We start from the raw sequence: 72,089 nt of genomic DNA, 5'->3' as shown, positions 1-72,089 counted from the left end.
TAAAAAAAAATTCAAATGCTGTAGTATTTGGTCGGCTCTTCTGCTAATATGCTGTGCTTTAAAATAGTTCATTTGCCCACCCCAACCCCTGCAGTCTTACATATTCGGGCAAAATTCATGTTGTTGGTCTATGCAAAACAGCATTTTATGAAAGTGTCATTTAGTATCTGTTTTGAGCTTTAGAGTGAAATATTCAGTTGTGCTTGCAAGGAGTCCATTTTGGTAGTCACCTTTTCACTACATTTACTAATTTGTTACTAATTTGCTACTATTGTTAGGTATGGAGTTAGAAGAGTATTACTAACCCTTTAGCTGATCCCAGAGAAAAGTAATAGCTTGTTGGGATTGTGATATTTGATAGTTTCCTTCCTCTCAGTCCCTTCATCTTTCTATATTCTCCTCCTTTCTCTACTTGACTTTACACTCTGGAGTGTCCAGAGTTGGAGGATGTCCAAGCACAGCAGCACATTGTGAGGCTGTGTGGTGATTCAGTGGTCAGCTGGGGAAGGGGGGGAAGCATCTCCAAAGAATGTCCAGAAAAAGAAAAAAGTAATGTGGTGTTCACTCTGAGTGTGTGTGTTCACATATGACCATACTTCTCTGACTGTGTTATTGATGCATGTGTGGGAAATACAACGTACATGGCAGAGGTATACATCTTGCTCTTCAGTAATTTTCTAAAAATAGCCTGGAAAAAAACCCCAAACCTTAGCATTTCTGTGATGCCTGGTATAATGCCTCAGAGCACTTGTCCAATGTGATGTTAGTCTCAAAGCAGGATTCAAGCAGGAGCAGCTGAGCTGAGCTTTTTTGTTCTGCTTTTGGGGTTTACATTAGTGCCAGTTACCAGAGCTGCTGCTGCTGACTGAATCCCACATGTGGCCAGGTCCTTCGGTTTGCAGCATTCTCTGCCTCAAATGTAGGGTTAAGATTTCTTCCTGTGCTCTGACCCCGTTATGGTAGGTAAACAGGCCACAGCAGCATAAAAGGGCTGGAAGCCCCGTTTCTGGCTGGGGGAGAATTCCCTCGGCACAGGCCCTGCAGAACGCAGAAGACAGGAATAAGGCACTGCACGGGCTCTCCCCCAGATGTCTGGTACCTTTGGTATGCAAATAGGGGGGGACCCTGATAGGCGGCCAGCATGGCTCCTTTCAAGTCTTCCTTTAGTTCCCGCTGTGTGTCTTTCCCCTCTTACTGTAGAGAGAAGAACACTCTAGTTTTGTTATGTTTAAATTACACTATCTTTTATATTAGGACAGATCAAAAACTAACACCCAAACCATTTTCAGTTCACATAGCTACATAAGCAACTGTCTCGTAATTAAAGTATTTAATTGAAGTGTACGTTTGCCCTCAACAAAAGCAAAATTGTTCTGTAGCGTTGCTGCTCACGTGAAGTTTATAGAAGACAACATTCAGAGATTTCTTAGTCACTTACTATATAAAAGCCGTTCCAATCCCACCTTTAAAAAAACCCACAAAATTCTTCACATAAATAAATATTCCACTTGCATAATTTATAAATTACTTTGGTTAAAAATGTTAAATTGCCAAGAAGTCTGACTGCAACTGGTCTGATTCTTCATTTTAGATACATATTAAAAAAAAAAAAAAAAAAGAAAAAGAGAATGTTGAAACAGCTGAAGTTGGTTTGGTTGAGGGTTAATGTTTGGGTAAGAAGCCTCCAAGGAAAACTGAAGTGCTGAATGAACGCCACTCTATGGTAATTAGTGAGCAGTATTTTTCCCTTGGAGTCAGTTTCTGGATCAATGTAATAGCCAGTGATGGGAATGGGGAGGGACACCAGATGGAGAAGATGATAACTTTCTCAGTGAGACGTAATGTTGAGATTATGGCCATTTCATTAAAGATATGTAGGCACTTCCAGCAGAAGAAGGAATGTTAAGTTTTTTTGTGATGGCCAGAGTTTGAGTGATCAGTTTAAGTTATAGCTACTTTTTTTTTTTTTTCCTGTTTTTTTTTCATATCTTCAACTCATATATGGTATTGTGGTGTCATATTAAATGGTTGCTGTATTCCATGCTTGAGATACCTGAATTCAGTGGTTGGTAAGATGTTCCTTGCTTATATAGTTCAGTCTGTGAAATCTGCGGAGCACTTTAGGATCTCTGAATAAATATTGATCATTATATTGAACTTCAAAAAGTACTTTTCTGCACATAGACTACTTTTCTTCAAAGATCTGTGAAACAGTGTACATCCTAACTATTGGTATACATCCTAAAAGGACTTATCATCTATACTAGGGGATCAGAAGACAAGACTTTATTTTATTCAGTTCTCTGGCTTCCACTGCAAATACAAATATGATATCAGACCTGATATGGCAGTTGTAGAAAACTATGAAGAGTTGGAGTTCTACTTCTCTGATTACAGTGATTACTTGGACATGTTTAAGGTCTGATAAAATGTGGGTCTCATGGTAGGACCACTTCTTTCCCTTATTTGTTTAACTCAGCTTGGAAGAGGTCAGTTTTTTATGCCATGTTATATCTGTGATGTAGAAAAGATGGCGGTCTCAGTCAAGATGCTGAGAATATTGGAAGAATCACTGCAGTGCATAATTCTTTGGTTTCCTCAGTGGGAAGCTCATGGACATAAAGGATGAGACGCCTTTCCATCCCTTTGAAAGATACTACTGTGGATAAAGGCTCAGAATAACATATAATTGGGGGAGTTTCAATCTTTAATATTGAGGGTTTTTTCTGTTATTTGGATAGTTTCACTTTCTTGCTGCTTCAAGAACTACTTGTTCTTTAAATAATATATATGAGGAATCAGTTCTCAAGACAGAAATGTCATTTGCTATTTTAAAACAAGAAATGCCATATAGCTGTGGCAGTCACCAAATTTTGAAATGTATAACTGAACATGAGGTATTTTTTTCAGAAAGGTTTTTGAAATGGTGTAATTGTGTAATAAATCAATGAGTTAACTAGTGAAAGGACTGTGAATGTCTTTCCCTCTCCCTTCCCAGAACTGTCAATCAACTAAAGGCTTGACATTTTTTTGCACAGAAGAGTTTGGTATTTGAGAGGAAAAAATGCTTTTCACTAAATAGAAATTTTAACAAAATTTTATTTTATTTTTAGGATGAGAGGTAATGGGCTAGGACGAGAGGCAATGGGCTCAAGCTGTGCCGGGGGAGGTTTAGATTGGATATTAGGAAAAATTTCTTCACGGAAAGGGTAGTCAAGCATTGAAACAGGCTTCCCAGAGAGGCGGTGGAGTCCCCATCCCTGGAAGCATTCAAAAAATGGGTAGATGTGGCACTTTGGGACATGGTTTAGTCTAGTCTACCCTTAATTGGTTTAGTGTGGACCTGGTAATGTTAGCTTAATGGTTGGACTGGATGATCTTAAAGGTCTTTTCCAACCTAAATGATTCTATGATTCTATGTTTCTATAAAATCATATTTTTTTAATGAGATATGAGTGTTTACAAATAATTAATGTGAAGTGGGAAAATGTGCCAAAATACAGGAGTTTTCTTTTGAGCCTTCCTTTCCCAGAGCTTCTCTCATTCATAGCTTCTAAGCAGGGAAGATGCAGGCCAGCCTACTGTGGCAGTTTGAAGGCTGCCTCCATGGCCTTTCAATGATGATAGAGAGTGGCCTCATGATGAAGCTAGCCAGCTCCCTCAGCACCTTGGGACACATCTGAGCTGGTCCCATGGACCTGTGTGAGTCTTGAGAAACTGCTCACTTGATCCTAACCAGAAAGCCCTTGCTATTGCATGGTGTTGTTTTTGAACAGAGCCCCTACTTTAGCAAAATACTAATAGTTTGGGTTAAAGATGGCCATAGTTTGAAACCAAAATGAGGGAAGAAAAATTATTATTTTAAATGGAATTAGCTAATTTAAGAATATATGTCATGTGTGTTTTTGGGGGGGTGTCAGGCTTTGTTTTTTATAGACAAAGAGTGCCCACTGAGAGAACTCATGGTTCTCTGGAACAGAGCACAGAAGACCTGTGAATATCAGTGAGGTCAGGTTTTCCCCAAAATGTTCTCCTTCATGGCTGTGACAGCTTCTCACCATCTTTAGGGTTATGCCTTTATTGTTGTTCCTTGGGACGCTGTATTTACTCTTGTTTTTTTGGAGGTAGGCTCAGCTATATTATGGTATGTTAGGCATAGGTTTGGCAGGGTGCTCAAACTGATGCTTCACTTTTAGGCCCATTGAGGTGTTTGATGGGAGTCAGTGGCTTTCAGGGAATACGTCACATGCTTAAAACTAGGCATATGCGAAACAGTGGGTTAGCTAAGGCTGTAGATCAGGTTTTGTGTATTGTGGCTGTGGACTGTTCTTTCCATCTATTAAAGTGATATCCTGTTTTCCCAAGAATATCATATTTAGGAGAAAGCTAGTCAAGAATTCTTCTAAGTAAAAGACCTTTTTTTCTGTACTTCACATAATAGCAGTTCAGTGAGATAAAAATAGTACAGAAAACAAATTAAACTTACAAATGAGAGGATATTAGAGTTTGGTCATCTTAAAAGTTGGTATTGGCCTTTTTTCTGAGAGGTTATTTTATTTTTGTTTTGTGTTTTTTTTCTTTTATTGATTTTTCTTCCCCCCTCAATGTTGCCAAGGTTTCTCACTGTTTTGTTGTTGCTTTCTCATAAAACTCTCCGCAATTCTTAAGGGAAACATTCTCATTAAGGTCGCAGTGGTAAAAGAAAACTTTATGGCAAGGTTAGGAAGTATTTCTAATGATTTGGAGGTATTTTTTGAGGCAATTTATCCTTACAGTGGTCATTTAAAACTAAAATAAAACTCAGAGTAATAAGACCCATTCTTTTCCACCAAACCATGCAGAGTCCTGGACTTCAACAGGGAATGATACATGAAACCATTGAAAATACTGTAGAACAACAGTAAAACCAACTTTCCAAATGGAGAAGAAAGGAGTTTTAAAGCCTTGTCTAAACACAAATTTTACTGCTATTAACTTTGCTGATAATTAATGTGATACAAATGTGCTGATATTTCCCATACACAGGAGTTAAAAAATGCTTACCCACATGGAGGAGAGACTGCCAGATAGCTTTGGTGTTCTCCCTGCTCCTCCATGCAGACACTTAGGCTACATTCAGACGAGGAAATTAAAACAATGTCGGGGAGCATTCCCGAGCGCTGGCACATGGAAAGCCATGCTGGGAAGCTCTCAGTGGGCTTTTGACCACCACCAGCCACCCTGCGCTGAAGCCCTGTGGCTGGGAGCGTGAGCGGGCTGGGGGTTTGCAAGCAGCCAGTTTGCTCTGGTGGTGAAGACAGATGAGCTCTTTGGGGTCATCCAGCCTTGGCGCCCTGGAATATTCCCTAGCATGTTTAATTTGTTTTACTGGTAAGGCTACTAGATGTAGCCTTAGCAAGCAATATGAGTGCATTTGTGTGAAGTGGTTTGCTCTGTTTTGCATAAGAGTAAGCTACTTCACCTCATATGAACATGCAGTAATTAGCGTGGAGTTAATAGTATACCTGAATACTGCAGCTTATTATACAGTCACATTACCACGTAGGCCAGCTGTATGTTGTACAAAAGTAGGGCATGTTTACACTGCTGTTACTGTATCAACACTACAGCTTGTACTACACTAGGTTACAAACACCTATGTTATAACAAATATAACTAGATGAGCATGCAAATGTGTGAACCTGGCCTCAGCTGTAATGAACTGTGAAGAGGACAGTAGAATATACCAGTGATGAGCACAAAATGGACTTACTGTCTAAAAGTCCAGCAGATCTGCAGAGATCCAGTATTATATTAGTAATTTTATTTAAGTATTCAAAGCATATCGAAGTACTTTACTTAAGGACAATTTTTTTTTTTTTCCTCGACAAAATAATTTGTATTCACAGAGAATCTTTGTCATAGGAGACTGAACTTCGAGACACCACAGATCTTTTCACAGTATGTGCTATACATTAAGGTCCCTGTTGGTACTTTTTAGTTGGCTTTCTCCCGGCTCTCGCCAACTGAATGACACTAAAATTCCATTTATGTTATTTGTTTATTCCCTTCCTTGTGTAATGAGCTGGTGAGGTGTCCAAAGAGGTAGAAATGAGATGCCACCACTGTGTAGCTGTCCAGCTCCTTTCGAGCCATCAAGAAGCATTTCATGTACCACTGTAAATGTGCTCTACAAACCATAGCTTGGGGCTGTTACCCAAAGGCTCAGAGCCTACATGTTTAAGACTTAGTAGTGAGATTCCTGAAAGATTTATAGAATTAGAAAACAAGTAAGTAGTGTGTAGATGTATGTGTGTGTAGACACAAGGATGTAGGTACGGGGTTTCAAAAATCTGTAGGTGAGTCTAAAGCCAATTTGTCATTTTATAAGCAGTTACAAAGGAGGGAGGGAACAGCGAAAGCACACAGTCCCCTTCACCTGAGGTTCTCAGGTCACTTTATAAATGTGACTGATCAACCTTCTTCACATACTTGTAAAATACAAGAGGTGCGATTCTGTTTAACAGATTGTGTGATTCTCCCAAGTCATTGGGTGTGACAGTGCTGAAGCTCTAGCTTCAGTAACTGTAAAGCCGTTGTGCTTCCTGCCACATACTACACTTAAGAAGAAGAAGCATGTTTCTCCAGTGCAACCTGCTTGTGGCTGAATGGGCTTTTCAAAAGCTTTCTAAGAAAGAATGAAAAAAAAATCAAAATGTGAAGTTGCCATAAGGTCACTGTGACGTGGATTTATCTTGAGGAAGCTGCACAGGTACTGACTGCACGTTTTCTGAAGCTGCGTGTTAAAAAAATGACAACAAAATATTGTTCAGAGTCTATGAACACATTTTCAATATTTACTATTGACATAACATTGTGAATATTTCTTGGTATGTACTGGGGTTCTCAAGTCATTGGTGTTGATTCTGTGTTTGTGTTGGAGCAGAATTCATATACATCTAAATGTGGTAATTAAGTATTCTCTATACATGTTGTTATTGTGTAAATGAGCTTTAGTATTTTGCTAACTTAAGTCCAGGTCAACAGTATCAGATGATGGTAAAACCAGATTTGACTTCAAGACAGTATGACATCAGTGCAAGGTTATTAAAAAAAAAAAAAAAAAAAAAAAAAGAAGAAGTATTTTCATCCTGAAAATGTTGTTTAACTTTTGACTATTCACAGACTTGCACTGAAACAAACATTTTCTGGAGAAGGTAGTGATCTGGGTGGATAATTTTGAATTTTCTCTACTAAGCAGCAGGGCTCTTCATGTCTTAAGTTCCCATTTTCTCCTTACTTCTGCAGGGCAAGGTGCAAGGTTTAAGCAATATACATGGATTCATTATCCTAATACGATGGCAGAGCTATATAAAAAAAAAAGAAAAAAAAAAGGCAAAAAATGAAATCTCTTTTCTCTTTCAGTATATTAATGCATAAGAACCAACATGATTCTGGTCCAAAGCAGGAGAAGAAGAAAGTGAAGATCCACAATACCTTTGACTTTTGAATTCCTCTGAGATTTTTAAAATTCTATAATCCTGTTTGCAATTGAAACTTGATTTCTTGACTTCAGCAGTCTTACATCTTACCTCAAATGTAGTCAGAAGCACTTCTGTTTAACTGTAATTGTGGGGATCCATATTTATCCTTCAGTATTAATGGTATATACTTATTTTTTTAGTAATTGCTGCAGAGCCTGCTTGGGATTTGAAAGCTGGCTGGCAAGCTTTCTGTTTCTTGTGTTTTGACCAGCAATAAAGACTTTATCATCTGAATTTGGCCACCAGTTCTGTAGATAACACACAAAGTGGACTATCATTGGTATTAGTCGTGCACAGCTCAGTGGTTCTGCAGTACCAGCTCTCCTTGCCTCCGTGCAGGGGCCACTGCAGAGGCATGCACTGGCAGAGCGTTGGTACCAGGGTGATTTTTCTCTAAGAGGTAGGCAGTTGGAATTGGTTGAGACCTGAGGTTTGTAACCCAGTCTACTGGCAACAACAATGCAATTCCCATTTAGTTTGATGGGGTTTAGATCAAATGTTTAGATCATAGTCTTAGTCACTGTGTCCATCTGGCAATGCCAGTGTTTCAGCTTCTTCCCGCTGTCCTTCCAGAAACATGAAACGAGAGCAGGAGTTGAAGCCTTGCAAGTTCACCAGCTGCAGGTGCAAGAGCAGATCAGCATTTTACCAGGTTGGACGGAACCCTGGCTAAAAAGCAGATAATCTCTGCAAGCATGTCAAGAAATTGGGTTTGCTTTCAACAACTTGCTGGTTAGTTTCTGACTGACATGTCACCTAACAGTTAATGTAGTGTCTGATGGTTCTGTGAAGCATCTTGGTTGTACAGCTCTTCCTCTGCAGCATGATGCTATTGTGCTGCTGATTGTCTGAATCTACGCTTGCTATTTTGGATGGTAAACAAACAATTGTTTGGCTGGTAATTGCCAAGCCCCCCTTCCCCAGAATGGATTGTGACTTCTCTTTGGGTCCGGAGACCTCTAATACAGATGCTTTTCTCTCATCAGTTACAGTATTGCTTGGAATTTAGGTTTAGAGCTACATCTGGAGGGGGAGTCTTTTTGGTAAGGATTTATTAGTCTGTCAATGCACAACACTGGGAAGCTGCCTCTAGAACAGTTACTTGTCAAAGAGCATGCCCAAAAGTGACTCTTGGTATGCTTTTTGGTTAAAATACTGAATCTGAGCAGGGTATGCGTTTTGCTTTTACTCCAGAAAAGCCGAGGAACAGCTTTTCGAGCGGTACATGCTGTGCGCTAGCCAAATGTGCCACAGCTGGGCCTGAGAACTGTTGTTTGGTGACAAGCTGGAGGCTGGCTTAAAAACAAGTGTGATCTTCCACTAAACTTCTTTAAGGAGAGTGGCTTGATCATGCACCATGGGAAGCAGAATAAAAACAGCTCTTTGGTGTCAACAGAGCACTCAGCTGTAGATGGGATAAGTTAAAGCCTTGTCTGAGACTATTAAATAAGAGACTAATTATAGTTGTGCTTTTGGTAGCTCACTGATTTCATTCTCTGGCTGTAACCTGTGAGGAGCATCACAGTCATTAAAACGCATTGGTACCCTGCTAATAGTGAAGAATTGCACTCCAATAAAAATACAGTGTTGAAACAATAGAACAATAATTTATCTAATTTATCCAATGTAGTGTCTCACAGGGATTATAGTTGAATATGTTTGTTTCTCGTTTTGAGAACATTCACTGAAATTTGCAAATGCAGATTACCAAATGGTTGCAACAAACTAAGAACATCTATGTCATACGCACTTAATCATGGATTGCTATGTGAGCAGAGCCTGTGCATGGGCATACATCAAAGCTGATATCTGTCTATGTTGTAATGTATTCCTCCACATGACCATATCCACTACATGGTACTTATTATTCCATTAGTACCCAAACCACAAACCTTTTCCAATATCCATCTGTGAAGATGCAAATAGCTGCATACTTTGTTTTATTAAGGATCAGCCATTGGGGGGTCACTGGTTAAAAGTCTGAAGATCATTAGAGGGATTTTAAAAAAATAAACAAACATCTGTTGTCATATATCTTGAAGAGTTTCAGTTGTACCAATGCAATTTTTATCTGTGGTGATGATGTTGTCATGGGAACATATGCACAAGGGAATTAAATGATGTCAGGAAAAGCCTAAATGATGCAAACACACCTCATTTGAAATGTTAATTACCATCCTTCATACTGCTCCAAAGACCAGTTCAGTTTGATTTTATTTCAGATGTAGGGAAAAATATGACACTTTTGTCTAACAATAAGTAGCTTACATTGTTGTACCAAAGTGAGTGCGAGTCGGTGAGTTAATCTGCATTGGCAGCATTTGCACTGGGGACCATCTGCAGCCCTGCTTGTCTGAGCATCAGTAATATTCCTCTGTGAATATCTCATCTTGATGGTCAGGGGAGGCAGGCAGCCTCTTTAAAGAGTTCCATAAATGCTTATAATTGCTGCATTAAACTTCAGTTTATTATTTTCTCCAGGTGCAGGTATGCGGATGATATGAAACCCCACTGCATTTACATACAAATTGAAGATTTTTATTAATCAGCCCGGTAACAGGAATCAAACAGCAACACTCCATCAGGTCCTTAAATACATTTGGTGACATTTTTACCATGCATTAGCATGATAGGGCAAGCAGAATATAATGTACCAATGATTGCTTTTCCATTGAAAGCACAAACGGTTTCATTTTTCCTGTCATCTCAAATAAGTGTTAAAGAGGGTTTGGAGGCTATTGTGTACGTTCCGTATGCTAGGGACTTACAAACACTGATGGCCACATTAAATAACCATTAGTGGCTCGGCTTAGATCATTGCAACATCCCTCCTCTTCAGAATTTATTCTTTGATTTAAAGTGAAAGCAATCTGTGACTGCTTTCATAAAGTCCTTCGGCTCCCTCCATTTTTTTTTTCCTCAAACAAAATGCATTACAACAGTAATTTTATGACTGTTAAGATAACTGCCGTTAACAAGCACTTAATTAAAATGTACAATAAATAGCAGGCTGCAGTCTTATCTCCTCTCATGAGCTCCCAGCAGCCTGAGACTCCAATGCACAGCCCTGCTGTTCCTCGGCTTGTTTGCAGATTAATTGCTTTTCTGTCTGGCAAAAGCTGCTTCTCCTTCAGCCAGATCGTAAATGACCAGATAGGGACTTTATCAATCAAGCTACTACTTTCTGTGATCACTTCCATTCAACACCTTCTGAATTTCGCATTGAGAGGAACAGAAGTTATAGAGATAGGATTTAACATCTTAGTTTTTGTGTGCTTGGAATTTACGATAGTGCTGTCACCATTTGACACTGTTAATCTTTACATACAATACCCTTGGAGCAAGGCTGGTTTGTTCCTGAGCTGGAACTACCCCTTGTAAGAATTGTGAAGGATACATAAGAAACACAACCGAGATGCTCTCCGTAGCGCAAGGTTACATCTCTTCCATAATCTGTATGCACTTGCTGATGTGGCTCAGCATCTCTCTGTAACCTTGGGTTCTGACCAAGTTAGCAGTTTGCAGTTATATTAACTGAGAACTTGTTTTATTGTGATTGCTTATCATTTATGTAGGGGCAGTTGTCTGGAGGTCTCAGCCATGGATAAGGGCCCTGGTTCTGTAGGTGCTTAATGTGCCTTCAATGAAAACTTAATTATGCTCAAAGCAGGTTTTGTAAAATCAGAGGTTAAAGTTTCCCTGTTAAGACTTTGCAGGAAACACAGCTGTTTGCAGATGAGTCGTGATTTCTGAATCTAATAAGGTGATCTAAACAAGTCTAATCACTGTAGAAATGCTATTCTTTTTACCAAAGGCTTTACAGAGCAACTACTCCTGCTACTTGAAGAATACACAAGAGTTACAAATGTAAATATGATACCAGAGTGCAAAAGTACTGTAGTCCACTTTTGAAATGCAATATCTGAACTGCAGTAGGTATGTTGTTTTCTTGTTACCTGCTCAGAATATAAACAAATCTCTAATTTACCAGGTTTACCTCACATGCTGAGCAAAGGGAATGGCTTCCATTTGGAGTTCTAAACATGCACTGTATAGTAACTTTGAAAATACACTGTATTAACTTAACGTTGGCTTCTGAATACACATGAAGCTGCAGCATTAAACATAATTTGTGTAGCTGCTTCAGTGTCATCACTAAGGTCAGTCGTCTTAAACTAAACCAAAATGCTTGCCCCCACGCCTTGTGCACTATTATTCTCTGAATGCAGCAGTCCTGTGAACATGTTTTGTTGTTGTTTCATTTTTTTTTTTCCTCCTCCTGCCAGTCAGAAAGGCAAGGGGTTTTCCTTGTGGAAAAACTTATGCCTAGGAAAGCCAAAACGCAGGAGTTCCCTGACAGCAGTGTGTAGATTTATGTTAGCAGCCTCTAAGGACATTTGGAGCATCTTTGCGAAGAGTCTTTTCCTGTCTGATCTCCTCCGGGTAGCCTGCTCAGAGCTTCATTCTTAAAATACATCACCAAGAGCTAATTGTAAATGAATGAAACGGAGAGTAGCTCTTAACAGGCCACTGCAGCCACTCCCGTTGGCAGCTGTGCTCTCGGACAGTCCCTGAGCAGATCCATCAAGGGACTGGAGGAGTCAGAGTGTTGGGGTGAGTGATGCACATATATCAGGGGAAGGAAAAAACCCAGAGCAATGGGAGTGTTCTCAAGGCAGAGGAATGAAGAAGCTGCTGATAAAGAGTTGCTATAAAGCTGCTAAAGGAGAAAATACTCAACTGTTTGGAACCCTCCAAGCTATTTGTCATGGTCACTACACTGCTACTACTTAAATAAGCAAACAAACAAGCTCGAAAGATAAAGACAAGAAATAATCACTGAGCATATCAGCAAGAAGAGAATGCATCCCTGTGAAGATAGTAAAATTACATACATAGGTCAAACCAATTTGCATTGTAATCCTGCTGCAGCTGAATAGCCCCAGTGTAACGTGTATGCATGGACATTTGCAGCTCTAATGTGGTTATGACAGAGAAATGTTATTATCAAGGTGCTTATGTGCACTAGGGTCAGAACATCATTTACATCTCACACCTGTAACCGTTAGGTGAACAGACAGATTCACAGAACACTCCTTTGAAGGAGGGAGATACACAATAAACTACTGTGTTTCTGTATTTTTATATTTTCCTTATTTAAAGTGGGTTTATTCTTAAACTAGGCCTTGCAGTTACACAGGACTCATGTTTTCCTGTGGCACCTGTACGTTTGAAATTCTGAGTTCTTACCAGTTTTCCCTCTGCTTTTACATGTCAGTAAAGATGGCATGTTTTGCTTTTGGACACCTGATGTCTTGAAAGAAAATTTCTGCTTAAAGTTCAGCTGGTGCTTAATTTTTTTGAGTTGGCATTTTTGTCCTATGCTAGTAACAGGCTGAGCTTTCTTGATAAGGTCTTTTTCATTTCAGACTCTTTTCAGAAAATTTGTTCAAATGTTTGGTACCCCCCCACCATGATGTGCCATATGTGAAAGCTTTGTCCCGAAAAATGAAATGACTCAATATAGACTGAACTTTTTCAGATAATTTCAAACACACTTGAATACTGGCTCAAAAACCTGTTTGTTGTATAGGCCAGATTTCTATGCAACTTGCTATAGGTTTCTTTGCAGGTGGGAGAGAGGAATGTTAGGGACTAATGGGGCAGGCCCACTAACAGAGTACAGCCATGGCTGATTAATCCAGATCATCTCACTCCACTTGCTATAGCATGTGTGCTTTAATTTTTTATTACTTAAGAATTTATTTTGAAATTACGCTGATTAAAAAGGTCGTATTTCCATCAGTACCCACATTAATTCAACCTTGTAAAATTTACTTCACCCACTCAGCTGGGTGGAGTGACTTTTTTATGGATGAGCAGATGTTATAGCTGAGCTGTCAATTTTTATATTACTTCATTAATTTATTCACGAGAAATGTTTTAATCCAAACACTCCAGTGTGAACAAGTGGCAAGATTCCTGGGTTCTGTGGCACCCTGGCAATTTGGTGGTATCTTCTTCACATTCTGAAATGGAGACGTTCTCAAATCTGACATAAGCAAATGTACTATGTATCGAATATTGTATTTTGACATTCCATTCGGTGTGATGGTCTTTGCTAGTTCAGCTGAGTGAAGCAGTCTTTACCTGTGCAAATCAGTGTAATTCCATATAAGTCAATTAAACAATTCACCAAATGAGGTTTTCTTGTTCTCTTGCAATATTCTCAGTTTAGCCCTCGTAATGATCTTTATTTTTTCTGTCTCCATCATCACATAGCAAGGGTACAATCCTAAGGTACAGTGATTTCTAGATACCCTAATTTGTTTGACACAGTCCCATGGATTTTTTTATTATTATTATTATTATTTATTTACTTAATATATTAATTCTCAGTTTGTGGAAATACCTCATAGCAGTTACGGTAGGGAACAGTGGAGGATTGGGCACTCAAGAGAAGAATGAATGAGAATTTTGAAACTTGAGGGAGGCGAAACAATTTCGGACTGTGGCATTAGCACGTTGTCCAAATACTTCTGCTGCATGAAGAAGTAAGTATGCGGAAATACTGGGGATTCTTTAGGTTTTGTAGTTATCAGTGAAACTGTCTTCATGTAATAAATATGCACTTTGAAGATGATTTTCACAGTCAAAATAGCTGAAATAGCTATCAAAAATAGCTGTATTTAAAAAAAAAAAAATCTTGAAAACTCACATCCTGGATTAGAGCTGTGCTGTAAATGGCCAGCTCTGTGATGGGTTTTGTTGCAGAGCAATGCACAAACCTGATGTAGCACAGTTGTTGGGAAACCTGGGTGCATAGCATACTTGGTAAGGTGATGACAGCTTTTTTAGCTCTACAAGGACAGAGCTACATACTGCATAACTTCCAAGTATGTATTCAGCGCCCTACTCAGCACTGCTGATGGCATTGTGGAAAACCAAAAATACCCTTCTTAATGCAGCCAGTGTTGAGAACTTCATTTCCTTAAAAAGAAATCTGGAAGACTTCCCAGATTATATATGTGTGCCTCTAACTTCAGAGGATATGACTGTACTAAAAGACTATGAGTAAAATTAATAGTAGAGGGCTTTCTTCTCTTGCAATATTCTCATTTTAGCCCTCCTAATGATCTTGGTTCTTTCTCTCTCCATCATCGCATAACAGGGGTACAAATCCTAAGGGAAAATAAACATGTACATTGATTCCTAATTGGCTCAAGATTGTGTAATTTGGGGTTGATGAACAACAAATGGTGAACTTTGCTAGACTAATTCTAATGGAATTCTCACTGAGAACAGAAACTAATAAGAATATTTTAATTCACTTAACTATATACTTATCTCACATTTTAACTGATTTTTATCTTAATAGATTTTGTGGGGATCAGACACAGGCAGCTGCGAAGGGGCTATTTTAGTGACACTCATAACACAGTTGTATGCAGGAAACATTTTAAAGCTCTGCTAGGGAGTCTGTTCTACAAAGACTGGACCAGAAGAGATGTCTAATTCAGAAAATGTTGTTTGTGTTGCTTCCGAGGTGAATTGAAGATGTTTGGTCAATCCCTTATCACTGGTGGTTTATCAGACATAAATCAATTACACTGTACTTTTCAGAGGTTGTTTTTCAGTAAAGCATTTAAACACGTTATTTGCTTTGCTGAATTAAGATAAAGGTTGAATTTGGGCTAGAGACCCGTTTTCCAGACATTTTCAAATTTTGGTGATAGTTAGTCCTTATAATGAACCAACCCCATTCCCCTCAAAATGAGCAATGCTGAACTAAGGGGTGATCAAAATGCACATCCTTTTCTGATTTGGTGGGTTGAAGAGTACTTGCAGAGTGCTAAATTATTAAAGATTTTTGTATCTCATCATTCTTTGGGTGCTTTTTCCCCTACTGGAAATCTTCATTATGGTTTACATTTAGGCTGAATTCAAATTAATTATTGCAAGAGGTTTTGCTTTTCTCCATGACTTTTTTTGCCCTCTGGCTGATCAGTGGTCCATGGTCAGCACTCAGATCTCCAAAAGACCTAAAACATGTCAAACGCTTTGACATTTAGGGAGGTCAAATTGAAGAGGCTGGAAGGAGTGTTTTAACTTGCAGGAGAGCATTTAATTCCCATTTACATTCAGGTTGTTTAAACAATTGTTATCCTTCAAAAGAAGACACATTTCAAGCCTGTTTTGTGTGACTAGTCTCTACTGTGTAGCAAACAGATGGGAATCACCTCTTAAAACTTCTCCCCTGAATATTAGCTTAACTTTCAGTTCTTCTCTCTGTCCTGTGTCTGTGTATTTCAGAAGTCTGAGATGCTACACTGAAGGCTGATGAGCAGTAATAGAGATCTTATGGCAAGCAGAAAGTCCTGCTAAGGTGACACCTGTAACAGCTTCCACTGAGAGAGATTGTCCCAAAAAGGCATGATTGCCATGTGACAGATACTTAATAATCTACTATTGTAAAAAGGGTGAAGCATTAGCTTTTGTCTCATGCTGATCTTTTTGGAGTAGACATGCATCCAACCCAGAAGCTCAGACCTAGAGTTCAGGATTTGAGGGAAAGGTTTGAATTGAGATCTGAATTTTGCTAAGCCTTCCTGCTTTTAAATTTGATTGCAATAGGATCTGCCACTGGTGTTTTCAATCTGGCAGATTTTCAGGCACACGCGTTAGGTGCAGGCACTGACTTAGACTCAGGGGGATTTTGGTCTGAGTAATCAAAGTGATTCACTCCCTTCCATCCCTACAGGTGCTGTTAACATGAGTGGGCTCCTTTTACTCACAAGAGAGCAAGGTCAGGAGGGTTTTCTTCCATGTCTTTTTGCTATAACTAATACTATCTGATCTGGTGCACTTTGATCCAGAAAGTGTTAAGCCAAAATTCGTGTGTTCGCTGTGGACATGTATAGGTGGGATGTATTTATGAATTGGTATTAGATGATGATATTTTCACTGTCCATTTGTTTCAGCAGAGAAACAGCAGTTGCATTAGTTTTAAGCTCTGTGATGTGATATTCTGGGAAATTTAAGTTCAGTTAAGGCAGCCTGAGGATTATAGTGGGTATTAGTATTAACCAATTACAAAAAAAATCTTGACAAATTAAATGTCAGCCTCTACCCAGCTGCGGCTGTTGAAATTCAGATCCAGATGCAAGATTGGCATCTTGTGTGTATCTTTGCTATGCTGAAACACAGTGGCAAAAAGCAACGATATTCTCCTCTGTCTCTTAGCTAGCAGTTAATCGAGCTCTGTGTCTCAAATATCTCCTCAATGATCAGGAGTTCTTTACTGCTCACATTTTTCATTCCTCCCATCACCTGAGAAGGCTTGTCTATTGTTAAACCAAGCAGCAGTGACTTACTGGTAAAATAAGATGAAACAAAGCAAAACCTTTTTCTTGTTCTGTGAGGTCTGTTTAATTTTACTTCTGATGCAAAAATAGTTTTCTAGCTCAGTTATGAGTGGAAGAACTGGTGTCACTTTTTACAGCATTTCGGTGCTAAGCTCTTAAAGGCAGTGCAATTGGAAATGGTAAAGACCTGGGAGCTCACCTGATAATGGCTGTTCCCAAGCAGGATTTTTCCCTATAGTATGTGTGTGTGTATGTATATATATTCCCTAGAGTTTTACCAAGGTTGGTTTTTTTTTTTAGACTCTTCATTAATAGAGGTCTACTTATTTTTCTTGGGAAATTATTGCCTATGGAAAATGTTTCACAAGAAATTTTTCCTATTACATGATAAATCAAAATTCAAATTACTAGATTCAGTTACTAATGCAGAGATCCTTGGTGAAAAGTTTTGCTCCTTTACACAAACTCACGTCTACTGCTGATCGCATTTTGTCTTTCTGAGCACTGTCGCTGCTGTTGGTATGTCTGATGCACCACATCTTTTCTCAGTGGGCCTGACTAGAAGTCACTTGGTTTTAGCATCCCTTTTGTTGGATCACCGTGCTGCTTGGAATTGAGCAGAACAAACACCAGTTTTTAGATTCGCTGTGACGAGTGACCTCTGTCCGCTTCCAGACAGAAACTGAGAGCCCCAGGCTGAGTGCGGACATGGGTGGAGGAGGGACAGGCACACGCTTGGCTTCAGAGGATCAGAGTCAGGCCCTGACCAGTCACCACTGGAGAGTGGTGCCTTCCCCCTTCACTTGCATTTGTCTGTTCATCTGGTCATTTATTTTTGTTCTAATGTCACTTGTCTTAATGAGGGAGCTTCCTTTAATCCAGGGCGAAGTCCTGGATTGAGTATTAGAAAAGGCAGTTTTTGTAATTTATGAGGGTTCAGTGTTCAGAAATATCTCCCATATGAAAGAAAAAGCTCAGTAAGAATATAATGAAGAGAGGCAAGAGGCTAGACAAACTTAGAAACAGACCTGCAGACTAAGCATTTGGCAGTTTGTTCATATCGGCATTTATTTGAAATTAATTTGAACTTCTAAACTCCTGGGTTCAGTTATGTTCATAGCTGGTATGAGTACAGAGGAGTGTAAATGAAGCCAGTGGAGTTATGCTGAGTTTAGATTAATGTTAAACACCTTGGGTAGTGCATCTATTTAATGAATTTATTATATGATTCCCTTGTGAAAATAAATCCAGTGATTTCTACTACTACAAAAACAGAAGTTATTCCATTATGCTCGTTTGGAGAATTTTATCCCTCTCTCTTTTCTCTCTCTCATTTATATTTTTAAAACTTCTGCAACCCCTATTGTGTGCTTCAAAGGTGTAGCCAGAGTTCCAAATTTGTACAGATGATTCCACTTTATTATCTACCTACCATCAAAGGGCAGTTCCTCTGGGCTGGGCTGTGGCACACTGGATCGGAGGCACTGGCTCCATGCAGTATTTTGTATATGGAAAGTGAGAAAGTGTCTTGTACTGAAGGAGAGCAAGGGGGGAATTCAGTAGAGAGAATGGATTTCTTGTCATGGAAATTACCACATGCTCTAGCTCTGGTCAAAAATGCCATTAAATCTTCAGTGCTCAAGAGGATCTTCAATGATGTGTTAAATTCAAAGTTTTCTAAATTTAGAAGTTTTGCTTTTGGTATGAAGCCTGTTAGAACTGATTTTTTTTTCTTCTACATTGTAAAAAACTGCAAGCTGTTTTCTATGGAATGACACAGAAGCTGTGGATTCCTTAATTTGTTGCTTAAACACCAACATTTTTAAAACCTTGTTTAGCAGGCTTTATTTGGTACATATACCCGGAAAGTCTTCCCTAGAGAGGGCTTCTCCTACTATCTGAGACGATTTTGTCAAACGCTGCCCAGCGGCTTGTTCCTCTTGTTTTGTTGTATTTGGCCTATACAAATATTGTGGATTCATATTCTGCAGAATCAAAGAATAATAATTACAGGCAAAGGCTCTGAATCTGCAAATCTGTATATTTCATGTTTCAAAAGCGGATTTTGGAGGAATTGGTCTCTAGTGGCTCCTGTTGATGTTGCCTGGCTTGGGAGTGCTCAGGGTTATGATTAGAGAGCAGCTGTACTTCTGTCCCTACCCTTGTCTCAGTATCTCCTTTCAGGTATCAGATGTATGTTCACACCTAGAAATGGGTTTCCATTCATGCCAGATCAGGTCCTGGCCTGTCTGCTTGAGTTCAGTCTGCCAGAAGTTTTCTTCAAGAGTCCGCCACCAGCAGCACATGGTGACCAGGCATCCATCCATCCTAAAAGCCGTTTTGCCTTCCATTTAACAGAAGCTAAAGAAAATGTTAAAACATCATACACTTCATGCATGTCTTTTTTTGATGACTGGCCACTTCTCCCTCTGTGATAATCCAGGCAGGCCTTTGCTGAACTCTTACGGTGTTGCAGGTCTCAGACTATCACTCTTCAAAGAAGAGTTGCTCTTGCTGAAGGGAAGCTTTCTTATTAAGCTGTTTGGGTTCCTTTCTCTTGCTCAGGAGAGAAGTGAGTTATCTTGCCTCATTTATTACGTTTCTGTTCATTTTTTACAGATAGCCCTCATTTAAGGTCAAACCTAAACAGTAAATATTCCAACACACATGTCAACATCCAATATTCTCTAATTGTTAAAGGACAAGGCCAAGGCATTATACTGAGCACTTCTGAAAAGAAACAGGTCCAGGGCATCTTGAGCTGGTTGCTCCCAAATCAGTAGCTGTTTCTGAAAAATCAGCGTGTATTTCCAGCTTTTTAACCTTGCTGAGTGTTAAATATTAGCCTCTCTCCATGACAGCCTGTCAGAGGTAGACAAGTGTCTTTGTACAGCTACCTCCTCAGGAAGCAATCACCATACCTTTGAAAAACTCCTTGGTGAAGTGGTGTTAGCATTAAGTGTTGGGTGTTTTAGAAGGTTTTGTCAAGAAGAGCACAGGACTGAATTCCACACCTTGGATTTAAAAGATTCTGCAGGAGGCCAAGGAGAGGAAAGACAGCAAAGCAATGGAAGAATGAAAATCAGTTAGATGCAGAAGGAAGAGCAGTGGTGATGACTGAAAATAGCACAGGCCCCAGTCGTGAAAGTACGTGTGACAAGATATAGCTTACTTTATATTCCAGGTTGATCTGTAAAAGTTAGCTCTGCACGACCATCACTAAAAGACCCACTCTAAGTCTTAATTTGATCCCTTTGTCCATGTGCCTATAATTAAAAACAGAAGTGAGGCTTGTGATGCTGTGTGGAGAAAAGTGTCTAAGCCTGGTGTGCTAAGCCTGCATCCTGTATCTTCTAAGGTGAACAGGGTGGTGATATTGTTCCTGTAATTTGTCATCTATAGTTTGGATTGAGAAGAATTCACTTTCTAAGGGTTCGCTGTTTTAAAAACAACAACAATCACAAACCAATGAAGAGCTTCAGATTACAAGATTCTGCGGAAGAGCTTTGGCTGGCTGGTGTTTTACACAGACTAATACAGCTTTCCTTGTGGATTTAAACAATCACCTCTAAGGCAAAGGACATGAAATGACCAAGGTTTTCTCTGTAGTTCCTCTTCCCTTCTGCCACATTTCTTATGTAAAGATCATCAGGCCTAAGGTTATTAATTGCTTCTCAATTAGTTTGAAGTCCTCTGAATCCAAAGCTCATTCTCTTTTAATGCTTAGCCTTTTTTTAATCTCCTAGCACTATAAGAAGTGTGGGCTTGGGGGGGTTATTCAAAGTTAAATTAAAATCCCATCTTTTAGTTGGGGACTACATTCTGCGTATGAGCTGTCTCGTTGCATGTACGTCTGTGAAGCATACTGCAAGCAGGTGCCTGGCACCCGCTGTGTATCAGTAACTGTATACAGTGATGTGGGCTGTATCATGTATCCCAGCTGGTATTTCAGCCTTTGCTAAATGCCTGAAGAATTTTAGTTGGACAAAAGGCCATTTTCAAGTTTGACAATTTCAGTTTACTGGAATCGATGAGCATAGAGCAAAGACCTCAGTGTGGTTCATTTCTGTGTCTATTCAACAAGGGGGCAATGTATTTTCATAGGTTAAAAATGGATGTTTTCCACATCCTCGTATACAAAATAGATAAAATATGAGCTAACCTTGAACCTCTTCAGCTTGTGTCCTGTTTTGGTGTAGAGGCTCTGCTCCTCTAAAGTGTAGAGGAAGAGCTGTCCATGTTAATGAAGCCTTCCAGGGCATTGGCATGGTGTGGAATGATGCAGGTACATTTTCATTTAAAGCAGGAGTCTGTCTCCCAATGTGTTAAAACTGCAACTTGCCCTGTGTTCTCACTCAGATGAAGGAACTGGAGTTCAGCTGGCACTGGACTCTACTATTTTGGCTGATAAGGTTTAGTGTAAACAAATGCAGGTCTGTAAATTATCTGGCATGAGGATCAGTTAGGGGTGCTGGCTTCCTATAACCTTAATCTAGTTGGCCTAAATGATTTATAAACTGGCAACATGATAAATGTTGTTTTAAGTGGACAAATCACATTGAAGAGGTGTAACTTTCTGTCAGTATGTAACATGACCACTTCTCTTAGGGGAAGAATAACAATCGCAAAGAGCAGTAAGGGTAACAGGATCACAAGTAGGCATATTCCTTCTCTACAGCATAAATCATTAGAAGGGCACTTCTTTCTTTCCGCTTTGCTTGTCCTTCTTCGTCCTTTCTTCCTTTTTTTTTTTTTTTTTTTGGTGCTATTTTGTAGCACTTCCATATCATTTTGGAAAGCTAAACCCTCCACCTGATTTGTGCTGCAGTTTCTTCATAAATCTATGAAGCTTGTCTCCATCAAGCTGTATTTTCCACTAAAATATGGTTCCCAGGTGATTTCCAATACTATGAAAAACATGTAGCCATAAGTCTTTCACTGATTGTTTATTATCTGTTTAGGTGCTCCTGAGGATTTTGACAGCTAGGACTTGTATCATATGTAATGTAATAAAAGTGGATGTCTTCAGCATAACAGGGATAGCTGGTCTTTCATTTTTGTCTGCTAAGGCTATATTTGTTTTCTCTGTGTGGTTTTTTTTTTTTTTTTTTTAACATGAAACTTCGGATCTGCTCCAAATCAGGTCAGTTTAAACTTTGTGTTTTCTTGCTATATAGATGAACAAAAAACCTCAAAAGAATATCCAAGCAAAGCACTACAAAAGCTTTCCTGTTATAAACAGCACAGGAAGCAGTAACAACAAAAGTAATATTTACTCTGATAGAGGAGTAGATTTACTTCAGCTGGTTTCCAGCATGGACACACTGTTCCACCTCTGATTGCAGGAAATGCAGCAGGACATTCGGAATGTCTGTCTTGGGTATGTGTAACAAGCATGTTGGGGGATGCAATGTGTAAAGCCCCTCACAGTAGCTGCAAGAAGTTAATGATTTAAGCTACCAGTTTGTGATGAATTTTTTGACAACTGATAGGAAATAGTTAATAGTGTCTCTCTGTGGGCAAAAGTGCAGCTCTTTTGCAGGGAAAGTTCCCTCTGGCCTTAAAGGGAACTTTGCATTAGGATTACAGGATTGGCCCATATGTAAGCATGGATTATCTGGTAGTATACAGTAAGGCTGGGCAAGAGATAAAACCTTACCTAAACTCAAACAGCATACTGTGAGTTCAGTTCATCAAGTCTACATATAGCACTTCTATTACCAAAAGAGATGTTGCATTTTCTTCGCATCTGTGCTGGCACGTGCAATGCATTGTGAGAAAGCCATAGCCAGCCTGGCAGGGGGCTCTGGAAGGCTTTTGCTTAGGGAAAAGTTTGACAGGGATGGTGGCCCCATCACAGAGGAAAAGGAAAGAGGAAACTGTCTTGGAGGTGGCCTAGGAGATGAGAAGTGGGCTAGCATGTATTTGCTGACCCTGTGGTTAGTATCAAGACCAGTCTTGTGTGTTGCCTCATCATTTCCCCACCAGTGGAACAGAGAAGTATTGATTATTATTATAAACCAGTGCAGGACTCAGAAGGAAAATAACCAATAATTATTAGCAAGATTTGTAAATTAAAGGTTGGCTTTATAACCAGCAAGAAAACTACCCAGTTTGGATTCCAGTGCCTTTGTAATATGAAATGTCCTCTCCCTGCCCTGCAAAAAGGTGTCCTTCCCAATGGTATTCATGCAGTGGTTAAATAGATTTGATACAACCTTGGGTTTGCATTGTATCTTCTCCAGTTGGACCTCAGAACTGGTTGTCCAATGAGAAACTACCGTTTCCTAAATGCTTGGTAAAGCACTTAATTGTGAAAATAACTAGTTTACCTCACAACATCAATTTGAAAAATTACTCATTAATTTTTGAGGTGCAGCCGCCTTCCCTGGAGGACAGAACTACTGATCTCATCTGTACCTAAAACCTTGGCTTTGTTTGCTAGCAGGCGTGTCTGATCTGCAAATGAAATTTGGCTTACCGTCTCCATTTACTTATAAACACCCTTGACTGCACCTTTGGCAGAACACATGATAATTAAACAGTTGTGGCTTATACTATGCAGGCTGAAGAGAGCTGGCAGGGAAGAGTTTAGATGACTAGCATGCCACACAGAAATATTAGGTTTCCCTCTACTTTCCAGTGGCATTTACTAGCAAAGTAAAGCTGAAACTCTCAAAGAGCTATGTGAGCTTAAAATGTTTGGGGTTTGGGTTTCTTTCTTATTATTTCCTTAATATAACTTTACTTAAGCCTAAATTATCTATGCAGCTGGTAGACAAATAAGTCAACATAAACAGTGCACAGGGATTTGAAGGAGCTGAGCGATGAATCAGAACCACTACCTGAGAAATGCTTTCTTTAAAGCATCCAGATCTTGTTTAAATATACTAAATATACTGGATGGTTCAAATCACTGGCTTACTTCAGGCCTCCAGAGGCAGTTAACAGCAAAGTTTCACCAATGCAAATGAGCTAGACATATTTTTCACTGTTTAAGATTATACTTGCTCAAAACTGAAATAACTTAAACTGCTGCAAACTGATTTTTAGTAGGTTTTTTTAATATATTTTGTTTTCAAAACAAAATTTGTTATATCTTTGTTTCCACTGGGTGCTGGCCATCACTAGCTAAGTAATTCCACATGGACACCTCTCGTTTCCTCAATTCTTATCTTCTATATTGCTTTTAGTCTACACAATTGCCATTCTCTACTCTCATTCCTGACTGTAGGGATTTTATCTTCTGAGACTCAGCCCTCCCTTTGTCCACAATGTCCAAGGAATGTTCCAAGGCACTCCAGGGAAATTGAACCAGGATGTCCTGAGACTTCCCAAAGCCATGCATGAAGTGTACAAAGGTTCTCCATTCCAGTAGTTGACTGGCTTCCAAATTTACTCCCAATGTGTTCTTTCATCCTTAGTTTATAATTTTAGCACTGATTCACTCCTGAAATGAAAACCTCTTAAAGAGCAAAGGCTGATGCAGATAAAACCCTCTGGGTTATGATCCATTCATTTAGAGCCAAATGGCCTGCTTATTAATGTCATTTGCCTTATGACCAATTACTAGATATTTCCTTATTAAGCAGAAAATCACTTTTGCCTGGTGTTGTAAACTAGCTGAATAGCACTTCACCTTCTTATACATCATAGCAGTTGAAAAAGAAGACTGGGAACATAGGGTTCATTCACTGGCCATTTCAGCATTTGAGAGGGTTATTTTATTTTATTTTATTTTATTTTATTTTTAAATGAAAGTGGATAGTCAGAATATTTGTCTTACCTCAGTAGGGACATTAAAACTAAAAGATGTCAGAGCTTTAGCTCCAATACTCTAAAAGGATGTCCTGAACATCTTGGTGATGTTGTTTTTGGGGTTACAAGACTGAACCTACCAGCTTCGGAGAAAGAAATGCTTTAATCCACTGGTTGTCTTTCTCGCCCTGACTCTCCCTTCCAAGCCAGGTCTACAAGCTCTGTTTCCATCCATCTTAGTGCACCTGTCTTTCCTGGCTGGCTGTGGGGTTCTTGTAGTCCCTGAAGAACTACATGGGTTTGGAAGCAGCCTGCTTCATCCAACCTTGAACATGCACATTATACCATTCTTTTTTTCAAATAAGATCCCGTGATTATATGGTTGGTGCTGTTGTTCTTGCCTGTTCTGGGAAATTGTCATTCTCAGCTTTCCCAACCCCAGATCATTTATTCCCCTTTTTCCCTTGACAGAGAAGGATAATTGCTCTATACTTTGGGTGTTTGCATGCAGCATTCAGTACCTATTTACTAAATATACATATTCACAAATTTAGACAACAGCTGCCTTTTCCTTGTTGAGCGAACTGTGTGCTTTTAGCCTCCTGTCCTAGAATGTGTTCTTCCTGCCCCTGAACTCCATACTCTTCTTTTTCTGTGCCTGTTTCAGTTTGCATTTGCCTTAATTCTGATACATTAAGTCAAGGGGATCCATACCCAATGTTCCAGGCCTGTATGGTACAGAAAATTGCCCCATCTTCCTGGGGCTGACATGCCTTGACTTGTGTTCTAGGATTGTGTTTCACTTCTTTACGGCCACATCACCAAGCTTGCTTGCCATCCTGTGAATGACAAATATACCCAGGTCATCCACTGTCACTGCCAGCTGAGATGTTTGCACTTCACTACAAAGTTATTATTGCTACTAGTCCCTAAAAGCATTCACTTTTTACACTGCTATTTTTTACCAGTGTTTCCAAATCTCAAGTTCATCCCTTTGTTCTTGTGGAAGACACCCAGCCTTCCCTGTGTACTAATAAAACCTCCCTTGGGCTGAAGCAGAGTTCCCTCTCCTTTGTAGTTTGCATTTAGAAGAATCAATCCATTACCTCCAGTGAGATTGTGGTCTGCATTAAGATAGCAAATGTGTGGTCAGAGGATGTATCAAGAAGAGCTCTATAGCTGGTTATGAGTGTGAACACAGCTACTTCCAGATACCTGTGGACATTTCCCAATAGCAGGTTATAGCTAATATACTCTCACAGTGGCTTTGAAAGAATCCTATGCTCTGGACTAATCTATCTGATGGAATAGGATGAGTTTCAACTACTAAACCCTCCCTCCTGAGGCCAAATGCTTTAAAGTAGTATCTGATGCAGATCCTTATCCTAGGACTGTCAATAACATCTTCAGAACACGTCACCTCTTTTTCCTTTCAAATTTAGTTTATTCATTTACTGATGTTTCCAAGTCAGCCAGTGGTTAATATACAATATTGTGTAAATTGGGTGGAGTTGATTTAATTAATAAATAGCAGAGTTTAGTTAAAAATTTACATTAGTATTGCCAGTGACAGCATGCAAAAGCCATAACTAGGACCCCTCCCCCCATGCACACACACAAAAGTCAAGAATTTGGTTATAAATTTCCCAAAAATAAAAGCTGAGATTTTTTTGTGTGTGTGTCTTCTGACTCTGGAGCTTTCATGTTTCAGGCTTTTGTCCACTACTGTGAGCCCTAGCAGAAACCTCCTTTGTTTAAATGTTAATTGAGATTCTCGCGTAAGCTCACTTGGCTACAGGGCTTGCAACTTTTTAACAAAGTTAAACCAACAAAATCCAAGAAGATGCAGTGAAAATAATGAAATATTACTTGCCCCCCAAAACCAATTTGATCTTTGCATAGGTAGACCTGGAAATATTTCTCTGTTGCCATGACCAAAGTTAGTTCCCCAGCTGGTGATGCTTCTGAGAAATGTGTGGAGTGCTGCACAGTAAGAAGTTGGCCTACTTGGCACCAAACATTTGAAATGTGGGTTTGATGCTGCAAAGGGATTCATGCACATGGACACTACCACCAACACGCAGTTGGGACTCCAGGGTTGGGTTTAATAAAGGAGATGAGGCCTGAATTGTGGTAGGACTGTGGTTTCCATTGTCCAGAGTCACAGGCTTTTGCATTCCTTATTGCACTTATGAAAATTATTTGATGCTGTGAATAATTCAGGGAACTTCAAGATTATTGGGCTGGTTTTTTAATCTTGTGTTTTGTTTTGCGTTTAAACACATTCATTTTCAAACTTGTGGTTTCCAAATGGCAACAACTGTCATTTCTCTCACGCATAACTCAATTAAGGAAAATCTCATGACACTTCATATTTTTTGGTTTATATGTAGAAATTCCCTGTTAAGAATAATAACATTTTCTGGTGTGAGTTCTTGGGTTTGCAAACTTGGAATGTGTTTTCTATGGGTCCTCATCATTTTTCATGCTAGGGTGAACATTCCTGGTTTGCTCTTTGAATATTTGGTAAAACAAACATAAAAAAGAGGTGAAAAGTTAATAAGTATAAAAACGGGAATCAATGTTACAAAGAATTTCCAAGTATTTGACCAGCACTGGCTCTTGCACATCCTCTGCTTTTGCCTGAACAATTGGTCTTACTTTAAACATTCACATTTGAGCAGCTGGATTCATTATTGAACCAACTATCAAGAACCAGGGGATATGGCCTTTATCAAATTTAATAAACCTTTGAGGACTGCAGAAAGAATACACTTGTCTTTAAAGATCAGCCTGTTCAAATGAAAACTAAACAGAAACTCGGATCAGATTCTTGCTTGTAGCTGCATTGTGAAAGCCAGCTGTTCGGTGTTTTGCAATAGCAATTAGTAATTTTAACAAAGCATTATATTTCTTTTGATGGCCTACAATGTTAATTCTCTCTCTCTTTTTTTTCTTTTTCTTTTTTTTTTTTTTCCCCTTCTCCTTTGACATGGAGATCAGAATCTGGCCTATATGTTGTAATATGATAAGTATACAAATACAAGCATGTCTAAATATGTGAATACAAGTCAGGCTATTAATTCAGAAAGCCTTGCCACATTTATTAATGTTCTATGTTATGAGATTAAAGCTATAACATAGAGTTATGTGAATTATAAACATCTCTTTAGCAAGTCATATATTAACCATAATAATTTTTAAAGGGTGGAGTGTAATTTATTGAACACTGTAAGAAAAAATAAGGTAAATGGGTTAGCTCAGGGGTGGGGCGGCAGCAAACTGCTTGTGGAGACTCTTACTCCCTGAGGTGATAGAGGTTAAATGCATTACAGAGCTTATAGGCTTGCTCCCTAGAGAGAAAGGGGGCCAGACGTTTCTAGCTGACGTGTCAAGGACACCACACATTTGCCCTCCTGACTAATGGTAAGATACTGAGCTGATAGCAAGGTTGCAGTGGCAATTTTCAGAGAGAAAAATGGAACACAATAGATGGCTCCTAATTAGAGAGGAGAGCAATATGCTGGGACAATCTTAGCGTTTCACAGGTCCACTAACTGAAGCTATAGTGAGCCTGAGACCACTAATGCAAACTTGGAATATTATTAAAGCATTAATGATGAAGAAGGAATTTTAGGTGAAGTTCCCACAAGCAAGCACTCTCCAGCTGAAACTCCATAAGGAAAGCTTGCATATCAAACTCAGGCCTGGTCCTGCACCATTGAAACCAGTGTGCTTCTAGCAACTGGCTATATAGACGGGTTTGCTCTCATGAGTTTCCACCATAAATCACTACCTTTACTTAAGAGCGATGGGACAGATATGAAGAAACAAGAGTGAGAGATACACTACAGTGATGGAGGGGGAATGTGTCAATGGATATGCACATGAAAGAAGATGCCTGGGGAATGGTAGGATTACTGTGCAAAAGAGAGAAAGTTATAAGGAGATCAGAGTATAACAGTGAGTAAAGGGAGGACTTGGAGTGGGTAGGTGGGAGTGCAAGGAGGGAAGCGGCACAGGGAAGGAGCAGCCCTAGTTAATCCCAGTGTCATGACTCAAACCAAAAATTATTTCACATTAAATCTGGGAACTCCAGACTCTTAAAAAAACCACCACTTGTGTGGTGGAAACAGAGATCTTTTAGCTAGCAGATGCTGTGCAATAAAATATTGGTGAGGCTTGGACCTGGAGAAACACAGCAAGCCAAAGCTGTGATTCCTACTAGCAAAGCTGGTTTACTGCAGCTATTTTAAGTCTCATCAGAAAGTGATTTGTTTATTTTAATATCTTTCTAACATCACTCTTCATGAAAGTCCCAGGTACAGAGGGGATTATATAGGTAAGCAGATAGTCTCAGAATATGGAGCATGCTTTAGGAGAGCGATTTTGCTTCTTTATGAAAAATCTCTTGACAAGTCTTAGACATTGTCCTGAAGAGCTTGATGAGAAAATGAGGACATAATAGATAACACAAGAAAAAGGACTTACAGAAGACCAGCACTGTTCCCAGGAGCAGTATTTTCTGCTGCACCGAGACAGACCTAACAGAGGAAGTGAGAAAGTGAAGGTGTGGGTTTTGCATGTTGGCTAGAACTGGTTTTCAGCTTAGCTGCTTGGTAGCAGATATGTGCAAAATGTTGCAATAGATCACACCAAAAATTAGGTGGAAGGAAATCCTCCACTGATTTAGGTACATGACACTCATACAGCAACAAAAAGCATATACCTGCTGCTCCTCTGCCAGGCTCCTGCCTTTCAGCTACCTCTCTTGCCCAACAAGCCTCAAGAATGCACACTCCCTTAATCCTCTCCTGGGAGTTTTGGGGCTTGGTGGAAGAAAGGACCTTTAGCAGAAGGAGGGAGGGTTGTTTGGAGAATGAAATTCAGTAAACTCCAACCTCCAAGTGAACCTGATGGGGCTGGTTTGCTGCCAGCCCTTGGGAACAAAACTGCAGCACCCAGTTCCTGAATCCCATCAGCTCCCACAGCCTGGAGGGTTCACACTGGCACCTCTTCCCACGTCAGAACAAGGCATTGTGTGTGCGATTTCAACATGCTTCTGGTTTTGTTCTAACTGCCAAGAAACACTAGTTGTGTTATTATGAAATGATTGAGGAGTATTTGCTCATACAAATTATTTGTTTTAAGAGTTTAGTAATTAAATGTCAACACACAGTGTTGGTGTCTGAAAAGCTCTTGAGTGAAAGCCCTGCTCTAACTTGAAACTATAATATGCTGTTTCTCTTCTCTCAAAACAGATTTGTTTGAAACACCCTATTCAGTAGAATGCATCTCGCTGTAACATGCACGGTCTTTGGCCTTCAAAGACACCCTTGTGCAAAGGGCGTGTTGCATTAATTTGTTCAGCCAATTTAGGGTGTGTGGCATTAATTTGTTTGGCCAATTTGTTTAGAATCTGGCAGAGCATAGGCACCCAGTGCAACAACGTCTGTGCATAATGACTGTGTCATCTCTACACCAGATCTCAAGAGCAAGAGATTTACTGCGTGATGCCTGGCCACACCTTGAGTCCATGCTCAGGAGAAACAAAGGTAGGAACCGAAGTGACAAGGTGCTTGTTGAGAGTATGAAAATGCTTTTTACAGTTTGAACGACTGATTTCCACACACACTGCGTGAGCTGCAGGGGTAAGTTATGGTATGAGTGCCATTCGCTGCCATCACTGACTGCGGTCACCTGGGACACAGCGGGTAATAACTGTACCCACAGGAAGCCCCACTTTACCACAGTGGAAAGCCACCAACAATTCAATATGAAATGACAATCTTTTGGTGCAATACTGTGTAGCTCACTGCAGATTGTTAATGCTGTGCCCATCAAGCTTTTGATTTGCATAGAAATAATCTCTTTTAATCCTATATAATTTTGCATGATGCTTCTCTCTCATTCTTGTTTCCTGTAATGCTCAAGATGGATGGTAATGTACTTTCCAAAATATTTCTTTGGAAGGACCAGCTAGTTATAATTAAAAATTACAAAAGTGACCAAGGTCTTACTTAAAAGTAAGCAACTATTGTTCAAAATGTGAGCATCCATGGACTTCAACAGGAGCTTTCAGATTTCCAGCACTAGGCTTTACATTGAATTGTTGATGAAAATCCTTGTCTTAATTTTTTTTCCCTAAACAGGCAACAAGGCCTGGAATTAGAGCTGATGGGAAAGACTGTAACATTTTCTGTTTTCCATTAAAATTTATTTTTCACAAAAGACTACGGTACCAGCTAGCTTTCTTCAGAATTTAGGCTAAATGTCCTGAGATTTGTGCTGTCTTCCTGGGAACACATTTGTACTCTGAGAAAGACAGGCAGCAAGGGCAGCGACATGATGGCAGAGCTTTTGCTTGACTTAAGTCAGATTTTTCACCCGGGGTGTCTACACTGCTGAATTTAACAGAATAGGTAAGTACAAGAAAGGGGAACAGGCCTACATGTGTATCCATATAGACCTTCATATACACGTATATATTGTGAGCTGCTGTCAAATAATGGAGTAGGGTAAGAATTCTGTGACGTTTGTAAAGAAGTCCTTACACAGCACTTTAGGAAACCATGTACGAAGTCACCAGTCACTGGGCACCTGGGTATGAGGTCTCACTGAGATGCTGGAGACTGGAACATGGGCTTTCCACAGCACGTGCGAAAAACCAAAAAAAGCAAGTGTGCAGAAATTCTCCTATTTCCCACAACAAGACCGCATATTTCAGAGTGTTAAGGATACTAACGGATGACCTACAGTGAGCTATACACTGTGCAATCTAAAGCCAAGGGCTTTATGTCAGGCTTAGAGATTTTGAATGGTAACACACTTTTCAAAGAGCCTCAAAGTAATTAGCCTTTCGCTCCAAGTTGACACACTTACACTTTTAATATCAGGAATAAGGAAAAAGACTAAGGCTTCTAACCTCAAATCCATAGCAGCTTAGGCACTTTCACCTCACTGGTTTTGTTATGACAGCTCTTTGTTTGCCTGATAGTGAGTGGTGTTTTGAATAGAAGTGCTTCTGCTGCGTACTTTGCCACTTTCCTGTAATAAGGGGGGACTTGGAGGTTATGCAGCAAGGTGCTAATTGACATTAACACTCAAGACAGGAAATGCTGACACAATTTAAAATTAACATCCTGTCAATATACTGCTGACCTGTGTTAAATGCGTGCTTTGTCAAACTTTCAGAATTAGAGAAACAGTGTAATGCTGGGAGTATTGCTGGTCTTGAGGAAACTGAATTTAATACAGTGAGAAGTCACCCAACTGTTTTCCATTTTAGCTTACCTTTTCTCAAAGAGGGTAAGTTAAATTTTGCCCCAAAAGGTCAAATATATATAAAGCAGTCCAAGAGAGCTAAAAATAATACCGTATTTGTTCGTAATCAATTACTAAAAGAAACTGTCCTTCAGTTCTCAGTTTGGTTTAGATGTTGCCTTACCAGTGAAAATGATTCCTGGAAATGGATTTTACAAAAGACTGTAGCAGATATATGGCATCTTGCAGCAAACCAGGCTATCCTGGTAACCTACCTATAAATTAAAATGAAAAAAAGGCTGACAGAAAAAAACATACCGCAACGGACCCTAAAAGTGGCTCCTTTGCAAGTGCATTATTCATTCCTTAGCAAAGCAGCGGATATTTCCACTGCCTAGTGACTCCTAGGAGAATTGGAGAAGGGAAAATGGTATGTCACTAGTTCTCAAAACCAAAGTTACCAGGTAATGTTGTGGTATTTATCAGTCATCATTAAAAGGTACACAAATAATCTTAAAGCACAGTGCAGCTCTGGGATGATGCTGTGCTTTTCCTTTTGTTTATGGATGATAGTAGCTAATTTCATACATAAACTGTCCCACTGGCAGCTCATGTGAGAAGCTCTGGTGGTACTTGCACAGCGAGCGGCCCGCTCACTAACTGTTACGCAGCTTTGAAGAAACAAATGGTGCTGTTCGCTGTCAAGCAAGCCAGAGCCTTCACTTTGGAAAGGTGGAAGGCACGAGTCTGAATAATGCCGAATAAGAGAAACAGAGCATGCTTGGGCGTGGTCTGATCTGTGGAGCAGGCTGTTTGCTGAACATTAATCAGAGGTTGTCCCAGGCATTAGGAAGAGCACGAAAAAAGGCACAAAGCCAGGAAAAGGTGATGAAGAAGAAGGAAGCAATCAGAAGAGAAGACAGGGCTGCGTGGAAGGAGCAGGAGGTGCAGCAAGACAGTTTGAAATGAGAGATGTTGGTAGGGGCAGACCTGTGCAGGCTCAGGGAGTGTGGAAATGTTTCAGGAAGGTGGTGCAAGCTACATATCACTCCTGGCAAACTTTCTCTAAGAAAACAGTAAGTGGGTGGCCCATTGCTATATGCGCTTCCCACTGACGGTTCCTGGGAGCAGGCCAATATTGTGTGTTGCAGTTAAGGTTACAGCGAGACTGGAAAAATATTGGCTGTAGCCCTGGTTCTGCAAATTGTTTGCACAGGGCATCTATTGCTGTTAATAACTCTGAAAGGCGGCTGTTTCAGATCGTGTGTGTGAAATGGGGAAGGTGCTCCCACAGGGAGACATGGCTCTACTGGAAAGTGATTCTTTAGAGTAGCTGCCCCATTAGGTGGAAAATATCTAAACCAACAGTCACCAGGTGCTCTTATCCCATGTTACAAGGTACTACTTGGGCTTGTAGGATGGCTGCTCTGAGCTGGGGCTGAAGAAAATGAAAATTGTAAATGGAACATACATTGGACACTTGGCCTTTTCCTCTGAAATCGTTTGGCAAAGAACTCTCAGAGCAAAATAGTCACCATCAAATGGCTGTGTTTTGCTCTGTATCAGTCCTTTCCTGCAAAAAGTCTTATTTCCCATTTTTTTTTTTGTACAAAAACCAGAGTGGTTTCTTAGTAAGGAACTCAACTATCATGGTCACACTGTGCTCTTGGGGAGAAAAAAAATTGCCTTCCACTACAAAATGTTTACATTGGCTGCTGAGGTTTCTCCTGATTTCCTCTGTTGGGAATGAATAATTAAGAAGTGAACTGAGAGGTGAAAAAGGCCTCTATGTGTTTAAGTCTAATGTCACAGCTTTCCAAGGACAAAGCTTTTAATACATAGAAAGGTTTCTCTGTCAAGCAGATGAATTCAGTAGCTAAGCAAGACGCCAAGAAGAGGAGTCGAACAAAGCAGAGAATTCCCAGTAGGAAGCTTTTAGTATGCACTTACGAGAGGTATTGCATGAAATGGATGCAGAGCACACATATGTGGGACACACAGGCAACACACATAAGGTGTTAATAGTCTAAGCTGATGCCAAGGAAGAAAAAGAGCAGACAGGGTCAGCTACTGTTTCCTGAGCTAAATGTTCCTTTTCTTATGGTGGTCAGAGGCAGGGGTAGTTTTACAATGTGCAAAACATGCACTTGTAATTAAAATGAAACTCACACTGACAGAGAAAGGGGATGGCAAATGTTGACCTCACATGCTGCATCTGTAGAGCATTTGGGGACACATCCTTTCAGCAAAAGTGATGTTGGCTTTTGATTTTTTTTTTTTAATAAAAGGTGAACAGGAAGAAAGTTCTGTGTTAATTTGTATCCACTGTATGAAGCTATTTCTCAGGAGAAGGCAGTGCCGATGGTACTTGAGAATAGAGAACTACCTCACTGTATTTTTTAATTTTCCATCCTTCTATGTGAAAACAGGGATGTTTCGATTGCTTGTAAACAGTGGAAATTAAAACAGTAAATAGGAGAAAGAAACAATAGAAAGGTTTTACTTATCTGTTTTGCTTGTTTTCTGCTGTTAGGCTTTTCAATGCTATGTTCACACAGCTATATAGGCAGGTAGGTTCCCAGTGTACTTACCAACACGTCTACCCAGGTTTGGCTTGTAAATCCCTTTGGAAATCTGCCCTTTTGCAATAAGACTTGGAATAGGAGCCACTGAAACCTTTGTCCATTTTCAGATGCACCTTGGCTCATACAGGTAGGCCCACAGAGAGAAATGTGTAGCATTTCTGTGTCAGAACCAGTGTGGCACTGACCCTCCTCAATGGTGGATGGAAAGGCAGTCTGTATGAATACAGAGGCTCAGATCCTCAGCTGCTGAGTCGTGGCTTGAGCTGTGCTTTTCTGCTTGTCTGGGGGAAAATCTCTCCTCTGGTCTTTTGAATTTAAGATTCCCGGGGAGGATGGGGAAGTCTGCTCCCGGCTCCCAGCCCTCCTAGACTTTTTAATCTCCTGCACTAACCAAAGAATCGACAAATATATCATCTTCCTTGCAGCAAGATAAGATCCTTTAAGAGGCAGAGCACTCTGCCTTCCAACAAACTCATGCATAAAAGGTTAATTTAGAGTGTGCAGATATCTGTGTATGTTGAGCGATTGGAGAGCTGGAGGGATTCTTTTTATTCCTCCCATTCTCTTAGCATTGGCTAGTGAGAGCAGGTTGAACGTATGACTTTACATTACGGAACACCTCTCCATCACCCGGGCCTTTTGTCAATTCACCAAATGTGACAATTACAGCATTTCAGAGATGAGACTTTCTAATCCTATTACTCATTCATCAACCTGCGGATGATAGCAGAAGCCAGATCGAACAGTGCCAAAAGAGCAGTGAGGAGCCTTCTCCAGTGCTGTGAAACTAGGCTTAGCTCAGGCACAATAGGTGTGTAATTTAAGGTTTTGTTGAGCTGAAATCCAATCACATACTTGACTGGTAGATCACAGAAAGACACAGACAAAAAGAATGAGATAATTCTACCTCACACAAACACTTGAATCCGGCTTTGACTTAATAACAAGTGTGTGATCAACCTTACACTGTTTCTTTCATTTTTTTTTATTTGAACCTAGAGATGGGATGACACCGAAATACTTTACCTACTTGGGTATCAGCCAATAATATTAAAAAAAATACCAGAAGGAAATGGAGGAAGTTGCTTAGACAAATAAATGGAAAAAGTACAGATGCTCATTATAGGAAAGATAATATGAGATTTTAACTTCTGGGCTTAGCTCAGTGCTATCTTGTCAGCATCTGGTACCTACTGGTTTCACAAGGATGGAGAGGATCGAGCAGAAATATGCAGAGAACAAAGCTAAAAAAGTTAAACCTTGACTATAGAAGAAAAAAGTATACTGTGAACTTTGCTGTGCACTCTCTCTTGCAACTAAAATACTCCTTTTACTTTGTCCTATTTCAGACACATGCTGTAACTGCAAGAAGAACGGTGGGAGCTCTTGTGGGTGAAGCGGGTGCCAAGGTGCTGCAGCCACGTGCCACTGCCGGTCACACAACTGCGTGCAGGGGAGTGGGAACATGAAGGGGAGGAATGGGGGTCTTAACCAGTATTTTTTTGTGGAAACAGGAAAGTGGATTCACTCTGTTCTGTGTTTAAAGAGGTAGCTTTTCATTAGATAGTGTAATATTTAGATTCAGTTATATAAAGGAGAGTGTTCAATACAGCCTACTCTAGGAGTGGCCTTTATATATTAACAAAATAAAGTAAAGCATGTAAGTAAAAAGCTTTGGTAGGAAAACTCTCTGCAATAGGAACATTCACATTTATGTCCATCACCATCATCAGTGCTGTTCTTCCATATAGTATAGCAGTCCAGCTTCTCTGGCCAAGTAACAATCCTCTCTCAAGACCAAACTTCATAAACCACATTTCCATAGTTTTGGTGTCCATCTCAAGATCTTTTAACTAACAAGTTCAGTGGGATTAACAGCGCATGAAATTTGGTGCTAGCTTGTAGGTGTCATGAGCTGGATACTCAGAAATATAGAGACCCTAAACTAGAGGAGTCATTAAAAACATGAGTACAAATCCACTGCTAAGAAAAATGGCAAAAAGGTTTAATGACACAGATCTGGCAAAGGAGCAAGTGCTCTAGTATAGTGGTTGGAAAAGTTTTTTTTTAAAGTTTGCAGATCAAGAAATGCCTTCAAGCCACATGAATTGATATGTAAGGCTGCAAATGTCTTACATCCAGTTACACGACCATTGGGTCACTAATGTGCAATCAGCACAGTGGCAGCCCATGAACGTGGGCAGGGCATAACACATATGGAAGCCAGTTGTCAGAGCTAATCTGCAGCAACAGGTAACACTTGCACTGTCTTTGTGCCAAAACAAAGGAGCCAAGCCCTGGTGTCAGTAATGCAGCGACTGGGGAAAAAACCCCAAGAAGCCCAGAGAAAGAAAAAGGAAGGGGAATCCTGGGGGTCAAAGAGTTTAAATGAAGTTTGAAGCTTGGCATTAGTCATAAGAGACCAAAATCCAGGCAATGTTTTGCTAAAGAAAAAGTAAATAAATTACCAATTTGCAGGGTATTAGAGTCAAAAGCATACAGAAACTACATCAATGGAATGATTCTTGTTTTTAATAAGTGAATTAGTGGGGGAAATCCCACAACAATGAAACTCATATTCAAACATGACAGAGAGAGACAGACATTTTCAGTGGTTTGTAGGAATATGAGGAGATTGAGATATGTTCCAAACACAGGGGAAAAGGGATGGTATCCACAACACAGTATAATCTGAGAAGATCAAATGGAGTCTAATGTGGTTCCCAAACTGCAGAGATCTCATAAACATAGAGATTTCATTCAGCAATATAAACTCTGACATTTGACCAGACAATTGCCTCGGGGGCATTAGCTAAAATAGCCTCAGCTTTAAAATTGAAATATGAACTTCTGAAGGCTTTGGTAGCTGCTTTCCAGTGGTACTGAGACAACCAGCATGAATAGTGGCTGTTGGATATATCAGAATCCCTAATTTAGGCAATTTTGGCTATGTTTAGCCAGAGATACCCTCTCATCTAAAAACATTCTTTCCCTTTGGTTTGCAGATGTAGGTAGCTCAGCTGCCTTTCACCAACATGAAGACAGGTATAGTTTTCACCACCCTTTTTGCCTGCCAAGAAGCCAAACAACATGGTTGTCAATGGTGCGTAGCAAAGTTAGTGCGGTGGGGCGGTGGTGCTGCTCCTCGGCTGTGGCGTTTGCACGGGTGATCCCAGAGAGGCTGGACCCTTCCGTGGCTTGGGGATTGCCTGTGCAGGGTAGCACAGAAGTCACTGTTGTCTTCCACATTTTGGGGAGGAGGTGTCAGGCATTTACGCTCTGACCTGGCACATGGGTTTTATAATTTCTTTTTCTAGAAGAATACAGTTTGGGTTCCTTTCTGCTGTGAGGCTCAGCCTGCAAGTGGCAACCCACTACAGAACAGACCCTGAGGGTGAGCGACAGTTGCCAGAACAAATGCAATTGTCGGTGGTCTCTGGGGGCTGCAAGTGCTCTCTCTCTGTGGGATCTGTTTGATGTCACTGACCCCACACTGAATCAGGAAGGGAAGGAGGAAACTGCGTTCAGCACTATCTGTATAAGTACATCTGTTAACGACCTGTGCCTGGTAAGGTGTAAATGTATGCACAGTTCAGCACTTCAGCAAGTGCCCTCCCTTTATAGACAGGCAAGCACACTGCTACTGTATTTTTAATAGGTATGCTCTTTTCATGATGTTATACAGCTCCAAAATCCTAGCCAGATTAACACTGAGAAAATAAATGCTTTTTGTTGCTGCTGGCTTCTCGATATCCTGGAGGAACAAGAACAATACTGTTTTTAGTTTGCGTTACACTATGTAGGTGAGCATCTGCTCATCTGTGTAAGCCCCTGACCCATCTCTCCTTTAGCTACCAAATTAACTGCCAGGACAGGGGTAGTCAAGCATCAGAGCAGGCTGCCCAGAGAGGTGGTGGAGTCATCATCCCTGGAAGTGTTCAAAAAATGGGTAGATGTGGCACTTTGGGACATGGTTTAGTCTAGTCTACCCTTAACTGGTTTAGTGTGGACTTGGTAATGTCAGGTTAATGGTTGGACTGGATGATCTTAAAGGTCTTTTCCAACCTAAACAATTCTATGATTCTATGACAGCTATGTGATTTTCCTGCTTTTGTCCAATATAATGAAGACAATGAGCTAAACCAGCTTATAGATCATGCTGTCTTCCTGACCACAAAGTAACTTGCTTTGTGTGCTCCCACTACAAGGAGAGCGTAAGGACCTGTTTGGTAATATTGTCAATATGGTCCCTTATGGTCCCCTCCATGGGCTCATTCTCTGCCCACACCAGCTCTGTGTGTCACAGGTCTCTACTGACTTCAGCAGGACAGCATGTGGGGACGAGAGTCAGCTTGGTAAGTTGCCCAGGTACTGCACATCTGTTCTGGGTGTCTGTGGCCAGGTGTAGTAGGCGGGGGCTGCAGGAGTGGCCTCTGTGAGAAGAGACCAGGGGCTACCCCATGCCAGACACAGCTGAAACCAGCTCCGCAATGGACCCACCGCAGAACACAGCTGACCCCATCAGCGAAGCTGTTGGCATCTCTGTGAAAACATATTTAAGAAAGGACAGAATGCTGCACAGGCAGTGAGAAGCAAGGGGAAAAAAGTGTGAGAAACAGCCCTGAGAGCACCAAAGTCAGAGAATAAGGAGGGGGAGGAGGTGCTCCAGGCGCTGGAGCAGGTATTTCCCTGCAGCCCACAGAGAGGACCTCAGTGGAGCAGGTATTTCCCTGCAGCACATGGAGGATTATGCCAGAGCAGATATCCACAGGGCAACCCACGAAGGCCCCCACACTGGATCAGGTGGATATTCCCTGAAGAAACGGCAGCTTGTGAAGATCCCACAGAGGAGCAGGTTCTCCTGGCAGAAGCTGTAGCCTCCATGGAGAGCCCATGCAGGAGCAGATTTATCCTGAAGTACTGCAGCCCATGGAAGGATCCACACTGAAGGAGGGGAAAAGTGTGATGAGGAAGGAGTGGCAGAGAGGAGCTGTTACGGACCGACTGCAACCCCCTGTTCCCCATTCCCTCTGTGCTGTTCAGGTGAGGGAGAGGTAGAGTTGGGAACGAAGGAGCAAAATTGAGCCTGGGAAAAAGGGGTGGCGTGGGGGAAGGTGTTTTATTTTTTGTTTTTCATTATCCAAATCTATTTTAATTGGCAATCAGATTAATTTTCCCTAAGTCTAGCCTGTTTTGTCTGTGACAATAATTGGTAAGTGATCTCCCTGTCTTTATCTTGACACATGAGCTTTTCCATCTTTTCTCCTCCTGTGCTGTTGAGGAGAGGGGAGTGAGAGAGCGGCTAGGTGGGCATCTGGCCAAGGTCAACCTGTCACAACAGTCTCAGTAGGAAGAGGGATCCGAAGGTGAGTTGTATAACTTTAACCAGGAAGCATAAATTAAATATTCTTGTGTCTACCCAGAGTGTGCAGAGAGTTCACTTTTGGCACTCTCCAGACAGTAGGGTGGAGTATGTGTTATAATGCAACAAATTTGGTCCTTCCCTAACTTCTCAAATCAAAATGGCCGGGACAAACACCACTTCTTCCCCCTTGCCTCTCTTCCAGCCTTCCTTTGCCCTGCCTACTATGGCCCCTTGCAAACCTGTGTAAGCAGTGGCAGATCCAGCTGCCTCACTAAGATCCTGCTCTCTGCAGTAGCCTTTAAAAGGTCAGTTGCCATGGGCCAGTGGTGGATGTGTTTGCATGACTCCTTTCTTTTTGTCCTCATACTCTTTCCCTTGGTTCCTTGCCAAACTCTAAGAAAAGCTCTTCAGGGCCACAGAACTGGGGGCAAGTTTGGCCTCAAAGAAATTGAAGTACCATGTTTCTGTCTCTGTAGGTCCCAGACCACGGCTGTCTGTAGCTATAAAGTGTCAGGCTCTGTATCGGTTGGTAACTAACAGCAACAACACTTAACGAAGTTGAGTGAGGATGATGTTTAAACATTTCTCATCCTAAGGAGCTACCATGGCAGCTGTGGAAGGCTCCTACAGTCTGGGTGTGCTCTGAATAACCTCTCTCACTATGGTTCACATTAAAAATTTTGATTATCTGTCAGACTGCTGCTCCCCTTCTCTTGAGCTATCAGAGTTGCAACACTCTGTAGAAGTCATTTACTTGCCAGAGGTACCGTTAGCCCTTTGTGAACAATTAAGCTGAGGTCAGAGGTTGTAATATATCAAATTTGCGGACCGTATTAAATTTTATTTTTACTGAAAGGAACTTTTTGTCTCTTTTATCAGGAGGAAAATTAAGCTGTGAACTGGAATTCCATCAGGCTGTCTACTGTGAAGCCCTGTGGCTTTAGCAAAGGGGCAGCAGTGGTCAGAAATGACACTCAAAAGGTAAATTTATTTCTTTTTTATTAAAAAGGATAAGTTATGACCTGTACAGTATATCTTAAAGAAGGAGTGAAGTTAACACGATACACTGTATTTTCCCATTTCTTTCAAAAAGCCTGATCTTGCTACGTACAGAGAAGTTCTGGATGGGAGGGAAGGGGGTGCTGAGCTACCGCTGAAGTTGCAGGGTACAGACATACCCACCCTCCATGCCTGCCCCACTGGCAGCAGCCTCTCTTTCTGGTTATTAGATGAAATGTTGGAGGTTCTTTTCTGGTCTGAAAAGGGCATGGAATGTAAGCTAAATATTCTGCCTGTCTAATTAGAAATGGATGAGGTGTTCAGGAAAGGCTTTTAGAAAAGTTTTTCTGTTTGATTCTGGAGTTGAAAGTTTCTTGAGGTAAAGTTTTTAAAACCTTTGAAAACGCATCTTCAGTGTGGGCCTCTTCTCTCACCAAACCCACCAGGAGCTTTGCCATTTTTGGATCACTTTCAAAAGTTCTGTTCAAATTTACTGTCTGTGAATTTTTTACCTTCTAAAGAATGGTTAATTAGTTAATAAATGGAAATAATTTTATTATAAAACCAAACTACAGTGAAACCCTGTGTCATTCCCTGGTTTCCAGAGAGCAGACATTTGGGGATCTAAACACCAAGTTAGAAATTCCCAGATGCACTGGATATCCAGTCAGCACCCAGCCAGGTGCCTTTCACTTCTCCAGGGCTGTATCCTGTAGTTTAGGGGAACGACTGTCTTTTGGACCTGAGCATGCAAGTATGTGCTTGTTCTCTTCGTATGGGTATAAAATAGCCCTTTCTGTCTTGCACATATATCAAAATTTATGTGTGAGCCTCAGTAACTTGCATGCTGATCTTGTTGCTGTTTACACAACCTGCTCTGTTTGCATGCAGCTGGCCAGCTGTGCCTTACACATGGACATGTTTGATTTTGTGCACAGTGGCTGATGATTTCAAATTAGGCTGCAATTCGCTGGATCGCTGGATCCAGCGACCTTTTCATTTTTCTGTAAGACTAAAGGTTTGCCCTGCTATATTTGGTGTGGATTTCTCCTCCCCTCTTTGCTGCACAGTGTTATGTTCCACTCATCCATATCTCCTGTGTTTCCACCCTAAAGAAGGCGGAATTTCAACAGCAAGAAAAGGGATTCTATTGTGCTCTGTATAATTTGAAAAACACCCTGTGGGATGAATTGTGCAATTTTAATATTCATTATCTCGAATGTAGACAATAGAGTAGACCGTAGTAGGAAAGACTGATTAGCAGATCACTGAAGATAGTTTTTTCAACTTGGCACGTTATTTGGTGATAAGAGAGTAAAACAGTTTCTCAAGACCTGAATCTTTGGAATTCAAAAATGCAGTGTGTAATGGCTGTGTGGGAACCATCCTTCAGTAAACACATACAGGGGAGCTTACAAGCCATGCACGGACAGAACTTACTTGCTTTATAAGTCTTAGGCCTTACTGGTTAGCAGCTGAGACCAAGAGTTTTCTGTTGCTCCCTCCAACTCCAAATGAAAGAGTGGTTCAGAAGGGAGAGGGGAAGGGGAGCATGCAATCAGTTCATAAAGTGAATGGTAATGTTTTAATTACAATTCTATTGTTATTCTTCCTATTTGACTGTTTGGGGTTGTGTAGTTTGCATATTCATTCCTTTAATTCTCACAAAGGTTTTGTTGTTGGGTTTTTTGTTTGGCAAAAGTTTGACTCCAAAAAGAGGGCAAACTTGTCATTAACAGGCTATAAGAGAAAGAAAGAAAAAAGGGCTGTTTTGCCTATACTCGAAGATTCCTGCAGGGTAAGGATACATGGTGGGTATCATTTTGCAGAAACAGAAATACAAAGATTTTTTTTTTTTTTGTAGACAAGCACAAGTGAAATTATGTGTGGCAGCACGATTTGGGAGTGTAATGAAACTTAGCCAAACAAAAAACTCCTCTAACCATTACCCAATGCAATCAAAGTGAACTGATAATTCTTATAAAGGCTGCAGTAATTGCCAGTTCCCTTCCTCAAGAGAAGGTTTCCAGGGAATTCATTCTGTCAAAAACTTCAGTGAAATACACTGTTACATACTGGCTTAATCCCTTTCCCACAGAAGACGTGTATTCACAATAATTTTTGTTTGTTTCTTTTTAGCAAATAATACGGAATTTACAGCAGACTTCCAGCTCCTGTGAAAGAGAGAACATGCTTTTGCCCCACACAACCTTTGCATCTCAGGAAGTAAGCTGATCTCCTTGTAGAAACACTAACACAAGTATAACCTTCTTGACTAGTTCTTTATGTCCTTCTGTCAAGCATTATTCTCATTACATGGACATTTCTCAAGGTTTTGTGCCAGTATGGATTAGACTCATAAGAGCATGCTGAGACAGTGGGCAAAGCTGCAGCATCTTTCATCTCCATAGCTGCTTTGAGAGGAAATGGGATTCCACTTCTTGCCCTGAGGTCAGGACAGTGTTAGAGGTCTGTCTTCGAGCCTAAGCCAACTGCAAGTATTCTTGGGAGATGCACATGTACTGGAGCAGACTGAGGTAGTGCATGAGCATAGGCCAAGGCTTGGAAAATGGGGTTAAAGTTGATTTGAGGAACATTTTCTGTCATTGTAGAGTTAAAGCCATAACAATCAATTCAGGCAGTAGCGCTCTGATGCCTTCTCAGAATTACGGTGTCCTGTGCACCTACTGCACATGATCAGGGAGCGGGGGGAGTTCACTGCAGATTCCACTCATGTAAGCTGTCTCCAGCTGTCACTAGAGATACTGAAAAGCAGGTCACCATCACAGGTATTTCCTGCTGCCATCAGATGATGTGTAGTGACTAAAAGTGTTGCCAAGGATGAGAAAAGAACAGGCTGCAACAGCCAATATTTAATAAGTGTATCTTGAGATTTTTCAGAGTCATTTCCATATTTATACATACTATACTTTAATATGGCTGTGCTTGCCCATCTACTATTTTTCCTAGCTATGCTGTCTCCAGGCCTGAGAACTTTGTCTTTCTATTGTATTCTGTGTCACAGGCATAGTCTAATGACAAACCAATTCCCTTGCTTCCTAGTTAATGAATACTCTCCAGTTTTTCAGGCAGGAGTGTTAAAGAAAGCCTAGCTTTTAGCTATTAAAAATATTCGGTGATATTTATGACAGATTTTCCACTTCGTTCCTGCTGCACATAATCTTCAAGATCATTAAAGGGAAATTCTGAGATTTTCCATGCTCAGTGCTAATGTAGCACTTGTTTCATAATGAAGCTTGAAATGGTGGGTTTTTGCTCTGCACACGATTAATGCTAAAGTCCACATCCTTATCTGATAGAAAACACCAAGAGCTCCACTGAAGTAAATTAAGTTAGGATAATTTGCATCGGTTGAGGATGTGGCCCTATATCTGGTTGACATTATCATGCCTGCTACAGCGTAGACACCAGCTGGGGTGCTGTTGTTTCATTCCTGTGTGGGGTAGGAAGGGCCTCAGTGGGGGAGAATGAAAGTGGAGAATGGCCATTGCTATCACAAGTTAGGAATGAGCTGTTTGAAGTACACAAAGATTGAAATAAAAAGGAAAACTCACCATAACATAGTGAGATGCAACTGCAAGGACATTAACTTAGTGAGGTTACTCCGCTTCATGTTACTCTAGAAGGATTAGTGCTCAGAACAGCTCCTCCAGCCCATGTCTGTGATCAGGAAAGGAAAACTTCTCCCATGCCCTGGGTTTTTCAGGTCAAACTAAACTGCTTAGGAGCTGCACCTCAGAGCCATATGGAGGCTCTAACTGCTACTGTACAAAATGCCCTGTTTCTCAGGTGGAGCTGGCAGGAACCAGTTCTTCAGCAGCTGCATTGGCTTTCTATTTGCATTTGGATGAAAACCAAGAGGTTGCTTTTTCTCTGTCTAACTTTGAATATAACTATTTATCCTCCTTTGAGCTGCCTTACTTCTTAAACGTTGCTGCTGTTTGCAGTGCTGTAGTTATCTGGTCCTAGGCTTTTGTTTCAGAACACTTGTGCCATAATATTCTCTACTGGAGGAGTCTTGCTAGAGGCACTGCCTCCCCTCCAGCCCCAGAGAGAATGCATTTTGTCTCTGTGGCCCAATGGAAACTTCTGGGATTGTCATTCTGTCCAGCATGACTGAAATAGCTGTAAAATATGGTATGCATTTTTAGTAGGTTGCAACTGTGTTCCTTGAGCTGAAGGAAGAGAGCCTATAGAGCAAAAGAAATAATGATTTTACTCAAGTTTTTTCCCCAAATAACTTTTTGCAGTAGTTTTTCATTAGTAATCTTCAGTAAAATAAAACCTTATAAATGCTTGAACCAGCTGCTGTTAAAATAAGAACAGAATTCCTGTTGAGTTGAATGAGGTCAGACTGGGGGTCCAAGTGAAGGTCAATACAATTTTTAGTTCCTTCTCGCTCCTTTTTGCCCAATCCGGCAGTTACACATAAGAAAGTTGGCCAGCTGTGAGATGGCGATTCAAGAAGGATGGCTATGCCTCAGAATCCATTGCTCCAGCTGTCTCAGGCTGTTGTAGTGAGCCAGAGGTTTGTGCTCTTCAGCCCAGGGATAGGGAATTGCAAATGTGTAATGAAATAGAAGCCAGAGTTCAGGGTGAGGACACAGTAGAACAAAGCCCATTGGTGTGGGAGAATTATAATAAATGGCATGAACAAAGCATGGTCATTTCAAATTCTTGCCAAATGTGACTTGTGATTGTCACTTTTCTTGGGAATACAGCCTTGCTACCAAAAAGAAAAAAAAAAAAAAAAGAGAGAGAGAAGCTGGTGATCTCTTTGGAATTAAAGGTTTAGGATATGACATGGGGAAATAGACATGGGCCTCCTGTTAGCAAGAATGTTGACCTCCATGCGTTGTTCTGAAAATAAACTCTATCTCCAACTCAGTTCTGTTTTTGCTTCTACTGAAGAACAGGCATAGATGTCACTGAGGAGGAAAGTAGATCTCATGATTGGAAACTTTTGATGTCGTCTTCAAATGCAGTTGTAAAACTGAATGATGACACGTAGGTGTCCGCACCCAAAATATTTACAAATCAAACTGTGTGGGTGCCTAGTTTTTATGGTGGCAATAAAATATTGCTTAGTATTTCCTGGTAAATTTTCAGGTCTGAGTAATCGTTATTAAAAAGAGGTGGAAACAGGGAGCTATAGCAAAATTGAGAGTGTAATTCATAAGCCCTGCTTTTTACTACGGGCTTACAGTCAAGAGACTGTTCTGTAACATTCAGGCTCCTTCAACAATCTTTATCATAAGCACATACTTTTGGCAAGTCGCTCCACTGAAGTCTGAGCAAGTGATGATGACATTTTGAAGTCAACAGGAGCATAATGTGGCAGTAAAACATAACGTGCAGAACACTAAATTGGGACTCACAACATCAAGTCCCACTGCAGCACTGGGTTTGATTTGGATTCTCCCTGCCTCAGTTTCCTTCTGTGTAAACAGTGATGATCTCTTTTGTGAAGTTCTTTGACATCAGCAGAAGAGAAATACCATAAAAAGACTTGCTTGCTATTATGCATATCTTTAAAACAAAGCTTAATGCTTCAGCGCTTTGCTGGGTTGGGGTGCATATGCTTAGCACTTTGTGTGATCAAGCTGTAGATTACATAGGCAGTGGTTTGTAATAGAGCCTTATCAGTAACAAAACCCCTTCTGTCATTATCAGACACGCAACAATCGTATTTTAAAATGGTTGCCAAACGTGTTTATTTGAAGATGGTTGTTTCTAGCATGGCTCAAACCATTGTGTGGCAAGTGTTCAATTGCTTCCCACTAAAGCCAACATTTATAGCTTGGAAAACTCTGTTAGATAAATGTCAGTTTCTGCCATAATTTGTGGAATCAATACAAACAGAGTCAAAGAATCACAAACAGTAATGTGAAAATAAAATTATCTGTGTTATGGTTTTTAAGTAAATGATGATAAACTAATAAATGCCATTAGCTGCTGCCATTACTTTGTTGAATTTAGCTGATGTTACTATGTTGACTTTAAAAGCTATCAGCTTAACTATATAAATCCATTTGACATGTCTTTATTCAGATAAAACTTTAATACTGCAAGTGTAGCAAATTAGATGCAAATGCTCTTTTTATTTTAAGTATATTTAAAGCTGCCTTTTCAATGCAAATTTTACAGGAAATCTCAACAAGCTAGGACAGACATCTGAGCTGTCAGCGTGCAGCACTTTCATTTCGGTCTCAGGCATGGGAGCTGCATTTTGTCCCTGCAGACTGAGATAATTAAAACTACAGAGAGATGGTTTTAAATATACATGATACACAGTTACTTAAATTGTGGGATAATGCATAAATGCAGCCCTTAACATTTTTGATAGCACAACACTGACCAGACAACATAGCAGAGTGGATTGTAGAGAAAAAAATTATTTTTGTGTAAAAAGTTTAATGGCTTTTTACTTTTCACCTGAATTATTGTCGAGGCACAGAAATACCAATTCAAAACCTGGGCTGTGAATGCCCTCATTAAAAAGATACTGATACCATTAACTTTTTTTTTTTTTTTTAAATTATGCTTTAACTTCTTTGTTTTTAAGCAGTCCATAACCTCCTTGGAATACATATCTATTTCAGCTTTCATTTGCTGAACCCCCTGAATGAGTTTATCCAAACAATGTGAATTTACTCAGATCTTTTTAAAATCCCACATCTCTTGTGGTTGATAAAGCTGACTTTAGCTAAGAAGAGTTGGATCAGGGTGATTTAAATTTCACAGTGAAAATGATAAGGGCTTTACTAGAAATAATAAGCACATTCAAATACTGTCATGGGCAAACAGTTGAATGTGCAGTGAGAAATTTGGCAAGGCTAGTCTTTTTCAGTGTTGATTTAATGAAGTAATGGATAGTAAAATAGGAAAAAACAGAGACTTGCATTCAGAGGTAAACTTATGTTAATTCCATATCGGTAGTTTTATAAAGCTGTATTCATTAAAAAGCAGCATTAATGCTCTAATAACTTTTAAAATGTCACGCTGCTTAAAAACAACAAAACCCCGAAACCAACCTACCAGCTAGGGAAGAAGAGTCTATTTTGGCAGCTCTCTACAAACTGGCTGAGTGATACCCTATTATTGTCATGAACCGCATGTCAGTTTGTTGAGCCTGAGGATAACTTGTGTTTCAGGGAAAGAAAAAGGAAAAAAAAAAAAAAATACACATCCACTTAAGCTCCAGGGCAAACAATAATGGTCCACAGTTTAAAATCGGTTTGAACATTTGCTTGTCCATTTAAACAACAGAGAGCCTCACCTTTCTCATTCAAATTGGCTCGGGAATCTGCTGCACAGCCCCAATTGCAAAGGAAGGCTTGTCTGGAGCTGTTACATTTGCAGGATCAAAAGGTTCAAATCTATGAATCCAGATGTGCTTTTGAGTGATACGGCCGGCACGGCTATTGAATAGGGCAGGCGGGAGGGGAGCGGGAGAGGGGCAGCACGGCAAGTAGCAGAAGGCGAGATTATTTTTTGAGGCAGTCGTTCAGACGCTTTATAGCCGTCATTAACTGGGTTTGTGTACGGCAAGGAACTGGCATCCAGAATTAGTGAGGTCTGGTCAGTAAGGCACCGGGGGGGGGGGGGGGGGGGGGGAAATTCTACTGTACATGGCACCTTCAAGAAGGGGCGAGAGAGAAGAAAAGGGAAGAAACATCACTGCGTTGCCAAAGGGCTGAGGTTAAGAATCCCTCTGTGCAATTTAACAGTTTTTAATTCCTACATTTTAATGCCTCGCAGGCCATTGTGTCAGTCTACTTTAGCTCCTTCAAGGAGCCATCTCACTGCTGCCAAGTGGATTAGCTCTCCGAGGGGCTGCCGGCTCCCTCCTGCTTAGGGATTGCATCCATCACCTCCTCCTGCGCAAACTCGCTGCTGCCCTCCAAGCCGTGGTACTCGCTCCACCCCCAAATTTGGGCTTCCTAACTGTCAGCACGAAACGCCGCAGCGGCTAATGCCACCGCCTGACAGGCTCTAAGTGGGATAAGCTTTGTTTTTCACAGGTGCCCCTATGATCTTTCTTTTTTTTTTTTCTTCTTCTTTTCTTTTTTTTTTTTCCTTAAGGAAGGTGGTAAAAACCTAATAGAAGGCTTCCTGCCATCAGCGCAGGGGAGAAGCGGTCATTAGCAGACAGCGAGAGATCAATATTCCTGCCCAACCTTCCTGGTTGCAGTTCCAGTCTGTAATTATATAGCTGTTATAAATCCATGAATATCGTGTATAAGGAAAAACTGATCTCTTCAAAACAGCTTATTTCCATAGTTAATGACCAGAGAACTACAACTGACTTTGTCGCTGGCAACTTCTTTGTGTTTGGTAAACAGATTTTGTAGGAATAAAATGATTCTAAGGTTAAAAAAAAAAATACTTAGGAGCTAAAATTCCCCCATCCACCATCACACACATATTTCCTGCATTTGGCTCATTACCGGACAAGTATGTCCTTTAAGACCCAGAGATTAATGAGGCATTTTACGAGACTAATACATTTTAAATTTTAACACTGGAGTTAGCATCTATAATTGTACAATTATACGTTCGTTTAGATTTTTTAAAGATAACTAATCACAGGTGACTAAAGCTGTGTGAAGAGGCAGAATTTATGTTTCTCCTGCTGTAGGAGTACTAAATCATGCAGGAATTGAAATTGTTTTCCTTATGACAGATAGCTCAGGCAAGATTAGTCAGTCACTGTTTCAGATATAATGCTTTTTTTATTATGCATACTTTATGTGGGACTATTATATTTATAACGTATATTTCTGCATACAGCAAATTAACTGTTGTGTAATGCAAGGACCAAGAAAGAGTATCATTAGTTCTTGCTATCCCGCAGTTTTGAGCAGCTGGTGAAATATATACCAATCATCCAACAGCTAGCTTCATGTTAACATGTATAACAAAGCCTGAACGATTCCTGTTTGACAGAACTTTACCATGTAGTAATAAATAAGGCTGAATTATTGATGGTGATAACTGCTAATATTATTATGACCTCAATTAAGTGCTTTTTTCAGACACATTAGCAACAAAAGGTCTTCTCTTTGCTCATTGCTGTTTTTTTCAAGTTCCACTTTACATTAAAATCGAATTGATCAAACCTATTTGCCAGTTCGCTGTGAGTGGATAACCATAATGGGTAATCTATCAGCATGGTGCTCCCCTTAAAGCTATTAACACCTTTTGTTGTTTTACTCAAGTTTCTAAACGTGCTGAGAGGTTCAAAAAGGCAAACCCTACAATCTGTTAGGATTGCACAGAGCTGTGACTTGTGGCACTCTTTTAATTACCATACTTTTTTAACTCTACAGTTAAATACTGATATTTCTGACACTAAGTAAGTCTTTATTTACTTATGAAGCTGTGAGACAGCTAAATTAAAGCTGATTAGCAAGATGGCAGCTCTGCTGCTTGCAGCTGAGGTGAGTTTAGCTGCAGCATGGCATCTCCCCACAGCTCGCTGCTTGACTCTTAGTCACTGGGGCTGAGATCACTCAGCAGCAAGGCAAATAAAGGGAGCTTAGAGTTTTTTGCCCTTTGGCAAATTGGCAAATTGTGTTAGTTACATGGATATGTGTGTACAGCGTGGAGCAGTCTGTTTGTGAGAGAGCTTTTATAAAAGGCAGAGGGAGATAATTTCTAGGGACAGGCTGTGTAGTGTGCATGCTTGGGGAGTTGTGGGATTACACTCATTAAAAAGAGAAGAGCTAATGAAATAATCAGAGGAAGACTGAATAAACTGGAGAATACAAATATGGACTGCCTGTCTCGGGAAGGTTGTCTCTTTTTTCACTTGAGCCTCTGCTGAAGATTTCTGCCTTTCAGGAGCTATCCCTCAGGTTTGAGTGTCTGAATTTTGGAGATTGGCCTTATTAATACTTGCATGGGGCTGAATGGCAAAAGATGGAGGGAATTCCTCGTTTACCCACTCACATCAAGCCTAGGCTAAGAGCTCTGTTTGTATAATGCTGATGCAATGGCCAAGTGAAACTAGGTGGTGCCTGTGTTCACCAGCACAAAACCCTGGTACTGTTCTTGGTGACAATCTCAACAGAAAAGCCTGGACCGAATAAGCAGGGAAGTCCTTTATTCCCTCACATATTTCTTTTTTTTTTTTTTTTTTTTTTTTTTGGTGGTGTGGTTGGTTGTGGGGTTTTTTTTTGGGGGGGGGGGGGGGGCATGTTTAATTCTCTTTGTTCAATTGCACTGCTAGTACCATTGGTGAGTTGTCCTGCTCATGGAGGAGAAGCGCAGCTGGAGCCTTGCCCCGTCCAGGGCTTGCGTTGTGGGAGGGAGCTGCTGTCAGAACAGAGCAGAGGCTCCTGCTCCACTGTGGGTTCTGGGTTCAGGAGAAGTGGGAGCAGCTCGGTGGGAACATTTTGTGGGGTTTGCACAGTGCATGTAGCTTTGGTGAGAGAGCATGGATAATTTTCCTTAACCAGAAAGGGGGAAGGTGTCTGCCTAGCAGTCAAAACACAGCCTCAGGACCATGCAAGCCTGTTGCCCGTGTCATTTCATGTGAGAGTCTCGTGAGTTCATTTGTAATTATTCTTACATCAAATTCTTTTAATTGCAGAGTGACACAAGCGAGGACAGGGATCCCAGTTCATTGCATTGCTGGCACAAGGAGAATCAGTGCCACTGATTTAAACCGGGTTACACCTTTTGTGACATTAATGCCAGCAGTGGTTTGGGCCCTTTTCCTTCTATTTATATAGGGAGTCAAAAGCAGGGTGAAATGAAGAAATATTTGTGTTGGCTTCAAAAACAGATTGAAGATAAACTGCTGTTAAGCTCCAGTTCTGTCTAGCTGTTGATACGTGTAATATGGCAAATTAATTAAAAGCGTATACTCACAATATATAGGGATTTCAATTGTTTTAAAGTGGTGGTTAGTCTTTCAGCAACTAGAGGATACACACAACGGAGTTATTCTAGTAGATCGATGCTTCCAGAAGCGTATGTTTCGAGTAGTTTACCACACTTCCAGTTTCATGTCAATCACCTTTCGTGCATTTTTATCTTGTGTTGAGCAAACCAGAACTGTCCTTTTATGAGTGTCCTGCAAAGCAGGGCATGAAGTGGGTTGATGACAGCTCATCCATCTCACTGTTTTTGAAAGGGATTCTCCTACTGGACATCATGCAGAGAAGCATTTTTTGAAGCCCACCCACCTAGTACTTGTCCTGCTTCAGGAGAGGTTGCATTTTCCTAAGGCATTTCTTGGAGGGGCAAACGTGCATCATCAAACAGCAGATTCCTTAATGGTATATAGTGATGTTGACTTTACTGATGCTTCAGCTGCTGTTGTCTTAATATAGGCTGTCGCTCGTATGTCAGCTGGAAACAAAAATCAATAAGCAACGGGAACTGGAGTAAAGGGAAAACAGAGAAACAAAATGATGAACAAGAATTCGGTATCTCCCCTCATGTACTTCTTTCAGCCGGTGTGTGCTTTTATACCATTTCACAGAATCTGCAGATAATCCCCACGGCCTCCTGCTCACATGAATCGGGACTCTTCCCATTTGGTGAAGGAGGAAACTAAGGCAAAATGGTGACGGGAGGAACTGCTCCGACTCCCTCAGGTTTAGCTCCAGAAAGCTGAGGCAGCTGGCTCAAGGGCAGTCAGAATCTGGGTAAATACTCATGCCCACCACGTCCTTGTTCCCAAATTGTCTGTACCCGGGCTGCCCAGATCTATGTGTCTGCAAGCGCGTGACATACGCATTTAGTCAGTCAACGATTTTAAAAGAAAGAAACGCGTCGTTATTTAAAAAAAGAAAAACGCCGCAGGTGTTCAGCAAGCGCTGGACGCCGCCCGCCCGAGCCCCTGGGGCTGCGGCTGCCGGCCCTGCCCCTCCCCCGGCGCGCGCCCTCGGCGGTGGGCAGCGCCCCGGTGCACGCCGGGCGGCCTCGCGGCAGCGGCCGGCGCGGGCCAGCGCGCGGCTCGTGCGTGGGGAGGGGGCGGAGCGGCGGCGGCGGGAGCTGCACGAGGCGGCGGCGCGTTCGAATGACCACCGGTGCCCAACGCGCGGCCGCGAGGTGCGGGCGGGGGAGGTCGTTAACGACAGCACCGAAGCAGCCCCATCTGCGCTTGAACGCTCAGTCTTTTAGTCCCTACTGCTGCGTTTACCGCTCCTTAATGTGGCATTGTTTACTCACAATTAAACTCTTTACCCTTAATTTAACTCTCAGGCGCTGAACTGCTCACGCAGACCCGACTGCCAGAGCGCAGGCAGATGTGCTCTGCGCACTTGTTTAAGCAGGGCCCTCGTTAGGCAGCAGCGCCGTACGGCCCGCCGGGCGCAGCGCGGTGCCGGGCGCTCCCGGAGGCCCCGGCGGCTGCCGCCCCGCTCCGCTCCGCTCCGCTCCCGCGGCGGGCGAGGCCGGGCCCGCTCCCCGCCCCCGCTCCGCCTCCCCGCTCCGGCTGCCCGCCCCGCTCTGCTCCTGGCCCGCTCCCGCTCCCTGCTCTGCTCCCGCTCCCGCTCCCGCTCCCGCTCCTGTTCCCCGCTCCCCGCTCTGCTCCCGCCCCGCTCCCGCTCCCTGCTCTGCTCCCACCCCGCTCCCGCTCCCGGGCCCGCTCCCGCTCCTGTTCCCCGCTCCCCGCTCTGCTCCTGGCCCGCTCCCCGCTCCCGCTCCCGGGCCCGCTCCCGCTCCTGTTCCCCGCTCCCCCCTCCCCTCCCCGCTCCCGGTCCCCGCCCGGCCGCCGGCACGGCGCGGAGCTGCGGCGTGGGAAGTGACCGCTGGTTCTTGTCAGCCTAAATTTCACACCGGAGATAACAAATGCTGGAAACCCGGGCGCTGCTTGAAGGAGATAAACACATTTTCCCCCATTAATTAAAACGTATCTGTAAATTTAAACGGAGATGGTGGCTATAATAAGTTTTGAACTGGTGACAAATGTCAACAGCAAAAGGGCCGAGATAAGACAATGTCAGATCCGTATGCGACGATAGGCGTCTTCACCCTGCAGTAAGCTGGAGCATTGCACCGTGGGGCTTCGCAGGCAGTGTTTGAGGTTGACACCAGGTAGTTTCAGTAACCCATTAACAGGGATTCTGGGGAAATGCAGAGCGCCCTGTGAGAAGGGGCAGTGGTTTATGCATGTCTCGGGGTGAAGCTGGAGGCGTTAAGTGATTTTGAATATTTGGTATTTCCCTAAACGTCTCTTTTGATTCTTTTGCCTAGAAGAAAGTACTTCAGTGTCCCGGCTGTGTATGCTGACGTGCCCAATATATCTGTTTCAAAATTGACAACTGAAGTGATGTCCACCTACAGAGTAAGCATAGATTTCTTTAAAAACTTTCTTTGTCCTTCTCCCTCTGCGCTTTGCTAGTCATGTCAGGGACACACTAGGCAATTATTTGACGTATCCAACCTATTCTGTGAGGTATGTAATGATTTCTGGTACATTGTGTGGGTGTGTTTTATGTTAAACACAGGAAAGCTAATGAAAAATGGGAAGAAAACAGTGGCAGCGGGGTTCCATTCCTTACTGGAGATTGATACATTTACACCAGAAACTGTGGGAAGTGCCTGGTCTTGAATCAGTCAACACTGCTGTTGGCATCGTAGCCTTTTTTTCCTCTTCTCTTCATCAATGTGTGCGGTACGTTAGTAAGGTCCAGATTTACTAACTGGATTGCAGCTGGGAGGTTCTGTGTAGGCACCGTGTCTGGCCAAGCTGCCCTGGTAGCTCTAACACTGCAATATTTTCCCCTTGCAGAGGAAGCGCGGAGGCAGTGACATGCCTGCCTGGGAACACACATCCAGTTTCTTCTCAGAAAAAAATACATCTTTCTTTCTTCCTTTATCAACTCTGCTGAACTTGCCAGAAATGTGTTTATCGTGAAGGTGGATTTGTGTCTATTTTCATTATAGAGACCATCTCATTCAGATAACCAGCTGAGGATTCTTAGACTTTTGGACACTCCTGACTAGTCCTTTATTTAAAGTAGTGACTAAAATGGGCAGGTCTGATGATTCCCATTTGGATCCCTGGCCATCCATTCCGACCTTGCAGAGAGATGGTTTAATTTGAGTTACTGAGTATTTATGTACCAAGACAGGAACTCCATCTCCAGTTCTGGCTTGGGTTTCCATGACCAAGTCTTTAGGACTTATCTGCTTGGTTATTAGGAATGAAGCCTTGTTTTTTTTCATAATACTTATGTACATGTGACTATAGTAGCTACTCAAGAGAGCAGGTCTGTGTGCCCTTTCTGATGGGGCCAGGGTGCAGTCTGCTTTTGTGAGGCATCATTAGAAAAGATGGCAAAAAAAAATTTTTTTACAACAATATAGGTTTGGAATTCCCAAGTTCCCCTCGAGGTTGGTGATGTTTAGTGGCCATTCATAATAATTTTTTGTTTATCAGTTTTACAACTTTTTTTTATATTAGATTAGCTCCTGTTACATACTAATTATCTAAAATGTTGTTATCTTACTAGATGTTATTTTCAACTCAAAACAGTAATAAAGTCATTATTTCAATTATTTAAGATACAGCTGTATGAATGAATCAAAGTGAACAATTTATTTGATCAACTTACCTTCTTTTGGTAATTGCATTATATCTACAACCGTGTTCAAATTTCTTTTGATTTATTACTAGACAAATACATTGTGTATGTTTTTCTCACTGAATTTTTCTCACTGAATTGATCATAATTTTGGAACTTTGATTTGTAATGTAGGTGGCTTATTTCGGACTGTCCCACTAAATCAAAAGATCCTGTGCCTGTTCTTGTAAGGCTAGTCTTACAAGTACTGTGCAAATTTAAAATCTCGTTCCAGTAAGTGGTTGTGTTGTACTGACTTGCCTTTTAAATTCACCTTCTGTGAAAACCAGTGAAATCAAATAATTTGAATGTGTTTAGGAAATAAACACAAGAGTCATAAAATGACAGAAGTGATTCTATTTAAAAATTTAAAATAAAAATTAATTAGATCTAACTTATTTTTGCACTTACATTTAATTGGTTTCAGTTAAAAAAAAAAAAAAAAGTGTAAAGATCACAGGGAGACTGTAAGGTGCTTACCTTGCTGTCCTGGAACTGCGCAGCATGTATTATTGATGCTATGCAAGTTGTCTTTCCATTCACTTTCAAAGACTTGGAACGAGGTACAGAGCAGTTGCCTTGTACACTGTGTCAGCTCAATAAACCCCAGGCTGTGGTTTAAAGCAAGCAATGCATTCACTAATTGTAGTTTCTGCGTGCCTCCTAAAATGTCCATTGGCCTATTGCAGATACCTAGGAGTTGTATCTGATTTGAAAATACTTCCTTTCTCTTCCTAAGTCTGTTCCAAGAAGTTCCACTGAAATAGCAGGTACTTACAGACCTGCCCATCAATTCCCATCTCTTGCCATCATACTCAGCCACTTGGTTTCACCTTTTTCATAACTTTCCCTGACTGGATGAGCACACTACATATGTGCACTTGTTTCTTGGTGGTACTTACATACAGCAGTGTAATGTTTTTGTTTTGTTCTGTTTTTAAAGACTATCTGGGCGACTTAGCAACCCAAGCGACGTTTTTCAAAGGAACCTTAGAACCAGATGGTTGGTGAGAGTCAGTATCCGAGACACTAAAATCACAGGTGACAACCCAGGGAGAAAGGTGGGTGAGCAGCAGGCTCAGCTTTCCAGGTGAGGGAGCGCTCCCAGCCAGCTGCTGGCCGGAGGTGCCCGGCTCCCGTGATGGTTCCAGAAGCTGACAGAAGTTGTCCTCAGTGGGACACGGGAAGCAAAGAGACGTACTTTGTCAGGCCTGTCATTGCTGCGGGAGAATTACGGGACATTAATCCTTTTGAAATGCCCCTGCTAATTCTTGCGGTTTTGTTCCTGTGAGCCCGCGTTTCTCCTCCCTTGAAGCCTACACATTTTATTAGGTATTGTAAGTGGCTACACCTGCAGTTTTAAATGACTAACACAAATGTTATAATGGTCGCGATCAGTCAAAGAAAAAGTTCAAAGTTCAAAGGTCAGTCTTTTGTAACTGGCGAGGAAGAGCTATGGGATAATAGCTTGTTAATGTTATTTACCTCATTCAGCTGAAAAACTTTCTGTACAACTCTGTTGTGTCAAGACATTTACGTGGGCAATTCTGGGCATTGTCATTTGAATAGGGGTTAAATTATTCTGTTTTGTCATTAAGTGAGCCTTGATTGGCAATCCACTACACAATGGGTGATCATTAGGGAAAGGCCATAAAACTGTTACACCATTTAAGAGTGAATGGTGAATGAAGCCAGATATCTCCAGGATTTGTTCCTCCCCAGACTACAGTTGCTGGAGCAGCAATTTAAAGCAGAAACGTTTAAAGTCTTGGAACAATAATTTCTTTAATATGTTTCCCTAATTTTGTTTTGAAAATATTTACACTGAAGTGAACAGTGGATAAACCCACTTATAGTTACCTGAAGCATGTCAAGTATCGTCAGGTCTCCTCATTTTATTGTATCAGTGTAAGTGGTGCTCTATTTAAAACCCAGGCTGTTTGAGTACTGAGACTGTATCAGAACATCAGTCTGAAAAATAAAAGTGAACCGTGACATGTTAGTTTCAGAGAAAATCATGAAAATGAGGCAAAAAACAAAATAAAATGAGAACTTGAGAATTGGATGACATAGAAGGAAGTGTAACTTGCATAATGAAAATGCCTCCAAAACTATTCAAAGCCTGAGCCGTGGCTTTTGTGGGCCCTAGGCTGATGGCTACCATTGAGATCCAGACTTACACTTTCCAACCCAAAGTCCTCTATTCTGTCAACGAATGTGGCAGGCCTTGCAGTCTACTGTAAATCACTTAAATTGCTCTAATGCTTATAGTAGGCCAGAGCCAAGATTGTACAATACGTAGCTTAGTAAGGTGGTGGTTCTGCTGTGGTTAGACCTGTCCAAATAGGGCTGCTGTTGCTCTCCTCTCCTCTCCTCTCCTCTCCTCTCCTCTCCTCTCCTCTCCTCTCCTCTCCTCTCCTCTCCTCTCCTCTCCTCTCCTCTCCTCTCCTCTCCTCTCCTCTCTCCTCTCTCCTCTCTCCTCTCTCCTCTCTCCTCTCTCCTCTCTCCTCTCTCCTCTCTCCTCCCTGCCCTCCCCTGCCCTCTCCTCTCCTCCTCTTTCCCCAGCATGGTCCTGGCCCTGGCTCCTGTCTGATCCCCTCCTGAGCCATTTCATCCCACTGGAGAAGGAGGGAGGCACAGGGCAGGAGCACGTGGCTTAGACAGGACAACTGTCTGGTCCTGACTTGCATGATTTAAGTCATCATGGGACCAACACATGAGAAAGTACTCATGCTATAGCTAATCGACGGCTTCCACCCAGCTTTACCTGACCTTACCATCCTTAGTTTTTGCAGTCGTGATGCTCTAGATGACCCCTGGGGGCTGGGTTTTCTAATAGCTGTCCAGATAATTCCAGCCATGCTCTTGGGAATGGTGATTTTCCCATGACTGAAAAGCCAACGTAGCTTTTAACTAAAACTGCAGAGCTAATTAACTGCTTAGTGATTTGTCCTTGCTTCTTTATATCCCAATTACGATTGCAGCTCATCTCACTTGAGAAAGAACATGCTCTGTGGCCTGCAAAGAGACTTACTTCTTCAACTACAATTAAAGACAGGATTCTTTCCCAGTAATTAAAGATACGGTGTTGCAAACTTGTGCAAGTGGGCTACAAACAGCCCACTGTCCGCTGGGGAGATTGTGGACTGAGGCATGTTCTGTCTGTGTTTTCCTGTATCCCCAGATGCGTAGTTAGACACCAAGTCTGCAAACATTTGCTCTTTTGCTTGACTTGGAAGGATCCATTGTCTTTCAGGGCCTTTGGAGAGTATCGTGGTGACAAGTGTATAAGATCAGATGTTAAGCTGTAAATCTGCCTTTAAAAGGGAAAAAAGAAAAGAAATAGGAAGACATCCATGTTTCTACATTGAAGTTCCAGCATAGCAATAGTCAAAGATGTTTTGCATAGCAATAGACAAAGGTGTTTTAATAGATTCCATGTATTTTCCAGCATCTGAATTTCCCTTTAAACTTGTACTAGGTAAATGTTACTCAGTTGCCCTTTTAGAAAACAACAATTTGACTTTTTTCCCTCTTTGTATTCTGACAAATATTGGTCTTGATGAGTGTTAAGGGACTAAAAACGCTGAACATCAAAGTGCTCATTATCAACCAGCCAGCTGCACTCCTCACCGCACCTCCTCATCACACAAAAACCTGATCTTTTCTGTGGGGACCACCCCCCCAAGAGACACAGAACAAGTTCTTCTCTATGCTAACAGTGCACAACATTGTCAAATGATGTGTAATGATTTTATAATGTGAACTAATGCCACTAGGGACCGAACTGAGACTTCTGATTTCATTACACTCACTGCTGAGACTGGTTTGGAATATGAATCTGGGGCAAAGATAAAAGGCTATGTTATGTCCTTTACCCATCAGCCCTCGACCACTATTATTTGGCGTGGATCCAAACAGGGATCCTGCCCCAGGTATCTCAGGAAAAAAAAATTGTGATTTATGTATGTTACTATAAAACACTGGGAGTGCAAATAAGTACCTTTTACTAAGTAAACCTTTGTGCCATGATTGAAATCTTACCATAAGTCAGCAGAAACTTCCCTGCTGCGTCAGAATCAGGCCTTTGCTGGCCAAGACAATGTTCCTAAAAGCTACTGTTTGTTAATATTGGTCTGCCGAGTTTTTGTGTTATGATACTTAGAGGTGAGATTTGGTTCTTTCTGTTTGTTTTTAGTTAAAATAAATGTATTAGTTAACCTTTAATTTAGAGATAGCTCTAGAAGTGTAAAAGCACCGTACATATGTATACTGTGTACTAAATTTATCGTATATTCTGTTGAACTGAATAAAGACTTTTTATACAATGACAAAAACGCAACCATGCCAGCAAATGCTGTTCCTTTACCTATTATTTGTGTTACCATGAAGCCTAGATACCTGTCTGATTTAAGTGATTTCATCTTTCTGTGTCCTAGGAGACTGTGAAAAATAGGAAAAATGCCATAACATTTTTCTCTAGAATGGATAATATAAGAATTAGCTTCCCTTATTCTGGTGTAAGGAAAAAAACCCCCAGCCTTTCAGTCACATTCTCATCTACTGTAAGTATGCCTGGTTCCATTGTTTTCAAGACAGTTTATCCCATTTGTACCAGCAGAAAATGTAGGCCGTGCTAGTGACAGCAGGGAGATGAACACGCTGAATATCTAGCTAATTTTCAAATGTAATCTACCTGCTAATGTGTGATATGGGAACTAAGTGTCCTTATGTACTCTTAAAGCACTTCAGATGCAGGAGGGATAGAAACTAATCCACCTTCAAAGGTAATTATATTGGGAATTACACTACTTCATGCAGTAAACTGCATTCAGCACCCTGCCCCTTTTTTCCAGCACTGTACCGGTGCCACTATTTCAGATACAAGTAAGAGTTAATCATAAGTAAATTAAATTCAGTATGTGAAATGGAAAGGGGAATTCTCACAAAGATATAAAAGCATCTAAAATATAAGTGGCGATTAAGCTTGTTTCCTCTTGTGCTTATACATACTGGACAAATGATTTACTTTCATAGTCTAATATATTTAAACTGTCTTGGTTGTAGGGGTCACAGCCACTGTGAGATGGGAGGAGAGACAATACTGATCAAAAGTAAACCATGCCACTTTTTTTCTCTAGTGCCGCTAATCTTAATTGAATCAATCTCATGGCATATGTTGACAGTGAAAGATTGCTCGAACCTGGGAGGCCAAGCTGGACAGAGCTTCCAGCATAAATAAATAAAAAAAAAATCTTCCTTAATCATTAATTTCTTCATTCACTCCCATTTGTTTCCATTCTTCAATGTCTTAGAAGACGTACCCCATGCAACCTTCCTCTTCAGCAATCATTTCCAAGTGTTTCTCCCAATATACTCATGTGTTTTTGAAGAAACTAATTTGCCTGAAATGAATACAGCAGAGATGCTTATCATTTTTCCTTTTTTTTTTTCAGAGAAATGTAGTTGGATTTTACAGAATTTAGCATTTTGTGAAAAAGGATAGCATTTCTAATGAGCTGCAATGGAACTGAGTTAATTTTGGAGCTGAAATCTTTCCGGTTAGAGGATATTAGGTAGATCCTGCTTGGACTAGGATGGAGTCGAGGAGTAGTTTACAACCTGTTCATGGATTCACAGTAGACCTAGTGCTATAAAAGTAAGGCAGAGAGGTGAAAACCCTTTGGAATTGGTGGAAAAACTGGAGAAATTTGTGGCCTCCAGATCGGGTACCCTGCAAATATACCTGAGGGTTCCACAATGTTATAATAATAGCAACCAATAAATAACTAGTAATATTCTATCAGATTGACTTTTCCTCCAGGATTTTACTGAGGTTGGTAATGTGAGCATTCCCCTGTCAACTATTGTTTTAATTTTATCATTATTTTGTTGCTACTAAACAAGCAAACTATACGCACATACATGAGCCTCCTTCCCCAGTTTCCCAGCACTTTATATATATTGCATTATAGGTTTGTCAACATTACAGAATTACTTAAATAAACTTGCTAACACACAAGATGGAGGAAGCCACTTAGTGTATGAGCTATTATTTCTGTTCTGGTCTTTGTATCTGCAAATGTTTGTGTTTGCTGAATTACAAGTGTGAAAATCTTAAAAACCTGAGACCTTAAAATGCAATGTGAAAGGGTAGGGGGATCCTTGCACAGTCAGGACCTTAAAGGCTATATTGAAGTCTCTCTAAAGATAAGGCTAGATTAGATTTATTCTTTCTAACAAATAGTTTTGATTAAATGATGTTGGTAAGTGTGAAGTATAAGGAGAAAGGTTTTGATGAACAACACCATGTTCATATTTTATGTAATCCATTATGGTCCCGTATAATTTAAAACATGGCTATATTGTGCATTAATAAGACTCTTTGTATGCAATTAAATGGTATTTGATGATGAAAAGCAGATTTACTGGTGATGTGCAATAAAATCTCTAACATAGTAGCAGAACCTTGCTAGAGATGTAATTGTGCTGAGCGTATATTGTCTACAGTAAACTTAAGTATAACAGTGTGTACATAACATTCACTTATATTCCCAATACATTTATTCTGTCTATAAAGCAATTCCATTTTATTATTCCATTTGATTTGGGTATGTGCAGACAGAGTTACTCTCTTAAGAGAGATACACTCTTAAGTCATTCCTCAGGGATCAATTGCACTGTATAACTTGAACTTCTTCCCAAAGCAAGGAAGTCGCATTTAACATCTTACTGTGGCATTTAAAAAAACAAATGAAATTTACTACTCAGAAATGAAAAATCCTTTATGCTTTAGTAGCCTAAGCCAGTGTCATTTACAAAAATACCTGAGAAATTAAATAGGAAAACCCCAAACTTTTCAAATGATAAATAAAGGATTTCATCCATGCTTAAAATCAAGACAGTATATTTGGTAAAGTCTCTTCCTCAAGCCTACCTGCTTTTAAAGTGCTATCTTGTTTTATTTTGATATATATCTTTACAGCAGAATAATTAATGTTTTACAAATCAGTGATGGTGAAGTTGTTCACATTATTCTGAGGGCAATAAATCCACATGCACATAGTTTCGTATTATAGAGATCATTTAAGTGAGTGTAATTTTAACATTTTGATGACAGTTTTAGGATCCTACCAAGCAGTGATAAAGCTAGCAGATATACTATGTGATAATTCTGCCTTTCATTATAATGCAGTTTCTCTATACTAAATCAGGCCAAGATGCAAGCTATTAGCGCTGGGCAAAATTCATTCATTATGCATGTACGTTATTGCTAAAATTATTGATAATACTTTTCATAATAGTTATTTTTCATGCATTAACTTTTTCAGCTATATTAATATTAAGCATATGTTTATCAGTCTTGAGTATGTCTTGAATAATAAATATAATCTCAGAGCTTCTTATAGTTTCTTTAAGTTGAAAGCTACCATCGGTTATAATGCTGTAAGTTCACAGTGCAATTATGAAGTGGTGTATTAAACTGTGTTTAAGGAAGACATTAGAAAGAGGGCAATGAATGTCCTGTGCATCACTGCAGTTCAAGACATGGCCCAGAAACCTTTGTTTGCTCTAAGGAAAGTCAGACATGATGCTGCTGAAGCTGATTACATTTCACGAGTGTAAACTTGGTACCAGGCTTGTCATCTTCCTTTATACAATATGCAAATGTATCAACTGCTCAGAAGAGTCAGCGGCTGAAGCCCTTGTCATTTGGGAATTTCAGCAAGTCGCAAGCTCGCTTCGCTGGCAGAAACGCACATTTGCAACACAGGATTTTGAGGCCCACGCTACACTTTTAGTGGTGTCTTAGGCAGTTCTGAGGATGTTTGGAGAGGAGTGACAATTCCCGAGTAATATATTTCCTTACCTGCTCTTTTAGCACCTTACTCTTGAGATTATTGTGGTCTGTAAGATTAACTACATTGCAAACCAGCAATTTTCAGGGTGGTTCTCACAATTTCTTTCTTTTTTTCCAGATGTTGCATACAAGATGATGTCATCTCCTCTGTCACTAATTGCCTTGTGAATCCTGGCTGCAAGAGAGGCAACTAAAGAGCATAAGAGGCAGCATCGCATAGGAAGAAGTTTTTGGATCAGAGGGGCTGGATATAGTTCAGGGTGTGTCCTGTATGCTGACAAGGCATTGTCTCTGTGGTGTGTGAAGGGTGGTCAGATGATTCGTCTGTTGGCCTTTTGAGGTGCTATAGTGACATTTACTGTCATTTCCACACTCACCGATGGTGTACCCATGGCAGAAAATGGGGTGGGCTGGAGGGAATTGTCCCCGAGGTCAGCTCTGCCCTGCAGATGCAGGCTGGACCTGGTGGAGGGAGCGGTGGCAGCTGAGCCAGATCTCTCTGTTCCCTGGGTGAGCGCATGGCAGGAGAGGAAAGGCTCTCTGTTGTATCTCTTCCCAAGCACATTTGCGTAGAGAGTAGGTACAGTTCAGCCCTAAATCTCTGTATCAACATAGCTTATTGTTTAATTAAGAGATAAATTATTGTGTTTGGATTAGAAAATGTGATGATTTCTTCCTTCTTTCTTTCTCCTGGCATATTTACTAATACGGCAGTGTTTTATTTTTTCATGTGCTGTCTTCCTCACAGGAGCCCAGCACTTGACTTTTGCCTGGTGTGATAGCAGAGAGGTTTCGGTCATCTCAGTAGCCATATGTGAGTCAGTCTCAGGAAACAGTCCTCAACTAATAGAGGTCTTCTTTAAAAGCCTGAGGACATGAGTCACCAAAAGGACATAGCATCAGCGTAAATGTATTTACTTGTTTGTGTTTACAGAGTGGAAAGCCAGTACTGAGCTGAAGAGAGGGAGGTGCAGTGCAGCACCAGGTGGGACTAAGGGAGCTGCACATCACCTTTATTCTCCTGGGAACCAGTAGTCATTCCAGCTTCAACATGTGTAAGTCCTACAAGATGTCTTTATCTGTTCCCAGTATGCTATACTTTGGCCTGGATTCATCTCACTTAATATCAAGGGATTTCTATGACTATAGAGGCAGCCTAAGGCAACTGAGTTCCCCATGTAGGGAGCTAGCTGACAGTGTACATCTAAGTCTCTTGCCTTAGCCTACTTACTTGCCTTCTAGACAGGGATGCGGTTGGAATGAGACAAAGATGGGAAAAGAGCTAGCAGGGTGGAAAGAGGAGAGATTCCCCCTTGTTGGCTGACTGGCTCTTATACCTCCTACACATTTGAGGAGAAGAGTACGGAGTACAAGTGGAAGTGAAAGCCATCACTCAGCAGGTCCCCGTGCTTCCTGTATCTGCCGTCTATTTTTAATGAGACACCGAACAGTTGTTGTAAGAACAAGCAGAAATAGTCAGTGTTACTCCAGCTGATCAAGTAAAACTAAGAAAAGGTCTAGTGTTTTTCAGACATTTTGTTATCTTCCAACTGTAAGAAGTGCTTTCTTTGGGGAATCACTTCAGAGACTTGGATTTTCATGGTTCACTGACTGTAATAAATAAATCTGAATAAATCCAAACTTCAATGCCAAGGACTGAATCAAACCCACTTATTTTTATAGTGAAAATATCCTGGCATTAAAAGGCTTAGCATGTTGGGCTGTTCTGTTTAACAATGAGGTGAAAAATGGCGCAGATGACTGTAGTAGCAACTAAAAAACGCTAGAACTCTTCTGTAGCTTCCCTTAAGGAGATAGCTTGAAGTTGCATGCTCAGACTTTTTCTTCACATGACTAATCCACTCTCCTGTGACCTATCTTTGGCTTGATATTGAATCAGGAACAAGAACTGTAGCTTCAGCTGACCCCAAACATTTAGTTACATTAATCACAGGGTGTTTTTGGACTCTGAGCATACTGAATGAAAGACACTTTCTTTGCGAGACATTGATCAAACAGTCTACAGGTATCAGTACATCGAGGCACATTAATCATCTGGTGCATTATCAGTTCCACCAGGAGAATATGTAAATGTGATTTCTGTCAATGATAAGGGAAAGCAGAATTTATTTTTAAAAGTGGTCCATCTGGAGCCGTTGATATAATCTTACCTAAGACAATAGGTTGTAAAGATACATTATAGCAGGGCTGCCAATGAACATAAAGAACAAGCAAATTAAAGCTATAAAAAAAGAAAAGGAAAAAAAGAAAAAGATAGCAGCTATACTTCAGTCAGTTGTGGGAATTGCCGTTCCACAACATTGTGGAGGAGACCTTTTTGCTTAACAAAACAGTGCAGTTTTATGAAAGCTCTTATAATTGTTCTGTAACCACAAAAGCTTTGCTTAAGAGTGATGCTATTCTATTCTCTGCTTCAAGTGTTCTTGCCCTAGAATACACCTGTGATATACTTGCCTTGTGGCTAAGGATGTGATGCTCATACTCACTGTGAAACTCTGAGGCAATGGCTCACCTTCGCAGATGGCTCACCCTCACTCATATTAATAGGGCTGCCTGACTGAGGGACGCAACATGCATCTTCTTATATAATTGATTAATTTACTCTATTTCTTTGCAAGAAAAAAGTATTCCTTCCTTCCTTCCTTCTTCCTTCCTTCCTTCCTTCCTTCCTTCCTTCCTTCCTTCCTTCCTTCCTTCCTTCCTTCCTTCCTTCTTTCCTTCCTTCCTTCCTTCCTTCCTTCCTTCCTTCCTTCCTTCCTTCCTTCCTTCCTTCCTTCCTTCCTCCCTCCCTCCCTCCCTCCCTCCCTCCCTTCCTCCCTTCCTCCCTTCCTCCCTTCCTCCCTTCCTCCCTTCCTCCCTTCCTTCCTCCCTTCCTCCCTCCCTCCCTCCCTCCCTTCCTTCCTTCCTTCCTTCCTTCCTTCCTTCCTTCCTTCCTTCCTTCCTTAAACCTGTGCCAAATTGGTACTCTGCCAGAGGGGCAACTGCACAAACATGTATTCTGTCAATGTGGGTGTGTGAAAAGCTCATTCCCCTCTCGTGAAGACATGTTTCTTGGCAGAATTATTTCTTGAGGTCTTTCCTGAGGGGATTAGAGACCTGGGGCGGGAATTTGGTAGAGATTGAATATGTAAAATGGTCATCTCATTTCTACTTCTTGTCTTTTTAGTGTCCTTTCCTACTTTCCTAGCATCTTTTGGCTACAGAAGTGGAACAAGGAGTCCTTTGGGAAGTCGAGGGCTTGTCTTTAAATGGTATGGATATTGCTAGCTTTTGGTCCCTGAAGAGTGCAAGAAATGCATTACGATGCGTATGCAAAGGCTGAGGACAGAGCTTGCTTTGGGTCTAATCTTGGCTCTGCTCAAGTCAGGAGGAGGTTCCCCACAGTGCAGGATCACAAAAGATTTTAGGATTTCTAAGCAGTTTGAGGGGCAAGTGGGCTAAAATCTGAAGTTTTCAAGAGAACAGTGCTAAAAAGTATTTTTGAGAGATTAGGGTTATAAAGTCATGTGATTAATGCCTCCTCATCTTGTAGCTGAGACAAGATCCACAGGATTTGTGTTTTCTGTCCTTACAGGATGCATTTGGCTCTGTCTTACGGTCAGTATTATGGTTCTCATTTAAATGTGGAAGGGTTAGAAAAACTTGAATGTAATTGTACTGTGTCTGTATAAACAAAGACATGATTAACTGCACATGCACGATGCTGCCTGGGACACTAGCAAGGAAAACAATGTACAATTTCTGCACATGCAAAAAAACCTCTTTGATTGTCCTCCCTTTTGCATGTTAAATGTTGTTTGTCATCTTGTTGCAACCACGTGCCTTTCGTAATTATATTTACAAATACTTTACTTGTACTTTTTTCAAGGTCAAAGGATTATGTCTGCACATTTCAGTAATTAGTTGTACAGTGTATTATAAGTGCCTTATGGATTCCCTTTATCATATCTTACTGATGAGCAACATCATAACATTGCTGTTGCGTGAAAGTGCTTGTTGAAATGCAGGATTTTTGTAGAAATGGCCCCAGCTCCCTGTGACTAACGTAAGGATAGAGAGCATGCCAGTGTGTCCTTGGGACACTCAGTATGTAGCTGCATCTGCACAGATAATACTGTTAATGGCATTTTAACATAAAGTTTTAAAGGTTTTAGGTTTACCTTTTAAAGGGAAGAAAATGGATACACTATTTCTGATTCGCACTGCACCTTGTATTTCTAAAAGACCTTTCAGGAAAAAAACAGCTACTGATGTTTTTCCTGTGTCATCTACTTCTCTAGAGAACACAGCTGGAAGTTAGTTAATTTTATTTATGCAGGAAATCATGTAGGCTTTCAGCATGCCATGGACACAGTTAAAACATTAAAGGAAACTCATAACTTGCTTAGGAAAGGGAGTGAACTATATAGACTAAACTGGTATATAATATATACCACATATCTCAAACTCGATCACAGACAGCTTTAGGAATCTGCAGGCTCAGTACACTGGGTGAACATATACCAGCTGAAATCTTCAGGGAGAAGAAAAAAACCCTCAGAAATGATCAGGAATCCACAAGGTTTCTAAAACAAGAAGCAAAACTTATAACGCCTGTAATGGTGGTGGTAGACTTTGACCCGCAGAGCTCAGGACCCCAAGGCTACCTGGAGAGGTAGCTACTGAGGAGAGCCCAGAAGCTGCTGACATTTCCAGGGTGGCAGAGTACACTGGCTAGGTGGCAGAGATCCCAGGGCCAAAACCAACCCTGCCCAAGGAGGGGCTGCACGTTAAGCAGCCTTTTGTACTGCTAGTGAGAGCTGGAAATTACAAATCAGGAGACTATCATCCATTGCAGATATTTCTCTCTTCCTTCCCCTTGCCCCTTAGTTTTACTCTTGTTTTTCATCCTTTCTTTAGCTCTTTCTTTCACTCTCTTTCACTCTTCTTTCTTTCAGTTCTCATTTATATCACAACGGAGTATTTAAGACTGTCTCTAATGAAACAGGACTTGTGCTGCCAGCAGTCATTTTTCTAAGGTGTAATCAACTAACTGATAAAAATAGCTGACTATAACAGCAAGTTCAGGCCACAGCGGTAAAGGCAGACTTAGCGTTTCCATTACAAGACTCATTATTGAGAGGTTTATAGCTCAGTTATTAAAAAGAAGGTGCTGTGAAATTTGGCATTTGTTATTACAGTAGAGAGAAGTTTTTAAAAGTCCAATATTTAAAAGTCTTGTTTATTTTACTGTATTCTATTTCATTCTCATGGTCTATGGGCATAGAAACAATAAATAATGAGGAAAAAATATGTGCCTGTACTAGTGCTAGTCGCAACTGGCAAAGGTGGACAAAGAGTTTATAACAGAGCAGAATAAAAATTGCTGCCCAGGTCTTGAAAGAGCTGTCCCTTGGGGAACTTTGAGCCCATGACACAGCAGACAAGCAGAAATCCAGTAGCAGGTAATATGCCCTTGCTGGTTTGGCTTTTGTGGCCCTGACATGGCGTGGGTGTTGTAGAGCCTGAGGTCTAGAACCAGCACTAGGGCTTGGACATTCCTGGAGGCTTCAAAAATTCTTCTGAATGATGATGAGTCAACTTCACTTCTGAGACCATTTCTTCTGTTTGTTTTTTCCTTTGAGAAGGTCTAACTCACGATTGATGCCTTATTAATAATACTTACTGTATCACAGTATATTCATGCTGTGGCCTAACCCAGAGGAAACTTTCAGAAAAGGAAAAAATTGTCTGGTTGTCTGACTCAGACTGCAAAGGTCTCCGTGGCCACTGCATTCTAGTCTCTGTGCTTTTCTCTTAGAATAAATTTTGTCTTTGGTAGGGGTAAATAGAGTTTATTCCACATTAGAATCATAGAATCAGAGAATAGAATCATCGAACCATTTAGGTTGGAAAAGACCTTTAAGATCATCCAGTCCAACCATTAGCCTAACACTACCAAGTCCACCACTAAACCCATTAAGGGGAGAGTAATAATTAATTACCTGTTTCCTGGCTTGCTGGCTGGATTATTTTTTAATGAAGGTAAAACTGGGAATCATTAAGGTTGAAAAGGACCATCTCTTTTAGGATCATCTCTTTTAAAGCAAATTTATAGGTTGTTGGAAATTCCATTTGGGGATAATAGAGTGCTTTGTAGTATTGGGGATGTGTTCAAAGATTCAGAGAAGAGAAGTTAAATTCAGAAGATTAAATCATAGAATCATAGAATCCTTTAGGTTGGAAAAGACCTTTAAGATCATCCAGTCCAACCATTAACCTAACATTACCAAGTCCACCACTAAACCAATTAAGGGTAGAGTAGCAATTTCATGTAATGGGTATCATTAGAAAAAGAATTATATTAATGTAACATTGAAAGACAATGAAAATAACGAGAGATGGATGGCAGAGGGCATACGTTTTGTGTTATACATTGGATAAAGATATATAAACATACAAATCTATAATTTTACAATTTTATTAACTTTTAAAAATTGTTTTTAATGCAGGGGCTGGGCTTGTGTTGACAGTTCCTTCCTTTGGGATCACTGCAGTGGAGCTATCTCCCATGTTTCAGTAAGTTTTCCTTTTTTCTCCCCTTTTTCCTTTTCCTTTTGAATGAAATATGTGCTCATCTTTAAGAATATGAACAGCCTCATTTATTGCAACAGAACTTATGTGCTTACAGATAAGCAAGTAGGGAAAGGTATGCAAGAATTGCCTTCTTTTTAATATGTATAAAGGCCTTCAAATAAGAGGTAAGCTGTTTACATTTTTAGTAATGTCAATATCCTATCATCTGGATATGTAGCTTTTTCTTTTTTTTTTAGCAATTGTGGACTGGTTTTTATCACAGACATTTCCAGAGGACTTTAATTTTTTTTCTCGTTTATGTTTCATTGAGTCCTGGGAAAATTTTAAGGGGTTTTTTGACATTTCTAAATGGAGGTTCTCTTATGTTAATGCATGTATTTCTCTGCATATATGTTTTGCTAGAATGTTGCTTTATTTTTCTCTGATGCTGTAGCTAATTTTTAAATTTTCTTTACCATTCTGCTGCTTTTCTTTTTCTGGGAAAGATGGCTTTTAAAATACAGATGGATATTCAAAAACCTCTGTTTACTATCCCTGAAATGTTCTGGTTTGAGGTGAGCAAACACTAGAGAAATGTTTACTTGAAATTTTCAAAGATGTCCCAAAGGCAGCCACCTGGAAATATTAAAGAGGGAAGGCTAAGGTATTTATGAGGACCACTGTGGTGGCTCTCTCCATCAGGATTGTCCTAAGAGACAGTGTTTATAAATGGATTATGAGCTTCAATCGTTTTATTAGGATTTTTATTTGTGCACATTAAAGCTAGGTGCATTATAATTGACCCACACTTACTGCAATTGCTGAGCAAGTCTGTTCCCCAGCTACCTGAGGACATTGTCACAGCATGCTTGGTAACTGTGTAAATTGGGAATGTGAGTTCACCTTCAATTATAAGTTTGTTTTTTCTTCTAAATAATAAAATACTTCCAGGAATATGGCCATACATAGGAAATTCCAACCCTGTTTTGCAATGCCCCTTTTGCTGGATGTTGTAGACCTGGGGCCTTAACTGCTTGTCTTCTGGGCACCCTGTTGGAAGGGGAAATGCCTGCAGACACGATGTGAGAGCATATTGCTGATGAGCTGCCTTATACCCTTTAGGTTTTAGTTTTCTGTGGATTTAACTTGACTGGACTGAATACAGTTGCTTTCATGTGTGAAGAAAAGATGGTTACGTGCAAATTCCCCCTTAGACTCAAATCACAAAACCCTTTGAGGAGGAAAGAGTAGATATTTCACCAGGCTTATTGGTCTAAAAATTAACTGTTTGCCAGTGAGTCTGTGGCTTGTGTGCACGGTGACTGTCCATGGATTACCCACTCATTGTTGCCTTACAAAAGAGTCTGACAAATCATGTGTTTTTAGTGTGCTACCATGTTAAATTATTGCTTTGCTAACACGTCCCTCGGGCTGCAGTCTGGAGACGCAAGTCAGAATACGTTTCCTTGGTTGAATATATGCAGAATGAAAACTATTGCCGTTTGAAAGCATCATCTCACGGGGGGAAGAGGAGGAGGGAGGGCACAGGAGGAGGATGTTGATTGCGACTGACATGCGCCTTAATATCTGATGTGGCTTTCACACTTGGAAATATTCAGGACTCCATATGTTCCAAAAAACCCACTGAACAGTGCATATAACGTTGCCTTTATCATTCTTTAATCTCAGTTTAATTGCTGTGGTCAAATTACCCCACACTTAATAACCCACAGCTTGGTATATTATTTAATATGGTTGACACATACTTTGTTTTAAATGTCAGTGCTGGTAAAGCCCGGGAGTTGGCAATGCTGTGCATGATAGATGGCAAAGGAGATGGTTCATCTGTTCTTTGTCTGTGCTGTTGGTATGTTGGCTGCAACTTTTTCAACTGTGACACTAGACTCATGCCAAACCCAAAGCTACTGAATGGGTAACATTATCCCTTGTATCTGATGTTTTGTAGCTGATCATTCTCAATTTCTCTGGCTGTTTTTACAAGAATGTGTAATATATATCACCCAAGTCAAAGTGGCGAACTAGTGTTGTTTCAAATGGGCTGATTTAATTATTTCAGCACCCAGTGGCACCTTTATTATTAAAGGATTTTCACAAAGCAGTACATAGCCTAATTACAAATTTACACAAGAGACCGTAACAGCATCTGCTGGGTAAATAATATACATTT

This window comes from Pelecanus crispus, chromosome 8, assembly GCF_030463565.1.
Source record: "Pelecanus crispus isolate bPelCri1 chromosome 8, bPelCri1.pri, whole genome shotgun sequence".
Taxonomy (NCBI): domain Eukaryota; kingdom Metazoa; phylum Chordata; class Aves; order Pelecaniformes; family Pelecanidae; genus Pelecanus; species Pelecanus crispus.
Note: the sequence above shows the minus strand (reverse complement) of the source record.